Source organism: Rhinatrema bivittatum, chromosome 2 (genome assembly GCF_901001135.1).
Source record: "Rhinatrema bivittatum chromosome 2, aRhiBiv1.1, whole genome shotgun sequence".
In the NCBI taxonomy this organism is placed as follows: domain Eukaryota; kingdom Metazoa; phylum Chordata; class Amphibia; order Gymnophiona; family Rhinatrematidae; genus Rhinatrema; species Rhinatrema bivittatum.
The window spans coordinates 420,185,642-420,257,160 of NC_042616.1; the positions used below are offsets into that span (position 1 = coordinate 420,185,642).

General features: G+C 46.1%; 1 protein-coding gene across 2 annotated transcripts; it reads left to right on the top strand.

Moving 5' to 3' along the window:
* The first annotated feature begins 16,668 nt into the window (after positions 1-16,668).
* Positions 16,669-44,550, top strand: CBX6 (chromobox 6). Of its 2 annotated transcripts, XM_029590193.1 has the most exons (7): positions 16,669-16,781; positions 17,004-17,047; positions 17,255-17,320; positions 19,426-19,492; positions 20,799-21,217; positions 41,930-42,120; positions 44,241-44,550. In XM_029590193.1, exons 1-7 carry the CDS (start codon positions 16,713-16,715, stop codon positions 44,291-44,293), a joined length of 909 nt encoding a protein of 302 aa, XP_029446053.1. In that variant the 5' UTR covers positions 16,669-16,712; the 3' UTR covers positions 44,294-44,550. The 2 variants fall into 2 exon arrangements, with proteins under 2 accessions (XP_029446053.1, XP_029446052.1); XM_029590192.1 differs by lacking the exons at positions 41,930-42,120; positions 44,241-44,550 and having other exon boundaries at positions 20,799-21,743.
* The last annotated feature ends 26,969 nt before the right edge of the window (positions 44,551-71,519 follow it).

Genomic DNA, 71,519 nt, shown 5'->3' on the forward strand with positions numbered 1-71,519 from the left:
AGAAAAAGCCTCAATCAGAGTTGGCACCGTCCACTTCTGTTTCGCAGGCACCGAGGCAACCCTCTCCCCCTCGGGGTTTGGGAGCCGCGATTCCACCGGTGACGGTGGTCCCTCCGGCTCAGCCTCAGCCTCCCTCTCCCGTCGAGCCGGGTCTAGTTACCCCTGGTCTCCGGGCAGAACTGGACCGGCTGGTCCAGGAGGCCATCGATAAAGCGATGCAACGGTTCCAGCCTCCCCCGGCACCGACTCCGGCACCGAGAGCGGAACCGGCCACCGAGCCGATTGCGGCTGCACTGGCACCGCTGTTACACCGGATGGAGGCATTAATGACAGCCCTTCCACCGGTGATGCCTATATCACCGACACCGGCAAGACCGCTGTCACCGACAGATATTTCCTCGGGTGGAGAAACACCGTATCGGATCCCACCTTCGGGTATAGTTCCGTCGGTTCCAGGGCGTCCCTCGCCACCGATCTATCCTTCGGCATCGATACGCCCCTCTGCTCCACCGAGGTTTCCGATGCCGGCATCGATTCCATTGAGACCGACACCGGTTCCTTCGATGCCGACCCCGGCACCGATCCCGGCATCGATTCCATTGAGGGTTTTCTCGATGCCCCCGGTGGCTCCTTCCAATTTCTCGGAGCCTCAACCAGGACCTTCAGGTGTTCAACCCCCTAGTGGTCATAAAGGTCACCAACCTGATCCTTATGACACTTGGGGTGATGATACCTCCTCTGATACTGATAATTTGCCTTCACCTCCCTCTCCCGCAGAGAGTAGAAAGCGTTCTCCCCCTGAGGACCTCTCTTTCATAAATTTTGTGAAGGAAATGTCAGAGTTGGTGCCTTTCCAGCTCCAATCTGAACAAGATGACAGGCACCAGATGATGGAATTACTCCAGTTCCTGGATGCCCCTAAAATTATAACATCCATACCAATCCATCAGGTTTTCCTAGATCTTCTAAAGAAGAATTGGGAATCCCCGGGATCTATTGCTCCAGTTAATAAGAAAGCTGACACTACATATCTGGTACAGTCAGCTCCTGGTTTTCAAAAACCACAATTGGACCATCGTTCTGTAGTCGTAGAATCAGCTCAAAAGAAAGCTAAACGACTAAAACCCCACTCTTCTATACCTCCTACCAAGGAAAACAAATTCCTAGATAGCATAGGTAGGAAAGTATATCAAGGAGCTATGCTGATCTCCAGAATAGCTTCCTATCAGCTGTACATGACCCAATACAATAGGGTCATTCTCAAACAGATACAGGACTATTCAGATTCCTTGCCAGAACAGTTCCAGCCACAGCTCCAATCCCTACTAGCTAAGGGATTTGAAGCTGGGAAACATGAAATTAGAACATCTTATGATGTATTTGATGCTTCCACGAGACTTTCTGCTACAGCAATCTCTGCTAGACGCTGGGCTTGGCTCAAGTCATCTGATCTGCGTCCAGAAGTTCAAGACAGGCTATCTGATTTGCCTTGTCTTGGGGATAATCTCTTCGGTGAGCAGATTCAGCAAATTGTTGCTGAACTTAAGGATCATCACGAAACCCTTAAACAGCTCTCCTCCATTCCTCCTGATATACCTTCTAAACAGCCGTTTAGAAAAGACTCCAAAAAGCCTTTCATTCGGCCCAGGAAATATTATCCCCCTTCATCTAAGCCTAGGCCTGCACGGTCTTATCATAAGACTCAGCCTCGCCAGACTCGAAAGCAAAAACCTGCAGCCGCTCCACCTCCGGGCCCTGCAGCAGGTTTTTGACTTCCACTTGGAGAGCATATACCAGACCCCTCTTCCAGCTATACCAGTGGGAGGTCGACTATGCCACTTCCTAGAAAGATGGCATTTGATCACTACAGATCAGTGTGTATTAGCAATCATTGCACAGGGTTACCATCTCAACTTCCTGACTCTCCCTTCCGACTCCCCACCCCTGCAGGCGTGGAGTCTCACAGATCACTCGGTTCTTTTAGAGCAGGAGGTTTCTCTTCTCCTACAGTCAAACGCTATAGAACCCGTTCCTCCCTTTCAACAAGGACAAGGGTTCTATTCCAGGTACTTCTTGATCCCAAAAAAGTCAGGGGGACTTCGTCCCATCCTGGACCTAAGGGCCCTCAACAAGTACCTCCACAAGGAGAAGTTCAAGATGGTGACCCTAGGCTCGTTGCTCCCTCTGCTACAAAGAGGGGACTGGTTATGCTCTCTAGACCTAAAAGACGCATATACCCACATTGCAATAACACAATCTCATCGCAAATACCTCCGTTTTCTAGTAGGCCAAAGTCACTACCAATATCGGGTGCTACCTTTCGGCCTCGCATCCGCACCACGCGTGTTCACCAAGTGCCTCGTAGTGGTTGCAGCGTTTCTACGACAGGAAGGTGTCCACGTCTACCCCTACTTGGACGATTGGTTGATCAGGGCCCCAACCCAGCAATTAGCTCGGTCCTCCCTGACCCTAACAATTCAAACTCTGCTTTCCCTAGGGTTTCTAATCAATTACGAGAAATCCTACTTAGTCCCATCTCAAACCTTATCCTTCATTGGGGCAGACTTGGACACCTTACAGGCAAAAGCCTTCCTTCCTCATCAACGAGTCCAGACCATAGTGTCCCTAGCTCGCCAGCTGCGGTCTCAACACATAGCAACAGCTCGCCAATTCCTTGTTCTACTGGGACACATGGCCTCCTCGGTTCATGTGACTCCCATGGCCCGCTTGGCCATGAGAGTCACACAATGGACTCTGAGACTACAATGGACTCAGGCTATTCAGCCTCTGTCCTCCATAGTCCACATCTCCAACGCCCTTCGTCTGTCTCTTGCATGGTGGATGAATCCGTTCAACCTCTTACAGGGCTTACCCTTTCTTCCACCAGATCCTCAGGTAATTCTCACCACCGATGCTTCCAACATCGGTTGGGGTGCCCATGTAAACGATCTGCAAACTCAAGGGCACTGGTCACGAGAGGAAGCCAAACACCAGATAAATTTCCTGGAGTTGCGAGCAATCCGCTATGCTCTCAGAACTTTTCAAAGTTGCCTATCGAACCATTCCATACTAATTCAGACAGACAACCAGGTGGCCATGTGGTACATAAACAAGCAGGGAGGCACAGGCTCCTTCCTTCTGTGTCAGGAAGCTGCGCAGATTTGGGCGGAAGCCCTCTCCCACTCCATGTACCTCAAGGCCATCTACTTGCCGGGAGTAGACAATGTCTTGGCAGACCAGCTCAGCCGAGTCTTCCAACCACACGAGTGGTCACTCAATTCTCTGGTAGCGACCTCTCTGTTTCACAAGTGGGGTTATCCCCACATAGACCTTTTTGCGTCCCCTCAGAACCACAAAGTGGACAACTACTGCTCTCTCATTCGCAGCCAGCACTCTCGGCCGAGAGATGCATTCTCCCTCAAGTGGACGACAGGTCTACTCTATGCATTCCCTCCACTTCCTCTTCTGTCGAGGACTCTCGTGAAGCTACTCCAGGATGGTGGAACCATGATCCTGATAGCACCATACTGGCCACGCCAAGTGTGGTTTCCCATACTCCAGGATCTCTCCATCCGCAGGCACATTCCTCTGGGAAAGGACCCGCATCTGATCACTCAAAACGACGGATGCCTCCTTCATCCCAGCCTCCAAGCCTTGTCCCTGACGGAATGGATGTTGAAAGGTTAGTCCTTCAGCCATTTAACCTTTCGGACTCAGTTTCTCGTGTCCTAATAGCTTCACGAAAGCCCTCCACAAGACAATCTTACTCATACAAATGGAAAAGGTACACATCATGGTGCACTTCTCAGTCCCTTGATCCCCTTTCCTGTCCAATCTCTAACTTCTTGGACTATTTGTTGCATCTATCAGAATCCGGTCTCAAAACCTCTTCCATTAGAATGCATGTCAGTGCGGTAGCCGCCTTCCATAAAGGTATCGGGGGTGTCCCTATCTCAGTACAACCCCTGGTAACACGCTTTCTTAAAGGCTTGCTCCATCTGAAGCCACCTTTACGTCCACCGGCCCCATCTTGAGACCTTAATTTAGTTCTTGGTCGTCTCATGAAGCCACCTTTCGAACCTCTGCACTCCTGTGACTTAAAATTTCTCACATGGAAAGTGTTATTCCTTTTGGCTATCACTTCAGCTCGCAGAGTTAGTGAATTACAGGCCCTAGTTACCTATCCGCCTTACACTAAACTTCTGCAAGACCGGGCGGTACTCCGCACTCACCCTAAATTTTTACCTAAGGTAGATTCGGAGTTTCATATCAATCAATCCATCATACTACCTATCTTCTTTCCCAGGCCCCACTCCAACTCCGGGGAACAGACTCTGCATACCTTAGACTGTAAACGAGCTCTAGCTTTTTATCTAGACCGTACAGTTTATCACAGGAAGAGCACTCAATTATTCGTCTCTTTCCATCCTAACAAGTTAGGACAACCTGTGGGTAAGCAGGCTCTTTCCTCCTGGTTGGCGGACTGCATTTCCTTTTGCTATGAGCAAGCTGGCATTCCTTTCCAAGACCGTGTCAAAGCACACTCTGTGAGGGCCATGGCGACTTCAGTAGCACACCTTCGATCGGTGCCGCTTCCTGACATCTGCAAAGCTGCAACCTGGAGTTCCCTCCATACCTTTGCAGCCCATTATTGTTTGGATAAAGCTGGAAGACAGGATTCCATCTTCGGCCAATCTGTCTTGCGTAACCTTTTTCCAAACTGATGTACCAACACCCTTCCACCTTCCCGGTAGGGTGCGGATGCCCTTCACCAAATTCCACCCCAGTTGTTGTGCTTGTTGCACGCCGTTGGGTGCATTTTGTGCAAGTCAGGACATCCTCAGCTTGGTACTCACCCATTTGTGAGGACAACCATCCTGCTTGTCCTGTGAGAAAGCAAGTGTTGCTTACCTGATGTAACAGGTGTTCTCACAGGACAGCAGGATGTTAGTCCTCACGAAACCCGCCCGCCACCCCGCGGTGTTGGGTTCGTTTATTTTATTTTTCGGCACTGCCTGTAGCTATAAAAACAAGACTGAAGGGAGACCCCTGCTGGCTGCAGGGTTAGTGCCGTGCTGGGCATGCCTAGTAGGGGCCAGTCAAAGTTCTGAAACTTTGACAGAAGTTTTCCTTGGTTGGGCTCCATCCTCGATGTCACCCATTTGTGAGGACTAACATCCTGCTGTCCTGTGAGAACACCTGTTACATCAGGTAAGCAACACTTGCTATTTCATTGTGTATATCTGAAAAGGGTGTGGGAGTGTGTTTGTGTGTGTGTGGGGGGGGGGGGGGGGGGGAGGGTGTATGTGCAAGGCTGTAAGGTTTCCCTGGGGTATGTAATAGTCTTTTTTTTATTTTTATTTTTTTTAACATAGAAACATAGCAATGACGGCAGAAGAAGACCAAACGGCCCATCCAGTCTGCCCAGCAAGCTTTCGCACTTGTTTTTTTCTCATACTTATCTGTTACTCTTGGCCCTTAGTAACCTTTTGGTTCTATTTTCCTTCCACCCCCCGCCATTAATGTAGAGAGCAATGTTGGAACTACATCTAAGTGAAATATCTAGCTTAATTAGTTAGGGGTAGTAACCGCCGCAATAAGCAAGCTTCTCCCACACTTATTTGTTTACCCAGCCTGTGCAATTCAGTCCTTGTTGGTTGTCTGAATATAAATCCACTTTTCTTCATTCCCCCCTGCTGTTGAAGCAGAGAACTGTGCTGCATATGTATTTCAAGTGAAATATCAGGCTTTATTGATACGGGGTAGTAACCGCCGTAACAAGCAAGCTACTCCCCGCTTTTTTGTGAATACAAATCCTTTTTTCCACATTTCCTCTTACCGTTGAAGCTTAGAGCAATGTTAGAGTCGCATTAACTGTGTGTATGTTTATTGAATCAGGGTATTATCTCCAGGAAGTAGCCGTCATTCCCACTGGCCACCCTCTCTTCATTCACATCCTCTATACTTTATGGATCCACAGTGTTTATCCCACGCCCCTTTGAAGTCCTTCACAGTTCTGGTCTTCACCACTTCCTCCGGAAGGACATTCCAGGCATCCACTACCCTCTCCGTGAAGAAATACTTCCTGACATTGGTTCTGAGTCTTCCTCCCTGGAGCTTTAAATCATGACCCTTGGTTCTGCTGATTTTTTTCCAATGGAAAAGGTTTGTCGTTATCTTTGGATCATTAAAACCTTTCAAGTATCTGAAAGTCTGTATCATATCACCTCTGCTCCTCCTTTCCTCCAGGGTGTACACATTTAGATTCTTCAATCTCTCCTCATAAGTCATTTGATGAAGACCATCCACCTTTTTGGTCGCCCTTCTCTGGACTGCCTCCATCCTGTCTCTGTCCCTTCGGAGATACGGTCTCCAGAACTGAGCACAGTACTCCAGGTGAGGCCTCACCAAGGACCTGTACAAGGAGATAATCACTTCCCTTTTCTTACTCGATATTCTTCTCTCTATGCAGCCCAGCATTCTTCTGGCTTTAGCTATCGTCTTGTCACATTGTTTCGCCGACTTCAGATCTTTAGACACTATCACCCCAAGGTCTCTCTCCTGCTCTGTGCACACCAGCCCTCCCCCCCCCCCCCCCCCCCCCTCCCCACCATCAAATACAGTTCTTTTGGAGTTCAACACCCCATATGCATGACTCTGCACTTCTTGGCATTGAATTTTAGCTGCCATATCTTCGACCACTCTTCCAGCTTTCTTAAATCCCACCTCATTCTCTCCACTCCTTCCAGCGTGTCCACTCTGTTGCAGATCTTACTGTCATCCGCAAAAAGACAAACCTTACCTTCTATCTCGTCTGCTATGTTGCTCACATAGATATTGAACAGGACCGGTCCCAACACCGATCCTTGCGGCACTCCGCTTAACACCGTTCTCTCTTCAGAGTAAGTTCCATTTACCATCACACATAGTTGTCTGTCAGTCAACCAGTTTGCAATCCAGGCCACCACCTCGGCACTCACTCCTAAGCTTCTCATTTTATTCTCCAGCCTCCTGTGTGGGACCGTATCAAAAGCTTTGCTGAAATCCAAATAGATGACATCGAGCGCTGTTCCTCGATCCAATTCCCTAGTCACCCAGTTAAAAAAGTCGATCAGATTTGTCTGACAGGATCTTCCCCTGGTGAATCCATGCTGCCTCTGGTCCAGCAATTCTTCCGACTGTAGATGATTCGCTATTCTTTCTTTCAGCAGCGTCTCCATTACTTTTCCCACCACCGAGGTGAGGCTAACTGGTCTGTAGTTACCAGCCTCCTCTCTGCTCCCACTCTTGTGAAGCGGGACCACCACTGCTCTTCTCCAATCACTCGGCACCACTCCCATTTCTAGGGATCTATTGAACAGGTCACGCCAGCACATCTCTGAGCTCCCTCAGTATGCTGGTCTGAACCTCATCAGGCCCCATGGCTTTGTCCACTTTCAGTTTCCCCAGCTCTTCCCACACATTCTTCATTTAGATGTAAATGGAGTTACATCTATTCCACTCCCCTCCAGTTTCTTGTTAACTAGCGATGGCCCTTCTCCTGGGTCCTCTTTAGTGAACACCGAACTGAAGTATTCGTTTAATATTTCTGCCATTTCTTTGTCTCTCTCTACACATTGATCCTTTTCACCTTTCAGTTTCACTATACCACTTTGAACTTTTCTCCTTTCTCTGATGTATCTGAAAAATGTTTTGTCACCTCTCTTTACCTCTTTGGCAATCCTTTCTTCTGCTTGACTTTTTGCTGTCTTGATTACTTTCTTTGTCTCCCTCAGTTCTACCAGATATTCTTCTTTGTGCTCCTCTCTTTGGGATCCTTTATATTTCTTGAATGCTGTTCTTTTAGCCTTTATTTTGTCAACCACCTCCTTTGAGAACCAGATAGGTTTCATTTTTCTTTTGCTTTTCTTTATTATTTTTATTTTTTATTTTTTTTTCATTTTCATTTTTTTATTTTCAACAATAATCACAAGAATCCTCTTGTACAGTAATAAGGATAATATAATGTAACAAATATCTTCAAATCAGATATCTTCATTCAAGGAAAAGAAAAGCAAACATGAGTTCTCCAAAATTAAGGAAACAGGGGAGAGACAAGTGTAATCAAGTGGTATATCTCAGGAAAAATATATAAAAGAAAAGAATAAATACCCTGTGAATACCCCAAGACATTAATTCTAGCACCTACTCCATAAATATTGTATCTCTTCAGGAATGTGTGTCCAGAAACGCTCGTAACTGTATAGGTTCAAGGAAAACATATGTCACATTGTTTTATTTATTTTATTTATTTAAGAGTTTTTATATACCATCATTAAGTTATTCACCATCACAACAGTTTACAATAGGGCACCTATATCAAAAATATATGGGTCGTACATTACATAGGTGGTGCCATTAGTATTCGGTAACAAAAAAGGCATTTATTTGGGGGATTGAGTGTTTCATAGCAATGTGTCCTGAAGGTTGCCTACAGTTAAAAAGGTTGAACTAATTCAGTAAGGAACGTTAAATTAGGCATTCGGTGCTTTATGCCGCATATCTTTGCTTAATTGCCTGCATCAATTTTCTTTCTTGAAGGCTTGTATGAAAAGCCAGGTTTTGAGCTGTGTTTTGAAAAGTTTATGATTGCTCTGGAGTCTAAGGTCAAGGGGCATGGAGTTCCATAATATGGGACCGGCTAGAGACAAAGCTCGCTCCCTCACTTGGGTAAGTCTTGCGGTTTTCACAGAAGGAATGGGAAGGAGTACTCTGTTTGCTGACCTTAAATTTCTGTGTGGGACATGTACTCTAAGTGCTGTGTTCAGCAATTCTGCTTTATCGTCGTGGATAAGTTTGTGTATTAAGCACAGTGCTTTGAACTGTATTCTTTGTTCTATGGGAAGCCAATGTAGGGTGGCGAGTGTATCTGTTATGTGATCTCTTTTGCTTTTTCCAGTGAGAATTCTCACTGCAGCATTTTGTAAAATCTGTAGAGGTCTTACTGTAGTGTTGGGTAGGCCTAGTAGCAAGGCATTACAATAGTCTGTGCTGGCGAAAATCAGCGATTGAAGTACAGTATGAAAGTTTGGTAAGGATAGTAATGGTTTCAGTTTTCTTAGTATCATGAGTTTAGCATATCCTTCCTTAACCTTTAATGATATGTGCTGTTTGAGGTTTAGTTCATTGTCAATTATTACTCCAAGATTGTGAACTTTTTTTGCTAAGTCAATTTGTTGGTTGTTATTGAGAAATATTGGAGTTTGTGTAATATTCATGCTTTTCCTTTCTAAGTGTATAAACTCGGTTTTATCAATGTTGATTATTAGCTCCATTTGGTTTAGAAGTTGTTTTATTATTTCCAGATACATCATGGCTAGGCCTATTGTTTTTTCAATAGTTTCATCGATTGGAAGAATTAACTGGATGTCGTCAGCGTAGATGTAGTGTATGATTCCAAGTCCAGCGAGAAGATGGCAAAGGGATAGAAGATATATGTTGAACAGCGTAGTGGATAGTGCTGACCCTTGTGGGACTCCTGTTTTCAAGGTAATCTTGTCGGATAGCATGTTTTTAATTTGAACTTGAAAAGTTCTGTTATTTAGATAAGATCTGAACCATTTGATTGATTTGTCTTGTAGACCTATTTCTTCAAGCGTTTTGATTAGTATTATGTGATTCACTGTGTCAAAAGCTGCTGATAAATCTAGTAATATCAGAATATATTGTTTTCCATTGTCGAATCCTCTTAGTATATTATCTGTTAGAGCAAGTAGGAGTAAAGGATATTGTTATTATCTAAGTGCTCAGATAGCTGTGTTTGTACTGTTTTTTCGATTAATTTGGCCATTAGAGGTAAGTTTGACACTGGTCTGTAGTTTGCTAGTATTTGGGGATCCATGTTTTTCTTTTTGATTATTGGTTTGATGATTGCTCCTTTCAGTGTGTCTGGCACGTATTCTTCTTCTAGGGAGTAGTTTATAATTTTTGTAAAAGTAGGGGCTGTGATTTCAGTAAGCTTTTTGATTTCTACTATGGGTAATGAATCTATTTGGTGTGGGGCTGGATTTGGTTTCTTGATCATGTTCTCAACCTGGTAGTCGGTTATTTCGACAAATTCGGACCATGGTGTCACGTCTCTTTTACACATTTTAATCTCTTGTTTGGGTATCTTAGGTATTTTGTTTCTCAGGGTCTCAATTTTATCATTGGAATAATATATTAAACATTTACATGGATATCTCAACGTAAATTTAGCTCCATATGTTAAAGCTTCAGCTCTCATTTCTAGAAACACTTTCCTCCTTAACTGGGTGGCCCTTGCTAGGTATGGGTAAATCCACATGTTTTGGCCATAAAACAATGCAGAACATTTTTGCAAGAAAAATCTTAATACAGGTTTTATTTATTTATTTATTTATTTACAAACTTTTCTATACCGTCGTTGTTAATTCACCATCACAACGGTTTACAAAAAGGGCACAAAAGAAAATAAAAATTAATTGGTATAGTTAACAAGTTATAGATGTGCCATTGTTGAACAGTATCATGTATTCGATAAGAAAACTATGTGTAGATTATAGCTTATATGTTGGTTGGAAGACTATCATACGGTTCAAATCTAACGTTAATATTCTGAAATGTATTTGGAGATAATAGAAATTAAAAAACTGATTCTTTGGTGCTTACTTAGCTTTCATTTGTTTTTCTTCATTCTCTTTATAAAAGGCTTGTTTAAAAAGCCAGGTTTTTAGACTTGCTTTAAATAGCTTCAAATTTCTCTGCAGTCTTATTTCGAGTGGCATTGAGTTCCACAGTACAGGTCCAGCCAGAGCTAGGGCTCTCTCTCTTACTTGAGTGAGACGTGCTGATTTAACAGATGGAACAGTCAGTAATGCCTTATTAGCAGAAATAAAGGTAAATGACACCAATAATGTGGCTCAATCTGTTACAATAGTATCTAAAGGCATCTCTAAAATATCAGACAAATTCACAAGTTGCTCAGATAAAGCATCTTGATTCTGTTGGTCTTTAGGCAAATAATACATTTTTTAGATTACAGGTATATTATCAGATGGAAAACCCAAAATCTTAATTAAATAAGATTTGAACAAATCTAAAGGAGGTACCAATTTAACACATGGGAAACTGAGTATATGAAAATGTAAACTTTTCAAAACATTTTCAATATTCTCAAACTTCTTTGTATGTATTGATTCTGACTTTACTAAGTCATGCTGAAGATTCTCCACTGTTGTTAACCAAGTGTCTATTTGTTCTACTTTCTTATCCAAAGAATTAACAGTTTCATCCATAGTTGGAATGTGTTGTTTAATGTCCAGCGTAATATTTGTTAACGTCAAAATAGCTGACTAAAGATACCAAAGGGTTTATTAAAAACAGAGCATACCTTCAGGGCGCCTTCTCCTGATCCCATATGGGTTAAAATGCCTTAGCCAGTTCCAGCAGGGTCCAGCAAAACGGTTAATCCTGAGGCCCAGCCAGGATTCTCAGGAGTCCTGGCTGGGCCTCAGGATTGTTATATGTGATATTTGCTTGTTATATTCAATTCAGTCTCTTACTGACTCGATTCAAACTTTTTTTCTTTTTGCTTTTTTACCAAACGCCCATAATGTTGTCTTCTATTGTACAGGAGCAAAAATAAGCTAAGTGATCGGGGACAATTGTATGACAGAAGACAACATTATGGGCGTTTGGTAAAAAAAAAGCAAAAACAAAAAAAGTTTGAATTGAGTCAGGAAGAGATTGAATTGAATATAACAAGCAAATATTTTGAGATTGGATGAAATACCAGGATGATATGAGATAAAAATAAAAAATTTGGTAAATTGGTATAATAAATCATAAATAAAAAGAGTATAAAAAATAAAAACATTTATTGATTTTAAGACACATTTAATTGAATAAAAATAGGAGGACAGGAAGGGGATGGTTGATGATTACATATACGAGATATCTGTGAGCAGAGCCGTGGAGGCCAGTAGCAGATCTGTATGAAACTTACCCCATCCCATTTAACAATTTTTCAAGTTTATTGGTTTTTCCAAAATTGAGAGTGGGGGTATACAATTTGTTAGATTGAGCATCAAATGCATTTGCGGCACCAGAGAGCAGGTACTTTGGCTGCTTGGGGGGTGAGGAGGTGGGACTTGAAATACGGCAAGGGCAGCACTGGAGGGTGAGCGCTTTCACTGGTGGGTGGTGGGACTTGAAACACAGCATGCATTTTGGCCCCAACTGGCTTCCAGTAATGGCTGGAGGTCTTGAAACGCTGCATCTGCAGCTCTGGAGCAGCTTTTTAATCAGCCTAAACTTAGGGTGAATTTCGGTTTAAATCGATTGTCACATAGGGAAAAATCTGGGAATTTATTGGTTTAAACTGAAAACGAAGGACCCTAAATGTGGGACTCCTCAGGGATCAATTTTATCACCATTATTATTTAATGTCTGTCAGTTCTCTGGGTAGGGTGATTTCCAAGAATGGAATTGGTTACTATGTGTTTGCTAATGATATCCAGCTGTGTATAGAAATTAAATAATCGTTTAGCTGATATTGCACATTGGATGAATGTGCATAAATTAAAAATGAATCCTGGAAAAAATGATGCCCTATTTATTGGGACAAAACAAATTGAGATACTGGAAGGAAAGATAGCTTGATGGGGTGCCAGTTTGTTTTAGAGACCATGTTAAAAGCCTGGGCGTTTTATTGGATTCACAATAATCATTGGAACCTCAGATTCAAACTGTGACAAAAACTATGTTTTTTAATTTTTCTAGGATTAGGCATATAGGGCCTTATTTGGTTAAAGACATGTTGGCTTCTGCAATGTATGCGTTGGTACAATCCCATTTTGGATTATTATAATTTGTTTTATGTGGGAATTACCTAAAACGACCCTGCATAAATTACAATTAGCCCAAAATACAGCAACTCTGTATTTATGAAGATATGAGAAAATTACACCAGTTCTATGGTCATTACATGGTTGGCATGACATAGTTCTCTATTTAAAGTTTTGTCCTTAATTTTTAAGATCTGGGGTATAGAAATTCCATCTTATTTGAGAGATCATTTAGACCAAGCTCCTTGGATGATTGCTAAAAATCTCCACTCCATCTGCAATCAAACTTATAGGTACAAGGAACAGGGCTTCTTCTGTTTCTTAGCACCACTTATAGAGTTTCCATGAAAAAGATTCAGTCTGTAAGCAATGTATTTACTTTTAGAAAAACAACTAAAACTAGGTTATTTCAATTGGCCTTCAATCTACACTGATTATGGTCCATTTCTGGGTGTTTATGTGTATTCTATAAGGGTTGGCTAATAATTTGATTTGATTTTAGTTTATTTTATTAAATTTTAGGTTTGTGTTATTTTATTGATTGTATTGATATATGTTTGTGAACTGTACTTTTTGCTGTTAACTTGCCTTGAGAGTGGTTGTAATGAAAAGGCGGTTTTTAAATAAAAAAATTGATGATGTATATGAAAAATGGACAGTATAACCAGATTGAAGCCTTGACAATTAGTGCCACTGCTCAAAAGGCCCAAACTTGTGCTAATTCAACCCCTTTTTTGTGCCTAGCATGAGTCCAATACATGCGCACACGTTTTTCCATTTTATTATGCATCCATGTAATCCAAGACTATGCTTTCAGACAAAGTTTTGATCTACTAGTTTCATAACTCGGTATTTTAATACTTCTGTGAATATGCTCCATTATTCTGATTTCTGTCCTCTTTCTGGATACAATTTCTGAATTCAGCAGAGCATAATCAATTAGTTTGCTGAGCAAGGGAGCAGGTATGCTTTCTCTATAGATTTTTTCTGTTTGGTTGGGGAATGGGTTTTACATAAAGGTCCTTCAGAAGAAGCTGTCCCAGTCCGTAGTGAAACTGCTGGTAAACAGCAGCTCCTTTTCAGTCACTAGAATCGCATGTCCAATGAGCCCAACACTTGCAGGTTGCTGGCTGGGATAATTTAATGTGGTGCAAATCATGAACCTATCACCAAATCCCTTTGATCTAGATGAACTTTCTAAAAAAAAATTGCCATTTTTTATGGGAAAAAACCCCAAACCAACCGCCTTCATTTTTCATACAGATTTTTGGACAGTATCCCATTTATTTATTCACAAATAAAATCTGGTCACAACTGTCTCTTCCCTTGCCTGAAAACAACAACAAAAAATAAACCAAAAACCTTGACAGCCCAACCTTGAGACATTTATGGCCAGACATGCTAAATTATGTGTCTCTGTAAAGCGCTGCATACATCTGGTATGTGCTATACAAATCATGAGAATAATAATAATGGTGTTTTTGTTTACTTACAACTCAAAGACTACATTACAAAAACATTTAATCAAAGTGTAAATAAGTATACCTCATTTGACTTTAAAGCATTAATAGAGCTTTATAGAGACAACAGAGTACAGTTTCCAGTATTTACAAGCTATTTAGTAGATTAAAACCGTGCTCTATCCTTTATCTTTATCTAGTGTGTGGCAGAAGGTTTTAGATGTGACACTAATTGAAGATGATCTGTATAAATGTAATATGGGGATATATATAAACTCACAGAGAATATAATATTAAGAGAGCTGCAATTGTGAATAATGCAGGGGACCAGAGGAATTAACTTTTCAAAATGATTAGGAGTGCTAAACTAAAAAATTACCCTTCTCTGGACACAGTGAAGGAGATTGTTCAATATTGGGAGTTCTCAAGCATCCCCTGCACCCACAGAACCTGTGCCCTTTATTTTCACCTTTGAGAGCATTTAAATCTGGAATAGCAGTGTTTAGGAAATGCTTGAAATGTAATGAGGTCAATGCAACCTTAATTCATTATCTATGGGAGTCTGTACCTTTTTTGGGGAAGTTAATATGTTAAGATGGTAACTTTCAACCTGGCGCACGGGCACACATGCATCGGCCCGTGGCCAGGGACGCAGCCATTTTATAACATACGTGCACATATGTGCATTTAATAAAATAGCCTGGTCACACGCATATGTGCACCAAATTTTCAGTGGGAACACGAAAATAACACTTTTATCACATAAATCAGGGGATTTTAAAAGGGGCGTGTGCCAGAACTATTCAGTTTTACCAGTTCAACCAGTTAAGAGAGAGGTCCTCCAAACACTCCTAATTTAATAGCCTTCACTCCATCCGGTTAGCCCCAACCCTTAAAACCCTGCAGATCTGCCTACTTTTCTTTATTTTTTAACTTACCATAGCAGAAGTAAACTTACGCGGGAAGGGGCCTCGGCATGTGCTGGATTGCATAAGTATTTATGTGCACGCCCTGAAATGTCCATGCCCCCCGCCCAGACCATGCCCACACTTCCGAGACGTGCACGCTGCGGGAGATACGTGCATATCTCGGCAGCTTTTAAATTCCACTCGGTGTGCACAAGCCCGACATATTCACACATCCCCTAATTAATGCCTATGGCAGGCTTTTAAAATTCACCTTTATATTGGTGCAATAACTGGGAAAAAGATTTACAGTTACATTTGACTTTTACATATTGGGTAACCAGGAAGAATGTGTTCTGCTGAAAAATATCATAAGTTGTTCTTGGATAAAGTGTGTGTGTTTTTTTAAAAAAAACAAACTATTTATAACAGAGACAGATACAGGAGAAAAGATATCCACATAAAGCATTTAGCATCCTGCAATAGTAGCAACAAAGATAGCACATGGCAAGGTGTAGAGAGAGAGAGAAAGCCTGCCTTACCATAGTGCCTCCTCCCTAGACAGGTATTTGTATCCCTATGGGAGGCCCACCTAGTAACGCGAGGTGAGGGTTAAGTAATAGTGTAGGGGGTTAGGGGCCACTTTCACATTCAACATGAGACGTACGAACAGAACAGTGGTCTCTTGTGAAGATTTGATGACCTACGGACCACTGTTCTGTTCGTACGTCTCATGTTGAATGTGAAAGTGGCCCCTAACCCCCTACACTAATACTTAACCCTCACCTCGCGTTACTAGGTGGGCCTCCCATAGGGATACAAATACCTGTCTAGGGAGGAGGCACTATGGTAAGGCTCTCTCTCCCTCTCTTATGAGGCCCAAAGTGAGTAATTAAATCTAAACTCCAAATATAAAATCTCTTCCGTATACAATCCAGACCACCACAAAGCAATATACATGAGAATGAGGTGCATACGAGAGTGCTGCAACATTGGGGCTTGAGTCTGACAGCAACAAAACATGAAGTCCGGCCCTTCACTTTGTAATAGTTGAAGCTGATTGTTGAAATGGGTGTTGGCTGCTTGTGGAAAGAGAATTGTTGTGTACATGAATCTGCAGTAACAATGCTCTTCTATGTATCTTATAGCGTTTCCCCCATTTTGTGTGTGTGTGGCTGGGAAAAATGCTTACAATATCTCCAGTCCTGCATGTCACCCAGTGAGTCTTTTCCCTCCCATCCCCACCCCCATAACTTCTTCCTGCTGGGCAGCGCGCGTGCCCCCTACGACAGCAGGCGCGCGAGGCTTGCCTTCCACCCTAGCAACCTTCCTCTGCCCGAAGGAAATGGTACGGCAGGGAGGAAGCCCCTGGTAACGGTGCGGGTCACGTGGGCGCGCGCCCGGAGCTCGCCTGGGAAAGAGAGAGCGAGAGCTGGCTGCACGCGCGTGCGCGCGCTGGCGAAGGGGGCTGCCGCTCTGTCGGTGCAGCTGCTGCTGGTAAGATGGAGCTATCTGCGGTGGGAGAGCGGGTGTTCGCCGCCGAATCCATCATCAAACGGCGGATCCGCAAGGTGAGGACGGGTCAGGAGCCCGGGGGGAAGGGAGCGGTGTGCACCTTGCATTGCCCCGTTGACGAACCGTGGCGAAAACGTTGTGAGGAATAACCACAAAACAAAACAATGACAACCACCCCCGGGGAGCTCTTATATGTGCACGGCCTTTTTTTCGCTTGCATTTGCAATGGCGCTGGGTTTCACTCTTCATTTTTTTTTTTTTAATTTTGCATTTTGCAGGGTCGCATCGAGTACCTGGTGAAATGGAAAGGCTGGGCCATAAAGTGAGTGCATTTTCTTGCAAAGAAAGCTAGGTTTTCTGGTGGGAAGGGAGATCTGAGTTGTCTTTTAAATGGCAATGAATACTGACGTTTAAAAATCTTCCCTTTTTTTTGGTTTGCATTATTATTTTTTTTCCTTTGTCTTATTTTTCTCTCGGCTTTTATTTTTCATCCCTTCGCCTTCTCCTCCTCTTTCCCCTCTGCTGACAGGTACAGCACTTGGGAACCTGAAGAGAACATTCTGGACTCTAGACTCATCGCAGCCTTTGAGCAAAAGTAAGCAGTCCCCCCCGCCCCCAGCACGAGGCCCCTTGGCCCCTGTTACAGGAGATTGTGTGCTTTCCACAGCTGACAAGGTACTGGTAGGCTGTTTTAACAGCAAAACTCTTGTATTCAGAGGCACTCTTAAGGAGGACGACTCCTATTTTTTAGATTAATTCACTTGTGCAGGCCAGATGGAAACTAGTTTTTTGAGTGGTACAGTAAAGTGTAGATTAGTTTTAAGTGCGATGGGCCAACCTGAGCCTATCAACACCATGCACATGAACCCCTGTTAGTGCAGACCTCCACTAGCTTCTGTATTAAATAAAATCTGGTGAACTGCCCAAATGTCCTTCATGTTAAAAGTGCAAACAGATCTTCAACTTCTATGCAGGCAAAAAAAAAACACATTTACTCTGTGTATTGTATGGTATTACAGCTGTATCCATGGCAAATAGCAGTTCCTGGCCTAGATGAATAAAATACATTTCACTTTAAATTATTTTGACATTTTTCAAAAGCACAACCTTAGGTGCAGTGTCTTTGGAACATGTTGCACTTTCATGTTACGCGGGATCTGATTGGGTCATGTGTAGCAAGCGTGTGCATAATCATTAGTCACGATCTGCGCAAATGCATTGGATCTCATACGGGTTTGAGACTTTGAATAACGCAAGTACTTCCCAGGAGAGCTAGTCTGTGCAAAGGGAGGAGGGATGAGTGTGAGGAAGCTCAAAGAAATTTGAAAGAAGTTACTGGAAAATAAAATGTTAAATTGATGCTTTGCTTGTGTAATGTTTAACCTAAAATGCTGCCCAGTAACCAACAGGAATGATTTGTTTTGCCCCTTTATATTTTCTCCACAAAAGTGGATTGCCTGGGACAGTCCTAGCCCCCTTTATTAGAGTCAGAGATTGCATCCGAAGATAACACTGCTCTTGTCTAACTTGGGGTAGTCAGCTCTGATGTCAAGAACCACAAACAAGCCATAATGAATACGCATAAACTAGACTTGCATGCACTGCCTCCATTGTCTATCTCATGCATATTCATTTTAGAAATGCTGCAGACCAGACATGTTTGAGGCTCTTGAGGATCTGAGCTGGCCACCTCTGTTCTAACCATTTTCAGACTTCTAATGGTAGCCATTCGCTCTCTCCCAGGGTTCAGTCTATGTCAACTGCCCACGGCAGTAGTCTCAAATGTGGCTCACTTCTGCTGTGTGAGAAGCAACATATTAGATAGTGATATCTTCTCGTGCCCCCTTGTCCCCCACTGGATGGCAGAGGGTGGACGAGCTGAGGTTTTTGCTTAATTGCTGCTGGCACAAGACAGGTAGGCCTTGCGATAAGAGGGAACCCATCTTATACATATGGTCATTGAAAGCCTACAGGGGTTTTAAACTTAGGGATAAGTATCCAAAAAATCTAGGCAATTTAAGGAGTGCTTAGATCTTCCTAAATGAAAATTCTCTCCTCCCCTGCTGAGCAGCTAAATTTAAGATGTCTTTTTATTTTTCAGTAGTACCTAAATTTAGGTGGTTAAAATGCAATCAGTATCAGGTGAGGCTCCTAGTACTGATTTTCAGTGCTGGGTACTTAACTTAGGTGCCTAAATGTAGGTTAAAAAGTAGCAGCCAAAAGGTATCTAACAGTTTTAAGGGCATAAAGTTAGGGGAAATTTCAGCCCAAAACTTGAGTGTCTGGCACTCAGGCGCTCAGATTTTTCTAAGCATATCTGCCCTGCACTATCTAGCTGAGTTGGTGTACTCACTTTGTTTCACCGACTCTAAAAGTTATCTGAATTGAAGTTATATAGTGTGTCTTTTTTTTTTCTTTTTCAAAGAGGAAGTGTAATCTCCTGCCTTAGCCACAGTCCTAATGTTAACATGGTGGGGGGGGGGGGGGGGTGGGTGTGTGTGTCAGGTGGCAGGGCGTTAGCTCCTCTGTCTCCTTTCCCCCTCCCAGGTTCAAGGACCAACCTCAGTTCATAGCCCAGACTTTACACTTGAAATAAGCCAAAAAGCTTTGAGTGTGCAAAACTGAAAAAAAAAAAAAGGGTCATGTTTGCAATCGCCTTGCAAATGCTTCTGTTTTAATTCTTTCTCCTTATTTATTTAGGGAGAGGGAGCGGGAAATGTATGGACCAAAGAAGAGGGGCCCTAAACCCAAAACTTTCCTTCTGAAGGTAAATAGGAGGGGGGGGGGAGAGGGGGAAACCCTCTACATGCCAACGAAGATTGAGTTAATAGCGACTCTCACTAATTAGCATCGCGGTTTGGCAGCCTCTGCGGAGGCGAAGGCTCGAACAGATATGTAATGCGAACTTCCCTGTTGCCACCCCAAAAAAGAGGTGGTTCATTCAGAGCAGGCTCAGGGTGCTGTATGTGTTTTGTGCTGAGCACATACTTCTGCAGCCCATGTGGTACCTGCTCTGGATAAAGTCATGGACTTCCCTTTCCATCGGTGTCAGCCTGGCACCCTTTTGCCAGCACTAGGGTTGTTAACGGTGGTGGAGCAGAGAGGAGCAGGAGCTGGAATTTTGTTGAAGTACCTTGCTCCTTTTGTTACTGTCAGGCCGATACAGTACAGTGCGCTCCGGAGCACACTGTTAGCCTGCTCTTGGACACGCGTTTTCCCTTACCCCTTATTCAGTAAGGGGAGGAAAACACGCGTCCAACCCGCGGCACCTAATAGCGCCCTCAACATGCAAATGCATGTTGATGGCCCTATTAGGTATGCGCGCGGGATACAGAAAGTAAAATGTGCAGCCAAGCCGCACATTTTACTTTCAGAAATTAGCGCCGTCCCAAAGGTAGGCGCTAATTTCTTCCGGCATCGGGAAAGTGCCGATATTAAGTCGAAGTGCCGATATTAAGTCGAAGTGGCGATATTAAGTCGGAGGTCCCGAAGAGTAAAAAAAAAAGTTAAAAATAAAATTTGAATTCGGCCCGCAGCTGTCGGGCTGAAAACTGAACGCTCAATTTTGCTGGCGTCTGGTTTCCGACCCCTTGGCTGTCAGCGGGCTCGAGAACCGATGCCAGCAAAATTGAGCGTCGGCTGTCAAACCCGCTGATAGCCGTCGCTCCGGGCTAAAAGGAGGCGCTATGGACGCGCTAGTGTTCCTATCGCCTCCTTTTGCCCGATTCTACCGCACCACCTCATTTGCATACTGTATCGCGCGCACTGGCAAGTGGCCGGTGCGCGCGCCGGGAGAGCGGGCGTTCGTCTGCTCTCCCGCGTTTTTACTGAATCGGCCTGTGTGTTTGTAAAGTCAGAAGCCAGTGTTTGTGTCTCTCTCCTTTATTACAGTTTAGAAGGACAGACCTGTTATAGAAATTCTTCCTGGGTTTTTGGTTTTTTTTCCTTTAACCTGAAATATAAATCAGACTGAAGCTGTAGCAGGAGCACAAGGGAAAGTTTTAAGCTTTCGTTGAACTTTGCTCTCTCTCATCCCTAATTTCCTCTCATGTTTCTCTCTTCTTTCTCTGCAGGCCCGCGCTCAGGCAGAGGCGTTGCGTATTGGAGACGTGCACTTTGCAGTCAAGCCTGGATCCAGCGTCTCGCCGAAGCTGCACTCCAGCGCCGCGGCGCACCGCCTCAAAAAGGACATTCGCCGGTGCCACCGCATGTCCAGGCGGCCCTTGCCCCGCCCAGTGGACCCCCAGTCCGGGCAGGGCAGCACCAGCCTGCGACCTCCAGTCTCGCCCTTCTCGGAGACCGTGCGGATCCTCAATCGCAAGGTGAAGCCACGGGAGCCGAAGCGCGGCCGCATCATCCTGAACCTGAAAGTCATCGACAAGGGCGGCAAGTCACCCCTGGTCCGGCCGAAGATCCCCTCCCGCAACCGGGTCATCGGCAAAAGCAAGAAGTTCAGCGAGAGCATGCTGCGCACCCAGATCCGGCACATGAAGTATGGCTCTTTCTCTCTGTACAACAAGCCCAGCCTCGCCGGCCAGCAGGGGGAGCGAGGGCAAGGGGGGGAGGAGAGCGCGCAGGGCATGGGCTCTGCCTGCGGCCTGGCGCTGAGCACGGGCACTGGCCATGCCTACGCCCACAGCTCTAGTTCCTCCGCGTCTGACTGCCCCTCGCCACCTCGTTCGGATGACCCAGACGACCCGCCCCCCAAGCTGCTGCCCGAGGCCCCCAGCCCCGCTGTGCCCGACTGGCGCGAGTCCGAGGCACTCGACCTGTCCATCCCGCCAGAGTCCGCTGCCAGCAAGCGGACCCCGCCGGCTGGTGGCCAGAGTCCTCCCTCTGATGCCGAGGAAGCCGGAGACTGGCGCCCGGATATGTCTCCCTGCTCCAACGTGGTGGTCACCGACGTCACCAGCAACTTGCTGACCGTCACCATCAAGGAGTTCTGCAACGCTGAGGATTTCGAGAAAGTGGCGACTGGCAGCAAATGAGGGGGCCATCCCCCATCTCCCCCCTTCCATCCAGGGACTCTGGGGGGGGGGGGGGGGGTGCATGAGGGGGCATTCTGAGCAGTTCACTGGTGCTAAGTGCCCATCGCATATCCTTTCATTTGGCTGAGGAGTGTTGGGTGGGAGGGATTAGGGTCTCTGTGGGGGTGGGGGAGAACACCTCTCTCCGTGAGTATCCTGGTGTGGTAGTAGGGGGAGGGCTGGTTGTGGTGAAGGAACATAAAACACATAGGAATCCTCACTTTGGTGCTGCGCTGTGGAAGGAATACAGGAAGCTCTTCACTTCAGGTTTCATTGTTACATTAGTTCCCAGGGTGAAATCTGATTTAAAACAAAAAAAAAGGAAAAAGTAAGCACTCTGATTTATGTTGGGGCAGGGGTGGAGGAGGGAGGTTAAAATATGGTGATGTGCATTGGCTATATCCAGCACAGCTGCATGTGAACTCAAGTGTCCAGGTCACATTAATGCAGGCACAGAGCTGGGGGGGGTGGGTAGAGACCGTTCCGGGGAAAAGGCCATGCCCGGGCTCGCGCTGCATGCAACCCCTAAGCCGTTAAAGCCGTCGTGAGAGTGCCATGCCTGTTTCTGAGTTGCTTCAGTATTTCTATGTAATGGTTAAAGACAGAAACCACCCTCTCGCCGGTGCATTTACGGTTGGGGGGGGAGGGAGAAGAAACAATAACGCAATCTTCTGAAAACTCGTTCATCTTTTTTTTTTTTTTAATGTAAACAACTGAATACCTGAAAATGAAGTCTGAAAGTCTTGCTCGTGCTGAGGGTGTCATGGTGTAAAACGTCTGCAGGCTTTGCGGTCGTGCAGCCGCTTGCTATAATCCCCAGCCCAGGGCCTTTAAAATCCTTTTTGCATTTGCACAGTCGAGGGCTGCTCGGGGGGGGGGGGGGGTGGACGCTCCCTTTTGCCGCCTCTTGTTACGTGCGGCGAGTCGATGCTATCGGATCCCTCGGTGCTCCCCCTCTTGAGCCGAAACGGGCAGGAAAAGGAAATAACTAAAGAGAGCCAGTGCACAACAGGAGAGAGAAGCTATTTGCATTTTATTTTTCCACAATGTGACATACGACCCCCGGTGACTCTTGACACAGTTTTTAATCTTCCTTTTGCAATAGTCCTTCCAAGTGCAGGATGACTCTCTGAAGAAGAAGAAGAAACTGCAGCCAGATTGGCAAGATTGGGGTGGTGGGGGAGGGAGGGTTGTTGCAGCAGTCCCTTCTTTTAGCCCCACTCCCCAAGCCCACATTTCCTAGTACGTCAGTGGTGCTAGCCAGTGACCTTGTCCTCTGACCCTTTTTTTTTTTTTTAAATTTTCCTTTGCAAAGAACACAGATGCCTTAAGTACACAACTCTTGTTCACACTGCACTCTACTGCATCCTCCGTCTCTTCTGTGCTGGGCAGAAGCGTAAGGTCAGGGTCAGAGGACAATGTTCTGCAACAGATGATACTGTAACCAGAGCAAGTCTTTCAGGTTTTTTTTTTTTTGTCTGTCCCGCAACCAATAGGTGGGGCTTGCTCCCTCCGCTTCTTATTTTCCTGTGAGCCTTGTTCAACGGTGCTAGCTGCTGCGGTAGGAAAGGTTTCAGACCCAGGGAGTTAAGAAGAAAGTAAAAATGTTCAAGAGAGCTTCTCTGAAATTTGTGCGTCCCATGTCCTTGTCAAAAAGCAAAATTAAACAATGTGGGAGGTTAACGCTCCTTCCCCCCACTCCCTCTTAACTCCCTGCACTTGTAATCCTTGGTTTACACCAAGAGCAGATTACATCAGTGTTTGGCTGAGACTTATTCTGTCCTTGTTTACACACATGGCTGGAAAGTAAAGGCCCTGACTTCCTTGCTGAGCTCTGCTGTCCTAGCCCTGCCCTCTCCCAGACTACAGGCTCTGCCTCACCATCAGGGGGGGCCAAGGTTTTCTGCAAAGGTGCAGCTTCCTGGGTCTGAGGTCATCTAAGCAGCCCATGACCTTTGGTGCTAAGAGAAAACAGTCACTTGATCCGTTCGTGTCCTTTCCAATTTTTTTTTCCCCCCTCTGGCTTCCAGCAGGGATGCTGGGCACACACCCACTCCTCAATAGTCAGCAGAGGTTTCCTAGCCCCCCCCCCACCCCACTCCTGTCTTCCTCTGTAGGACAGCATGGGATTCCTGCAGTGCTCTGCAAACATGCCAGGAAAGAGCTTGGGAGAAATTGTGGGCCCCGGATACTTTAAAATGTCCCTTAGGTGCAAAAAGCCATTTGCATGGCTGGTCTGTGTGACTCTTGGGTTCCATCTGCTTGTTTTCTGGTTGGTATTTTTTATTTTTTTTTTATAAACTTAGTTCCCACACAGTGGAAGTGGAATAGAATGCTTGAGTAGTGTTTTTGTTTTGGTTTTTTTTATCCATTCAGGACAATAATTTGTCATTTATTGATGTCTGCCAGTTGTCTGACACCCAGGAAGAAACCCATTCTGAGCTTTGTGTGCTGTTTTCTCTGGTCAGTAAGTGTGTGGGTGAATTTTTGTTTTATTTCATTGCCAAACTGAACAGATGTAACTGGAAAGCCATTGACCAAACGCCCAAAGGCAAACAAACAAACAGGTTTTAATGCTTAGTAAAGAGATGGCATTTTAAGTGTTGCTAGTGGCAGCTCAGCCAGTGGTGCTCTGCCATATAGTGTCTTGCACTAGGGCAAATGCAGTGCTTCCCTGCTCCCTTTCCACAAGGGGCATGTCAGGGCCACAAGAGGGTCTGCCGGAAGGCTCTCTCTCAAAATACCTTTCTTGATATTGTGATGGCATCTGGGCCCTTTACTGCTGGCCCTCCTGATTGCCAGGGGAGGGGCAGTTTTTCCAGAATGCGGCGGCAGCTTTCTGTTGATCCCCCCCCCCCCCTCTTGTCTTCCTGCCCTGCATGCCCCTCTCCCCAAAGTAGCACACCCGAGTGCAGGGGACTGCCAGCAGAACTCCCCCTTCATCTTCTGGAAGGCAGTTTTCTTAAACTATAGTGGGGTGGTTCGTCTTTTGGAGTTGTGTAGGGTTTTTTTTTTTTATTTTCCCCCCTTGATGAACGAAATGAAGTCTCATTTACACTGTTGTCTGTTTTGACCCTTCCAAGGCAGCAGGAGCGAGAATCCCCATTCAGGTTAGAGCAAAGAAAAGGGAGTCTTGCCCCTGGTGACGGGAGAGGGGGGAAAGAGATATCAGAGAGACAAAATGGATATCCGGTGCTGGCCTCCGAGTGACGTTCTGAAAGATACTCTTGTTAACTCCTGTCACGGTTTCCTCGTGATATGCAGGGTTAGAGAAATCGTGTTGCGCTGCATTCTGTAGGTGTAGGGTCTGTGGATGAAAGCTGTGAAGTGCTTTGTTTTGTTTTAAATTTTCTGGTGAAAAAGCTATTGCCCAGCTTCCAGCCCCTCCCCTGATAAACCTGAAATTGTCTTTTTGTGAGTGGATTTTGTCTGTTCTCCACTCCTTCTGCCCCTTGCAAATTGTTCAAAGCTGTAAGTGCACTCAGAAAAAGTGCACAGGTATAACTTTAAGCAGTTTTGGCCGGCCCCCCCCCCCCCTCCCCAGAGTGCCACATTGCTTAATATTTTCGATAAACACCCGTGTAGACTTTGTAAAAAGTAAAAGGCTCGTCCCTTCGCTCCCCTACCCCAAATTCTTTTAAGCTCAGTGCATAGATTTTGCACAGTTCTGTTGACGGTACCTAGCGAGGGACCGTGGTCAGTTGGAGCTGTAGGTTTCACCCTTGGATTTCATGTTTATTGGTATATGGTGGGGAGGGGAAGGTGCTTTTATGTTTTATTTATTTATTTTTTTTATTTTGATGTCCTGGGCAAGGTAGCTGTGAATTGTGGTGGCCCTTTAAAAATGATTGGAATTGTCAGTGGAGTTTAATGGCTGCTCTTTTTTTTTTTTTTTTTTTTACTTGCCGTAAGTAGGCCGAAACTATAATAACATGGCTCTTCAAAAATGTAAGAAGCCACCTGTATTCGGGGAGGAGGGCTCAAATAACAAAAACCAGATTCCACGTGGAAATGAGGAGAACTATAAATAATGCTGAGCCTGTAAACAAAATGGACTGGGCTGCATAGAGACGTGAGGGAGTGGGGGGAAATTTGGAAAATTTCCAGTTTTTCCACTTCTAGCCTCGGGGGTTGTAACAGAGCATGAGTGGTTTTTAATAGACTCTTCCTCTATAGGCTTTTATTATTTACAGGCAAAAACAAGCAGAAAAAGACTCGCTTACCTCTGCAGTCTCATAAAGCAAAACGTTCCAGCACAAGTCGAGCGTGGACAGCGTTGGAATATCCTAGGCTTTCTTCTCTGTTTCGGGGCCTCCCTCTTCCCTCTGAGCCCTCGCATCTTATCTGTCCGTCTGCCCCGGGGAAACGCCCTGCAACTAGGATTCCCATGTGGCTGTCTTAAGGTGGACCAGACTAGATGCCTGGTCCTGGACTTCTAAGGAGGATCTAAACTCCACTCCCTTTACATACCCTCCATCTCGGCTTGACCTTTGTTAGGTTGAGTGTCTGCCTCTACCTGGATTAACTCTCGGGAAAATAGTTCACCATTTCTGTTTTCTAACCCCATCCTGAAATGGGGCTGACCATTCCTTTTCCTCACAGAAGGTAGGGTCAGTGTGGGGGTCCCCTTAGCCTGAGTGTACCTTTCCTTCCAGTCTAACTCAAGGGAACTGCTTTTGATTGGGGCTTATTTAATTTCTCCAAGGTTACCCTCCCTCACACCTTTTGGAAATCAGGTTACCTATGACTCCTTAACATGTCACTGTGCACACTTGTAACCGTAGAATCCCAGTCAGTTTTTTTTGTTTGTTTGTTTTTTTTTAACGCTGGGAATTCTCAGATTCCCTTTTCCGGTGTTGTCTCTGTGGTCTGAATATCTTTGCCTCTGTGCAGTATACATCCCGAACATTCCAAGGAGCAACTTCCAGAGGAAATTGCTCCACAGGACGTTGACCAGTCAGCATCCCGACTAGTCATAAGCTGGCCCCACAGAGTCTCAAACTGGGGATAATCATGTCCTGGAACCAGGGGATATGGAAGCTCAGGAAGTATTTCCACTTCTGTGTAGACTTGCCCTGACGAAGTCATCAGTAGGACTTGACTGATTGGATATTGTTGCTGGAGAATGTTGCCTTCTTGCAATTGAGATCCCTTCCCTGGGCTAGCTCCTTACTGCTAAGAGTCTTCCCGCACCCTGAATGTACCAGAGCTTGGGTAGGGATCTCACCCAGATAACTGGAATCAAAATCCTTAAATTCCAAACAAGGAATATCCACAGAGGTCCAGCCCTGCAGCTTCAAAGAGAGTGTGGGCCTATTCACACGCCCATTCTTCGTCTTCCTGCCAGAGGTGGTCTGTGACAACATGCTCTTTTTCTCCACAATGGGAGCACGCCTGCAGGACCTGTTCCACTTTAACTTCAGTGCTTCCTACCAAGGGTTTGTCGTTCCCCTATTTTACCATAAGGGGAGAATTCCTCCACATACCCATTCTTTATGCACAATGAGCAAAAGGAGAAACTAACTGTACACTTGTTACTTGGTTGTATAGGTACCTCAAACTTCTTTTCTCCTCCGTTCCAGGAGTCATCCCCGCTTTGGAGTGTTTCCCTTGTAGGTGTGAACTTTAACCTCTGGTGCTGGCTGTGTCACCATGCTGACATTCATAGGTTCGCCCCCTTCATAGCAACAGTCTTTGGTCAAATAACCTTTCTTTTCTGCAGTTAAACCAAACTGGTGGGCTTAGGGGTCTGGGACTGTAGCACAAAACCAGAGCCATCCTGCTCAGCCAACGGTTGCTGGGGTCTCATTGCCATGTTGGGGACTCTGTGCAAGTTGCCTTTCTAGCATTCATATTTTGGTATCTACTGAACGTGATGGAAGGCGACGGCCAATTCCAATGCTATCGCCAGGGTGAGCGTTGAGTGTTGACATACCCAATTCCATATGGCCGGGTCCAGTCGATCCAGGAAGTGCTCCAGTAGGACCTGGTTGGATACTTCAAGGTTTGTTTTTGCCTCTGGCTTTAGCCACTTCCATCCAGTATCCTTTAAGCAATGAAAAAGGCTCCGTGGGTTTTTCCCCAGGCTGTAGGGTGCCACACCGGAACTGTTGCTGGTATGTTTCGGTAGTGTACCCTGCCCTTTCCAGAATGATTTTAACTTCCAAATAGCTAGCTCTTCCATCTGGATTGGCAGCCTGAAAAGCCGCTGTGGTGCAGGTGGCTTTTGACCAGACATCCATGCGAGTGGTTCTCCCAAAATTCCTTAAAACATCCAGGTCTTCCTGTCTTCTTTTTAAATAACGATGGAAGCAGTGTGGTAGTCTGGATTGTGGCGGCTTTTACTGCTTGAGCTTAACTGATTAAACTGTTCATGTAGGACTTGAACCACCCTCTGGGATTGCTGCCGCCCTTCAGTGAGGGTCTGCACTAATCGCTCCATGTTAATTAATAAGCTTTATTGAAAAGGAAAAAAAAATCCTGGCCTGTCTGGCTCTAACTGACATTTTTTTCTGTCTGTTCAGACGAGGCTACCCCTCTTGGCCTGCTGTAATTTACCTCACAGCTGCAGCCAGGCCCCAGGAACATTTTTAACACAGTTTGTTGCTCTGTACTACCGCTTAGAGCAGAACTTCTTCAGCAGAGATTGGTTCAAACATTTTTTTTCTTCCTTTGCTGCTAGTGTAGGTCCCTGTGTTTGCAGAGGCTTAGAGCAGGCATAATACCATTGCTCCCACACTATGTAACAGAGCATGAGGGTTTTTTTGGGGGGTTTTTTGGCTTGCCAGAGGACAGAATGGGCTAAATCTGGCTATTCCTGTAGGGACTTATTATTTACAGGCAAAAACAAGCAGAAAAAGACCCACTTACCTCGGCAGTCTTGCCAAGCAAAATGTTGCGGCACAAGTGAAGTGTAGACAGTATTAGCATATCCTAGGCTTCCTTCTCTTCTCTGGGGCCTCCCTCTTCCCTCTGAGCCTTGGCGTCTTACCTTCTCCTCTGGGAAATGCCCTGCAACCAGGGTTTCCTTGCGGCTCTCTTAAGGTGGTTCAGGCTAAATACCTGGTCCTGGACTTTTAAGGCAGGTCTAACATAACATTCTTTAAGAGGGGAAAATAAGAGAAATAAATGTTTGGTTTCTCCTCCCAGCCCCCTAATTTTTCATTTTTTTTTTACATGGGTCTTCATGTCTTACTGGGGTGGGGGTGGGGGGAGCAGTACAATGCAAATGAAAATCCAGTTAAGGGGCTGCGCAAGTTTTGAATGAGATCAGTTAAAAAAGGTCAGCCCAGCTTATCTCTGACAGGGTCAAGCAGCAGGGCACGTGCAGAGCTGTCCCTTCCTGGCAGGTCCTTGCAGTTCCTGGCATGCCGGGTTTAGGGTTTCTTAGAGCGATCGCAGGCTATTCAGTGTGAAGTTCATAAATTTGTCTAATAGCCTTTTTTTTTTTTTACCCTGGATATAGCATTTGCCTCCATGCTGTCCTGTGACGGAGAGTCGCACGAGTTAAAACTGTTCGTTGTGCGGGAAAATAAATATGAGCCATGAGCTGTTTCCGCAGTCTTTGGAGCTTGTCTCCAGGATGCCCGCTGCGCTGCCTCAAGCAGTCTCTCGTCTGAGCGACCCCTCTGCTGGTTTGGTAGGCTCCGCAGTTGAAAAGATGGGCACGATCCATGAAAACCTAAACGGAGCCCAGTCAGAAAAAGTAAAATATATGGGGCCCTGCTTTCGGCTTTTGACTCCTGCATAGAGAGCAGCAGCCAGTTTCCACTGCCTCAGATACCAGTGGAAGGTCGATTGTGCCATTTCAACAACAGGTGGCACACGATCACCTCAGACCAGTGGGTCCTTGCCATAATCTTGCAAGGTTATCACCTGAACTTTCTCTCCATCCCACCGGACTCCCCACCTCTACCGACGTGGAGAACATCCGACCACTCACTTCTCCTGAAGCAGGAGGTCTCCCTCCTCCTTCAGTCCAGAGCAATAGAGCCAGTGCCCTACTCCCAACAAGGCCTAGGATTCTATTCCCGGTACTTTCTAATCCCCAAAAAATCAGGCGGCGTTCATCCAATTCTGGACCTACGCGCCCTCAACAAGTACCTCCACCGAGAAAAGTTCAAGATGGTGACCTTGGGTTCCCTCCTTCCTCTTCTGCAAAAAGGAGACTGGCTCTGCTCTCTTGATCTCCAAGAAGCGTACACACACATTGCGATAATTCCATCTCATCGCAGGTTCCTGATATTCTGGTAGGCCCCAAGCACTGTCGGTACCAAGTGCTACCATTCGGCCTGGCATCTGCACCATGACTTCACCAAGTGCCTCGTAGTAGTATCAGCCTTCCTCAGGACTCTCTACCCCTATCTAGACAATTGGTTGATCAGGGCTCCCACTCAGCAAGCTGCTCTGTTGCCCATACGTCTTACTTTACACACTCTGATTTCGCTAGGATTTCTCGTCAACTACACGAAATCCTGTTTAGTCCCATCTCAAACTTTTATCATTCATAGGGGCAGACTTGAACACCTTGCAGGCAAAGGCATTTCTGCCTCGACAGTGAGCTCTCACTCTCATCTCTCTCGCACACCAGCTACAGTCTCAGCACCGCACAACTGCACGCCAATTCCTCATCCTGCTAGGACACATGGCGTCCTCGGTACAGGTTACCCCAATAGCCCACTGGCCATGAGAGTCGTGCAGTGGACTCTAAGGTCACAATGGACTCAGTCCGTCCAATCTCTATTGACCACTGTCCACATCACCGACTCACTTCGTCAGTCTCTAGCCTGGCGGCAAAATCAGATAAATCTCCTCCAAGGCCTGCCCTTCCAGGCTTCAGACCCTCAAATAATTCTCACCACCGATGCTTCCAACCTTGGCTGGGGAGCCCATGTCGCTGATTTGCAGACACAAGGAACTTGGTCTCCAGAGGAAGCCAAACACCAAATCAATTTCCTGGAGCTGCGAGCAATCAGATATGCTCTCAGGGAATTTCAGGATCACCTTTCCAATCAGGTCATCCTCATTCAGATGGACAACCAGGTGGCCATGTGGTGCATCAACAAACAGGGAGGGACGGGCACCTACCTACTGTGTCAGGAGGCTGCACAGATATGGGCGGAGGCCCTCCCATTCGATGTATCTCAGGGCCACCTACTTGCCGGGAGTGGACAATATGTTGGCGGACAAGCTGAGTCGCGCCTTTCAACCGCACGAGTGGTCCCTCAACCCCACTGTAGAGGACTCAATATTCCAACGTTGGGGTTACCCCCACATAGACCTCTTTGCGTCACCTCAGAACCGCAAAGTAGAGAACTTTTGCTCTCTCACTCGTAGCCAACACTCTCAGCCAAGAGATGCGTTCTCCCTCTCATGGGCAACAGGTCTCCTATATGCATTCCCTCCACTTCCACTTCTCTTGAAGACTCTCGTGAAGTTACGTCAGGAAAAGGAACGCATGATCCTCATAGCATCTCACTGGCCTCGCCAAATGTGGTTTCCACTACTTCAGGACCTCTCAATTCGCAGGCACATTCCTTTGGGAAAGGACCCGCTTCTGATCACTCAGAACAACGGGTGCCTACGCCACCCCAATCTTCAGGCGTTGTCTCTGACGGCCTGGATGTTGAAAGTTTAATTCTTCAGCCACTTAACCTTTCGGAGCCAGTTTCCCGTGTCCTGATTGCTTCAAGGAAGCCTTCCACGAGAAAATCTTATCTTTACAAATGGAACCGGTTTAAATCATGGTGGTGTTCTCAATACCTTGATCCCTTTACCTGTTCCACCATGAAGTTTCTAGACTATCTCTGGGACTTGTCAGAATCAGGTCTAAAAACCTCCTCCACCAGAATTCATGTCAGTGCGGTAGCCGCCTTCCATAGAGGTGTCGGGGATGTTCCTATTTCAGTACAACCCCTCGTAACACATTTTCTGAAGGGCTTGCTTCACCTCAAGCCTCCTCTGCGCCCTCCGGCCCCTTCTTGGGACCTCAATCTGGTTTTGGGTCGGTTCATGAAACCACCATTTGAGTCCAATTCTGTGATCTTCGCTATCTCACATGGAAAGTGATTTTTCTTTTGGCAATAACATCTGCTCGCAGAGTTAGTGAGTTACAGACCCTAGTTACCTATCCACCTTAAACTAATCTTCTGCAGGACCGGGCAGTACTCCACACTCACCCTAAGTTCTTACCTAAGGTAGTATTGGATTTTCATATTAATCAATCCATTATACTACCTACCTTCTTTCCCAGGTCTCACTCCAATCCAGGAGAACAGGCTCTGCATACCCTTGACTGTAAACGGGCTCTAGTGTTCTATCTAGACCGTACAGCTGCCCACAGGAAACGCACTCAATTGTTTGTCTCTTTCCAATCCATCAAATTGGGGCAGCCTGTGGGTAAGCAGACTCTCTCCTCCTGGTTAGCGGACTGCATATCTTTTTGCTATCAGCAAGCAGGCATTCCTCTTCAAGACCATGTTAAAGCACACTCTGTGAGGGCCATGGCAACTTCAGTAGCACACCTACACTCGGTGCCGCTTCCTGACATTTGCAGGGCTGCTACCTGGAGTTCTCTCCATACCTTTACAGCCCATTATTGCTTAGACAAAGCTGGAAGACAAGATTCCATCTTCTGCCAATCTGTCTTGCGCAACCTTTTTGCAACTTGACGTACCTACACCCTTCCACCTGCCCGTTAGGGTTCAGGATGCCCTCTACCAAATTTCACCCCAGTCCTAGTGCCTATTGCACATATGGGTACATTTCTTGGACATCCTCAGCTCGGTACTCACCCATATGTGAGGACTACTATCCTGCTTGTCCTGTGAGAAAGCAAATGTTGCTTACCTGTATCAGGTGTTCTCACAGGACAGCAGGATGTTAGTCCTCACGAAACCCGCCCGCCGCCCTGCGGTGTTGGGTTTGTAACGTTTTCTTATTTTATTTTTCGGCACTTCCTGTAGCTTTAAATAAGACTGAAGGGGGACCCCTGCTGGCTACAGGGTTAGTGCCATGCTGGGCATGCCCAGTAGGTGCCAGTCAAAGTCCTAGAAACTTTGACAAAAGTGTTCCGTGATTGGGCTCCATCCTGTGATGTCAACCATATGTGAGGACTAACATCCTGCTGTCCTGTGAGAACACCTGTTACAGTTAAGCAACTCTGCTTTCCCTATATGCTGTCGTATTCAGTGTTCCTGTGCTATTCCAGTGCTACCTAGCCTGAGGTATAAGCACCACTTGCATCTCCTCCACATGATTCCCTTATGGCAGAGCTGGGTAACTGCAACCTTGGAGTGCCCATCAGTCTGTTAGATTTTCAGGATATCCCTAATGAATGTGCATGAGTTACATTTGCATGCGCATTGTCTCAAAGGCAAACCTCATGCCTGTTCATTAGGGATATCTTAAAAACCTGACTGGGTGGTGGCTCTCAAAGGCTGGGGCTGCTCAGTCCTATCTTAAGCCAAGAAGTGTCTGGAATGGAACTAGCCTGATTTAGGGGATCATTGTGGTAACGCTCTTAAGACATCTCCATTTTACAATCAACAACGTCCCATCATATACAATAAGGCATGAAGGGGCAGTACGCAGCTTGGTGTTCCTTAACTAGACTGAATGTGCTATTAATGTTGTAGAAGGAACATATGTGCAATGTTGAAGTTTGATTTGTATTGTGATTACATTGCTTATTTTGTGAAATAGATGCTTCTTAGAGTTTCAGTAGCTCCAAATTCAATGAAATTTCCAGCAACCTAAATGGAAACACTCCTGGCTTCTTTTAGTATAATGTAGTTGATTTTCTTATATGGAGCTTTGTTAATGAATATAAATATTTTAGCTGCACATTAATTCTAAACAAATGCTAAATTAACTGAAATATAGGAAGAATACTGTTAAAAATAGTTAAGGCACTTACGAAAAGGAGGAATTGTTTTAGAGAATTTGTGACTCTGAGAACGGAGGGCCACAAAAAATCGGTCTGATTTTCAGGACAGCCATGCTATGCAAACGCAGCTGTGTTCTTGAACCAAATGCACGCAGATACCTGCTGAGTGATCGTAGTGAGCATTCTGAAAAATCAGAGCTGGGAAGGGCACCACTGCCCTATTATATTTGGTGGAAGAATACCGGCAAGCAGTGAGATTTTCCTCCTTGTTTATAAGGGAATGCTGGTGAGTTGTGATCCTTGATTTCAAAGCCTAGAAGAAGGTCTTTTATCCATGGTGTTGGACGTAGTTGTAGCTGGTTGCATTCCAGGCATATTATTGTTTCTATTCTCTTCTTAATCCAGCGGTTTCCCAGTCCTAATCGGTAGGCATGGCTTTTAGGATATCCACAATTAATATTCATCAATCGTCAGGTGCCGATTTTGATGCTACAGTTAGCGGGGTTGCCAGATCTTGACCATGTTTTGATGTCATCGCCCCGGATTGCTCGGTTTTCTCTCTTGCCATCAGTTATGCCCTCCACTGCTAAATTAGCTAATTTGCCAGCATCCGTAGTTGCATGCTTTTGATCTAGCCAGATTACATTTTCAGAATTTGGTTACCCTGAAAAAAACAGGCTTGACTGATCTGGGGAGTCGGGAACCAGAATTCAGAACCCCCATGCTGTTCTGATTTAGGCTGTCTTGCCAGAGAATCCAGAGGCGGCGTATGGTGTTGGAGAGCTCAGCAGTAGTGCTCCTAGGATTGCTGTCTAACCCAAGTGGAGCCAGGCTTGGTGTTGACTGTTTAAATTTGAGATTTTTTTTGTTTGGTTTTTTTTTTGTTCCAATTTCTCTGACTTGGGGTACCCCATCTTGGGGTTTCAGGATATTAACAATGAATAGACATTATGTATTTGCATGCACTGGTACCTTGGTATGCAACTATGTCTCAGGCATATTTATTGTGGATATCCAAAAGACTTGACTGCTGTAGAGTGGGGAGAGGGAGGGGGAACAGGAGGTAAGAGAGGACAGGTTAAGGAACTGCTACTCAATGAAAAGAGAGACTACAATTCTCTCACTTTCTGTAAGAAAGTTTCCAGCACTTTTGCAAAAAAAAAAAACCCAAACCAAAGCAATACTTTTTTACTCATAGAAATACAGAAGTGACGGCAGAAAAGGACCTTATCTAGTCTGCCCTGCAAGCTCCCATACTTACCAGTTTCCCATACTTACCAGTTAGTCAGACCGCCAAGGTCAGGGCTCTTGTTGGTTTCTATTTGAGTCCAATTTCCTTTCACCCCTGCTGTTGAAGCAGAGAGCAATGTTGGAGTTGCATCAGAAGTGTAGTATCAGGCTTATTGGTTAAGGGTAGTAACCACTGCATCAAGCAAGTTACCCCCATGCTTATTTATCATCACAGACTTGTTGGACATTGAACTGTACAGTCTGGGAAAACAAATAATGGACAGAATGAATAACAACCCTCAATTGCTAGATTTATTTATTTTTTTTTATTTATTTAATAGCTTTTATAAAACAGTAGAACCATGTAACTTATTAGAACTGTTCAACTTATTACAGTTTATATCTTTTATTTTTTCTCTTTAGTTGTTATAGAATACACAAAATACCAAAACAAGCAGCATGGGATGTGTATCACTATCTCAGAGCTGTGCTTGCCAGGTAGCACACCTGCACTTTAAAGAGACTGGATGGGCCTGTCGGGAGGCAGCAATCCTAATCCCATCATGTTTTAAGTTTTCTGTAGGTTTAGGTCAGGCATGGCCACCCTGTCGTATAGAATATCTTTGGACAAATAGGCGCGCTAAATATTAAATAAATAAACCAGCCTAGGTCAGGCTCACATATTGGATAAAAAGGTTCCTGGATTTAAGTGATTTTTAAACATTTTGTTAGATGTAAAGGGTTTACAATAATAAGATTTTAACTTAATTTAGTTGGAAGGAAGACATGCTGTTTTTATGTATTTTTTTTATTTTATTTTGGAAGACTGTTGTCCAAGCTGTGGGAGGTGAATCCACTTATATTTCTCCTATCTCCGCTTTAAAATAGGAATCTTGGGATCATTTATATCTAAAAGGGACAAAAATTTCATCCTGAAAACAGAGCAAGTGCTAGTAAAGTTAATAGTCTCCTCCTAAAGTTGTAGTTTTGGAGCCGTAACGCTCAGCCTCCAGTCTTTTCCTTTCTGTACCCAGGGGCTGAGCAGGTTGAGGAGCTGGAAGTGATATCGCTCCCCCCTCCCTGCTGTTCCTCGGCCTGTAATTCCAGGGAGGGGCTCCTCCCCGCCCATTCACCCCATTCCTCTGGACCTCACTGGCTTGCCCACCCTATTCTATCCTGAACTGTTTTCTCTCTATGGTCACTAGATGGCGCTGTGAGAGCAGTGGTTGGTTCATTCCTTCCCTTCCCTGCCACTGTTCCCAGCCAAAGGAAGAGAAGGAGGCTTGTGCCAGGGAATAAAACCCAGAGCCTTCGCTTGCTAGTGCATTGGCTATTGAGCCTGCCCTTTAAAGTTCAGGTGTACCACCTGGCAAGCACAACTCTGAGATGGTGATACACATCCCGTATTTTGTGCATTCTATAACATCAAAAGAGAGAAAATAAAAGACAAATCTAGCAATTCGAGCATCAAGTTATTCATTCTGGATTTCCTATGAGTGCTGAGTAAAACAGAGTCCTGTTTCGGTTTGTTTGGGATTTTTTTTTTTTTTTTGCAAAAGTACTGGAAACTTTCTTACAGAAAGCGAGATAATTAATTTTGCAGTGAAGAGCACGCATGTAGTGAAATAGGATTGCTAAGCTAGGGAGTTACAAAGATACTTACAGTTGTGGGTTTGCTGCTGAGGGTTCTTCAGCAGGAAATCATGTTACCTATATTTGCCTATTGTGTGACTTCCAGTTAAAGTTTTGTTCTGTGTCCTGATCACTTTCTTAATTTTTCTCAGCCCCCTTCTCCGTGCTGCTTGGGGGAGGGGGAAAGAGTAACTAACCCAGCCTTTTCTTTCTTTGACACTAGCAGCAGGGGCCCAGAATTGTGAATGAAGGTGTGATGAGTGAGCAAAGCTCTGCTCCAGCCTAAAACAATGATTTCCTGACAGGCCGATACAGTAAAGCGCGGCCGCGGTTACCCTGCTTCTATCCCGCTTCTAACTCACAATTTGGCAGCGTAAGTCCAACCCGCGATTTACTATCCCTTTTAACTCATCCTTACCGCTTCTTTAAATCAACCGGTAACCCTTTCCGCCCGCAGCATGTATATGAGATGTAAACGCTCCGATTAGCTATTCCCTCCCATACAGCAACGTGCGCCCCGATTATCTCCTTTTTAACCTGTAGTTTTGCCGCACGTTTAACCTGATAACTTACCGCCTACCCTTACCCCTGCGTTAGTGTGGAGCGTCAGGTCAGAGAGACGAAATTTCATGGGCAAACGACCCCCTCACCCCCCGGGACCCTTACCCTGGCGTTAGTGTGGTGTGACAGCAATAGGCAGGCTCCAGTCAAAATCCCCCCCTCCCGAAGCAAGGCGCAGGGCGAAAATCGGCTCGACATGTCATTAAAACAAAAGTAAAGTGTAATAAAAGTAAACTTACTGCGTGTGAATTTTCTTTGAACAGTCCTCTCTCCCCTCCTCCCGAGGCGCGCACTGCGGCTCCCCTGCCTCCTGGGGGCAGCCGGCGGCGAAAGCGGCTTCCAGCAGCCCCCGCCGGCGAAGGTGGATGAATGCATGCCCGTACGCCTGGATGAATGCACGCCCGCCGGCGAAGGTGAGTGAATGAATGCACGCCCATATGCGCCAGCGGGCGTGCATTCATCCAGGCGAGAGCTGGTGGGCGTGCATTCATTCATTCACCTTTGCTGGCGGGCGTGCATTCATCCAGGCGGAGGGAGCCGGCGGGTGTGCATTCATCCAGGCAGAGGGAGCCGGCGGCGAAAGCGGCGGGGGCTGCTGGAAGCCGCTTTGGCTCCCCTGCCCCCACCGGCGAAGGTGAATGAATGTGCGCCTGTGTACACCTGTGCGTGCAATTTGGGCGCTCAAGGCGTGACATCACGACGTTTGACGTCACGGTGTGTGACGTCTGCATTCGCTAATGCACAGCCTTGAGCGCCCAAATTGCACGCACAGGCGTACACAGGCGCACATTCATTCACCTTCGCCGACGGGGGCTGCTAGAAGCCGCTTTCGCCGCCGGCTGCCCCCAGGAGGCAGGGGAGCCGTGGTGCGTGCCACGGGAGGAGGAGAGAGAGGACTGTTCAAAGAAAATTCACATGCAGTAAGTTTACTTTTATTACACTTTATTCACTTTTGTTTTAATTTTCGCCCTGCGCCTTGCTTCGGGACTTGCCTGCTCCTTGCTTGGAATGGGACTCGCCTGTGCCTTGCTTCGGGACTCGCAAACCCCGATGCCCGAGCGTAGGAGAACCATCCACTTCCTGGTACCTGTCATTTCAAACGTCATTTGAAATGACAGGTACCAGTGCATCCAGGATACTGTATAGGCGCTGTATAGCGCTCTATACAGTAAAATGGATTGCGCGGGCCTAACGCTTCACGGACACTTCTTGGACACGGCTTGCATTTGCAAGCTATTTAAATACGGTATGGAGCGGTAGGTGATCCGAACTGTGCGTGCGGCAAACGCGGGTGCGCCCGGCACTAACGCACCTCTTCCTACCGCTCCTTACTGTATCGGCCTGTGAGTTAGTAACAGAGTTGTGTTTTTTTATTTGTTTTTTTTTTTTTTACTCTAAAGAACTGAAAAGTAGGGCAACTCCACTTAGGGAGCCCACAGGGTCATCGATAGGACCTTTTATTGCCTTAATTCAGATTATAGAAGCCGAGGAGTAAGCATGTATTTGTTTTTCTTATCCACTACTCTTCCCCTGTTCTCATACATTGTGGTAGTACTATTTTCAGCTTAAAAAGATTGTAAAATGTGAACTGTGTGTGGAGGTTGGGGGGGGGGGGGGGAGAGAACTGGCAGCAGCACAGCGGACGACGTTGTGGTTTGGTTATAAACACATGAAACTCCCATGCAAAAAGTGCTCCTTATCCACCCAGCCGTGCAGTCGTGTGAGGCTGAAGTGTCGCTGCTGTTAGTTCCCACAGGACAATATAGAGAGTAATATGTAGGCAGACAAAAGCAATTAGATTAGTGCCTCTTGAGGGTGGCTGGAAGTGCCTCCAGATTTGGTGTTGAGAGGCTCATTTATGTTGTGCCTATGGTAGTTGGGTTTTGTTGTAGAGACTGTGTATGATTTGGAGCACAAATCAGTCATATTTGGTAGTGGGGGGGGGGGGGGATTTGATGGCCACAAGCTGTTAACTTGCTGTTTTGGAGGCAGAGCCTCTTGCATGTGTTCAGTGATTGTCACAGCGATGGTGTGGGGGGGGGGGGGGGGGCTTCTTGGTGCACTGCTTGGGCTGCCAGGTTGCTTGGCACATGCGCCAGCCGGTCGGGCTTGGGAGGTGCATCGACCAGACATGAAAAGGGTGAATAGCTTGCCTTTTGAAAGTAAAGATCACAAAGTTGTGGCCCATGACTAACTTAATGGATATTAGGCCTAGCTTTGTTTGGAAGCTCTTGTGCCATAATTTCTGTTGAATCTGTAAATATTCATGTTTCGAGCTGGTGGTTTTCATCTTCACTAGTCTTTGAGGGGGTAAATAAATCAAAAGGGTCCCCTGTATCCTGTCCTGGGGGTGAGGTGAGAGCGACACAGGCCAATATGCCGGCTGCTGTTCTCTGCTGAGGGCACCCAGCCCATGTTGAGACAGGAAGCTGCTTTTGAAGAACCGCTGCAGACAATGGAAGCCTGCCACGAGTTTGTACAAATACTTTACAGTTATTTCTCTGGGCAAATGCTTGCAAAACAAGGCAAGGACATAAAGATTCTGGATCGTGGGGTTTGGTAGGTTCCTGTGCACTGCTGAGGGCTCCAGAGGTATCCCAGATATGATTAGGAAAAGTGTAGAGAGAGTTTAAATACCTGAATATTAATATTACTTGGATTTAAATTCCAGTGGAATAAATGTAGAGAATAAGCTGATTACTTTCTTGTAAGTCTTTGGTTATGATTGAAGGAGAGCATGGTAGACTATTTCTTCATCTAAGTCTTCTCTCTCTATACTGCCGGCAGTTCTCTTTCTGTCTCCTCTCTGTATAGCTGAGGATTTATTTTTTTTTTGTTTGTCATCTTTTTTTTTTTTTATGCATCCCTTCCACCTTTGCCTGTGTGTTTTTGGGTTTTTTTCTCTCCTGCCCACCATCTTTATATTGCTGTGTTTCCCCCTCCATTCCCCACCCTATGAGCAGATTTTCTGCTATTTCTTGCTCTGAAAGCAGCAAATTCCATCCTTGTGCTGAGATAAATATTGCTCTTTTGTTTTCTTTTTAGGAGAATATTTCTCCACCAGTGTATATTGCTTTTTTTTTTTTTTTGTTTGTTTCAAAGCGTTTTGTCTATCATTAATTTATCTACCACACTGGTCATTGCATTTAAAAGTGTAGAACATCTATGCTGTATGGGCTGGTAGTAGAGGCCTTTATTGTATAGGTATGGACCTACTTCCTTTCTATCCCCCTCTTCTCTTGCTTCCATTTCTCCAGCCGCTTTCTTGAGTCTTATCTCACATTCACTCGCTTTATAAAAAAAAAAAAAAGCCAGAGGTTTATGTGCAATGCAGACTGCCTAGGTGGATCGGAGCCTGTCGCCAGAATGAGCCATGCTTGGCTTCAGAAAAGCAGGCCCCTTGGCGAGGCACGCAGGAGAGTGCAGCGGCTTCTTACCTTATGCCCTTGGGGAGGTGAGAATCTATGTGCAGTACAGGACAGGGTATACTTCTTGGGGGGGGGGGGGGGGTGATAAGACCCCTTGTGTAAGGAGGGGAACCGAGAGAGAGCTGGGAGCTCAGTGCCGGCAACCTGGGTCTGGAGAGCTTTGGGGGTTGCAGCTTGTGATCCAAGTCCAGAGTAGCAGGGCTCCTAATGATGGGGCAACTGCGCCGTCCTTGCCACTGGTGGATGGGGTGTGATCCTGAACCGGGGAAGCTTTCTCTGGCCAAGAGGTTTATGTGACAGGGTGAAGAAAGAAGGGAAAGTAGGAGCAATCCAGCTCAAAAGGGAAGAATCGTTTGAACAGATCTGGTGTTTTGCATTCTGATAGAATCCTAAGTTTTTTTGCTTTCCAGTTTAGTTCCTCGGAAATACATGTGGCCACCTGTGAGGTGGATGTCCTGGCAGCATATAGTCAGACTGTAATGCTGCCAGGGTGGATGGGCACCTTCTGTTTACTGAACCGTGAATTAAGCTGCTCCTTGAGCACCGCAGTGGGTCGCAGCTTGAACTGTGCTGGTTTTGGTTTCTGGAAGTACCTAGCTGAAAAATAAAGCTGCTGACTGCCCCGTCGAAAGGGGGGGGGGGGGGGGGGGAGGAGATGGAAACCCTTCTAGGCTCTCCTCTTGCGAGGAAACATAGACGAAGGGTGCTGGAGAGTCTCCTGTTCCGGGGACAAGTCTAGGTGCCAAAACCTATTGGCTGTGCAGTCCCTTGCACACTGGGTCTCCTGCCACAGGCGTACAGGTAAATTTAGAGCGTGATTTCCGCGCGCTGCTTCTTGGTCTTAGGATCCGAAGTGCTGTGAGGGCTTCTTCTAGATACAGTACATAACCGTGGGGCTGACGTGTAGGTGGCGTCACTGGTTCTGGTTTTGTAGTCTTTCCTCCTTCGCATTTTAATGGTAGAGGGGCAGCGCTGTCGGGGACTGTAGGGTTACCGCACACTAAATTTCAGTGTCTACATCTGAAGAAGGGGCCTGTGTGGATTTGAAACTCCCTGTCCCCCGACGCTTATTCATCATTGCTCCTGTGTTGGGACTATAAAAAGTATCACAGCCTACTAAGATTCCTATTTAAAGATTTGTTGTACAACACAAAATCTTTTGACACTTTGGAGTAGAATTATTGTCTGAATGTATTGGGCTATTTTAAACTAAAGAATGTTAGAAATACAAATATATATATATATATATATATATTTTTTTTTTTTTCTCTGTGCTAAGTAGGCTGATTTGGCCCAGCTTAAAAGTCACGTGTGTAGTATATTTAAATATTCTACACACGTGAAAGAGAGAGAGCTGTAAGGGAAGAAATGGCATCACAAAAGGTGGAAGGAGTGTTTGTAAGCAGAACTGTTTGTCACATCTGCATTTATGTCTCCAGGGGATGGGCTGCGGTCTCGAAAGATCAGCTCGTTAGTGCCTTTGCTGCTTGGGTTGCAGAAGGGCACTGCAGACGCGTCCCTCGTGAACCGGCACCCGTTCATTGTCGAGCAGCCACCAGAAACTTGTGGCCAGCTGGTTTTTCAGCGGCAGCCTCCCAGTGCAGTTTTCCCAGATGCAGAGCCCGTGCAGGTAGTTGGATTTGCTTAATTCATTAATTATAATGAGAGAGGGCCCCAGCAGGGTGGTGCTTTTTTTTTTTTTTGGTCCCATGATTAATTGCCTGCAAGGTGTTGCGCGGCCGAAGGTCACGTGCCTCCAAGCCACAAGAGGAGCGCTAGCTGCGGGGGAAGTACACGCCCTGCAGCAGGTCTGCTGCAGCTGCCTTTCATGGAACGAAAATCTGGTTTCCCTTCCATTGGTTTTTCTTTCTGTAGGGTCCGGCAAACTAGGTTTTTAGAAACCCCAGTGTTAATGTGAAACCAGCAGATGTTTAAAAGGAGAATCTGTCCAGCTTTTTTGCGTGTGTGTGTGTGCTTGTTCTTACCTGCTCCAGTTCGGCATACCGTGCATCTCATTCTGAAACTGCGCCACGAGCCCCCCCTTTCCCCCCACCCACGCACATGCCCGCCTCCACCACTCTTCCGCCCCTCTTTTGTGTGACAGGTGGCTCCTCGTGGGAGGTGGGGGGGGGGGGGGGGTGGTGGATGCTTATTTTGGGGATGAAAAATCTCCCAGCCATGTTGGTGGGTGTGAAAGGGGGGGGGGGGGGGGTTTAAGCGAACAGAAACATTTCATTTTTAACCTGCCAGGGAAACCCTAAGGCTTTTGCAGTTGTTATGACTGTAACCCAGTGATACCTCGAGCACTCGGTGTCAGCCGCTCGGATACCCTTGCTTTGAAAACGCAGTTCCTAGTGGCGTCCGCGCTTGACCTTCAGCTGCCAAAGCGCATGCGGCCCCTGCAGGGGGCGGCGAAGGGGAGGCCGTGGCTGTTGCTTGTTTTCAAAATTTCCCCCCTTCATTTTGCACAGCAAAAACGATACATTTTTATGAGAAGAAAATGTTTTCCTTGCTATAAAAGGAGCAGCCTTCCCAGGTGTCGGGTCCTGTTTTATCAAGGGTTACAGCAGGGGTTAAGCGGCTCCAGTCCTCCAGAGCCACAACCAAGCTTGGTTTTCAGGATATCCATATCTGAATATGCAAGAGTGGCACCCATTGTATGCAAGTGGACACTGCATGACTAATGAATCTCACGCATATTCATTATGGGTATCCTGAAAACCAGGTCTTTTTGTGGCTCTTGAGTACCGGAGTTGGCAGCCTCTGGTACAGGAGTTGTCCCTCGCGCAGGGCCGCGTGCCCCCTGTCTGCTGGAGCCGGCATGAGAACCTCTGGCTGATGTGGCCACGGGCTGTGGGGGAGGTGGGTTTTTTTTTTTATTACATAGAAAAGCCATTCTGTACAGATTGGAGGGGGAGAATAGTGAGATTTCCCAGTCCTACTGAGCAACTTTCTCACACTGTTTACAATAAGTTATCCGTTGGAACCAGTTGAGATTTGGAAGAGTTGATCCAGTTTCAGTTGTAACACGTCACTGCTTTCCTCCCAGTCATACAGTGAAGGGGCCATGGGATTGTCTGAAGGTGGGACCTGCTGTAGAATTGGAGAGAGGGGGGGGGGGGGGGGGAGATAGCATTTCCAAGTAGAGAGTGCCATTGCAATGCAAACATTTAAAAGGGATAAGAAATGTGTGGCTAATTTCTTAACTGTGATTCATAGCGCACTTATGTGTTGACGTAACCCGTGCAGGATGAGGGGGAGGTGTGGGCCCACTGCTTTGTGCTTGGCGATGGTAGAGTTTGAAAGCTGGGTTCCGATTCGGGCTCTGCCTCCCAGCTCCTGTGTGACCCTGAACGGGGTCATTGTACAAATGCGTCTCTGTTACCCTGATGTAATCGGGGTAATTGTAATGTAATTGCTCGGTCCAGAAAGCGCTTTCAGCCCCTGCTTGAGTATAAGGCGCTATAAAAATCCAGAACAGTAACTTATTCTGAAGGTTTTGTTACAAGGCTTTTGGGCTGTTTATACAGCGCCCGGCCCACCTGCCCTCGCATTCTGTCTTTGGTCGTCTGTGTCGACTTTAAATGCCATTGCCAGAGCCCGCTTCAGAGAGGTCTGTTTTATGTCTTTTTTTTTAAATTTTCCTTGCTGGACAAAATGAAGGAAAAAAAAAATAACTTTAGGAAATAAAAATACGTAGTTTGTAAATTTTATCTTTTTTTTTTTTGTCTTCTGTTTCTTTTCCTTCAGCACATTTAATGATTCTGAATGAGTACGTTTTAAAAAAAATATATATTATGTGATGAATTCCAGTTAGCGGCTGGTTAAATGTGCCAGCGGAGAATGGGACGGGGGAGGCGTGCGGCGCTCTGCCAGCGCTGAAAGCCATCAACGCTCGTGCTTGCTTTGTGTGTTTTTTATTATTAAATTTTTTTTTTTTTTTTTTTTCTTGCGATGATTCTCTTGTAATTTTTTTTTTTTTCGCTGTGCACTGTGTTTTAAGCTGAAGCTAGAAATGGAGATTAAAAATGATGATAAATAAAAATAATCTTACATTCCAGATTTTTCTGTTGCTTTTATTTAAGTTCTGTCTCTTCAGCACAGGTTCTTGTCTGCTGTTGGACCGTGCACGCTCCCTTCCATAGCACCGCAGCTCAGTCCTGTGCTGTGCAGGGTGAGTGAGGGGAAGACTGCCTTTGCCGTCCCCTCGTTATCCTGTGCAGGAACTGCTAAGGAGTAAGCCTTCCCTGCCCCCACCCCATCAAGTTCAGCAGCAGTTGGCTGGTATATCCCATCACTTTAGTCTCAGGGATTCTGATCTCACTGGCCGTCTCCAGCATTTTCCTCCCCCCCACCAAACATCTGTTTAGTGTGTTTTGAGAGAGCGCTCAGCAAAATTCCTGAAATGCTTCCACTTCAGGCTCTGAAAACCTTTTAAAGATGTCCACACCCAAATTTGCCGCGGGCTACAGAATGGTTACTGCAGGGCTTCCCAAACTGGGTCAGGAGACCCAGATGGGGGGGTCGCAAAGCCTTTGGCTGGTGTCACGAAATCCTCAAACGGCAGTGCTCTTCAGGTGCCAGAAGTGTAAGTGGCGAAAGCTAGCATGCACTCTCGCAGGTCCTGCAAATGGCCCTGCCCTCAAACACAAGTTTCTGTGGTAAGAGGAAGCCCTGGATGAGGAGGAGATCGTGACCTCTGCGGAGCCTGCGAGTTTGCACCTTCTCGCAGGTCCCATGCTGATTTCCATTACTAATGCTGCTGCCGATGCAGGTCAGCATTGGCCAATAAGGGTAAGGGTCAGCTGAGCGTGCACAGGCTGGAGGAGATTGCCACTATCCTCACCCACCACTGAATCTATCCATTAGAAAAATGTTGCCCCTGTCATCGGCCTATCTTCGCCCTACTTGTCATCCACCTTTTGGTTCGGGGCCCAGCTGAAAATGCTGCTGATCCTGGGCTGAGGGTATGTTTAGAGAAAGAGGTATTTGAAGGGAAGATTCAGGTGCAGGAGAGGGATTGTCTCTGAAGGGTGTGAGAGAGGGAATGAAAGAGGACTGACTGGAGATGGGAGGAAAGCTGGAGGGTAAAAGGGGATCAGTTGGAGGGAGGGTGTGTGTGTGTGTGAGAAGGGTTGGAGGGGAAGGCTGGGAGGTGAGAGGAGATGGGGGTGATGGAAGGGATGTCGGTTTCAGGTGATTATAAAAAGCTGGAGGGATAGGAAAAGGGCTGAAGGGAGTGGGAGATAGTGAGGGATGTAAGGGTATATCTGCTGGAGGGGCAGAAGATGAGAAGGGGTATACCGGAGGAGCTCATGAGAGGATGAGGTTGAGAGACTGGATCGATTAGAGAAGGTGGAGATTGAGAAAGGGAATTTGAGTGGAGTGATTGTTGGAGGGGGGTGTACCCCTATTCATTTGATTTGGTCATCCTCTGGGGTCATGTGAATTTTCAAGTGCTAAAATGGGGTCATATTGGCTAAAAGCTTGGGAAGCCCTGGGTTACCAGCTAGGCTTGAACCTACAGATGAAAGCTACTCCTGTTATAATGTTACTAGGCATATACTGTGCTGTAAAGATACTCCATGGAGCAGATTTGTATTTACAATCTAGTCAAGACTCGGACAGAACAAGCATATAGATTAATACCTACAGATCTGTCCCAAACATATCATGAAGCTGCCCCACTATATGTCGCCATTCTTCAATGCTGGAGACTCCCCTCAGGAGACTGTAAATGCCTCCTCCATAATATCCTTGGTGCCAGCTGACCTGAAAATAGAAACTGGGTCATCTCACATGAAGGCTTGGTTACAGTAGCAACCCACCCAGATATCCAGTCTAAGGCTGAATGGACAGTGTTCAAAATTCAAACCGCCTGCCTTTGTTATTATGGCTCATTAAAAGGGAGAAGTTTTTAAATTGTTAATGGGGCAGAGGTCTCTGGCCCATTTCCATCTCTGGGCTCAGTTAACGCTGGCTGTCATGTTGGACAGAGTCTTCATAAAAACAAATGTTTCTTAATCTCAGTTATTTTCTCCTTTGCATTTATTCAGAGGTGTCTATTGGTTGTTCCCATGTTTTTCTGCACTTCTTTAAAATAGATGGTTTGAGCCATTCATTGTTCCCTTCTGCACAGATTTTATAAATCTTCCCCCAGTTCCTTCAGCAGTTGTCTAGCTTTATTATTTTGTGTAAGTGTGATGACTTCAGGGGCCTTTTGATGATGAGTAGCACAGCGGCAAGAAAGCATGAGGGATTATCCATTGTGTGATAGCTAAGAGCTGAAGTTATAAAAAAAAGTTGTCATGAATTTGGGGGACAGAAAATCCATTGTGAAATTCATGCTGGGGAATGAGCTCCTGATGAGTTCTACACAGGAGAAGGTTCTGGAAGTGCGATATCAGATGACTGGGTCATCTGGGGCAGGCTTATAAAAGCCTGGCTTTATCTCGTGCATGGAGATGTACTAATTTCCTAAGAAGAGCTGGACTATTTTTTTTTTTTTTCATGCAGTGGATTAAAGCCAGAGTGGATTCAGCCAATCCTGGGTAATTTAGTGCCCTATATACTAAAGCAAGAATGGCTAACTCCAGTCCTCAAGAGCCACAAACAGGCTTGATTTTCAGGATAGCCGCCATGAATATGCATGAGATACATTTGCATACAATAGAGACATATATTCATGGCGGCTATCCTGAAAACCCGACTGGCTGTGGGGTTCCCAGGCAGGTTTGGGAAGCCCTGCAATAGAGTAAGCCATTGAGACACTATGGGAGCATGAGGAGAGATACAACCAGTGGAAAATAGTTAAGCGACTTTGTCTGTCCAAACTGTTGATGAGACCTCATCTGAAGTGTGTGGTCAAGTTTTGGAAGCTGCATCTTCAGAGTTATGTAGACATGGTGGGAATCCAGAGGAGGGCCACCAGAAGGACATTGTCTGCAGCATAAAGCAGTGTTTCCCTACGCTCTCCTGGAGGCATACCTAACCGGTCGGATTTTCAGGATATCCATAATGAATATGCATGACATGGATTTGCCTACCCTGGCTCTCATGCATATTCATTATGGATATCCTGAAAATCCGACCGGTTAGGTGTGCCTCCAGGAGAGGGTTGGGAAACACTGGAGTGAAACAACATAAAGCAGTGATTCTCAAGCGAGTCCTGGGGGCACACTTAGTCAGATTTTCAGGATCTCCACACTGAATATGCATGACATATGCATTCATTTCTATGTCATACATATTCATGTGGATATCCTGGGTTGAGAATCCCTAATATACAGAAATATTTCCTTGCAGAGAGAGTGAGGGATGCATGGAATGTCATCTTGCTAGATATGGCAGATACAAGAGAATTCAACAAATGTGGACAAGTGCAGAAAAGAAAAAGGCAGGGTAGACCACACTAGTGTTGAGTGCTACAAACAGATCTGGTTTTTAGAATATTCACAATGAATATGCATGAGAGAGATTTGAATACAGTGGCGGTAGTATATGCCTAAGGAAATGAGGGTAAAGCCATAAATCAGGGTGACCAACTCTTGTCCTTGAAGCCACACATAGGCCAGGTTTTCAGGATATCCACAATGACTATGCCTCCATTGTGTATACAGATCTATTTCATGCATAGTCATTGTGGATATCCTGAAAACCTAGCCTGTTTGTAGCCCTTGAGGACAGGAGTTGGCCACCCCTGTCATAAATCAAATAGAGGCTGGGGGATTGCAGTAAGTGGGAGGAATGGGCAGACCAGATTGTTCTGTTGACAACCTTGTATGTTTCCATGAAAGAAAAAGTGCGTACTATAAACTCCAGCCTGGCAGCTATCACAGAACATCTCACTGCAGTTAGTTTCCAGAAAGGAACTCCAAACTATGTCCTCATGCCTCTCTCCCTTCCCCCTGCCCCACAAAATCATTGCTGCTACCTAGGACCAGGCCCCAGCCCTTTAAACTACTTGCACAGCAAACACATTTGCATAAAACCACAAATTAAAGGGGGTCTGCCACAACAGCTGTTCTGCTATTTTAGTGAATAATTAACATTTATAAATCCAATGTGCAATGGAGGTTTAATGAGGCCAGGCTAATGTTCCCACAGAACAATCCTTCATCTTGCTAGTGGAATAAGGAGGTCTAGATCTCTCCTGAAAAGCATGCACATTCCTGGATTTATCTCAATGTTAAGCCTCGTCCATCTGCATGGAAACACACAGTCTAGTGCAAATGTGGTATAACTTTTCACAAGTCTCACTCAATACATTTTTTTTTTTTTTTTTACTTCTGTCTATATGCAAGTTACAATTTTTCATGTAACATCTATGTTGTTCCTCATTCTCCTTTTTCTTCTAACTCTACCCATAGACCTGGGTTCCTGGTGCCATGAGCTTTCATTCACAACTACCCAGCAATTTTTGGTTATTTTAATAAACTCATCTCCCACTGTTCCTTGTCTGGTTGTTGCAGCAATAATTCTGAGGCCTGCAGCCATGCACTCCTTCCAAAAAAATAGCTTGTTACCACTTTGCCATCTCAATTTTGTACATCAGATTAGGCAAGGATAAACCTAAACCCTGCCTGATATGATCAGTGGTGATATACTTCGCTACCCAACCCCTCCCAGCCTACAAAAGGAATCTTGTTTAACTAAACATCATCTCCTGCTACGGAAGGGCCAGTCTCACAGCTCTTACCACAAGACTGGCCTTGCAGTAGCGGGAGATAATGTTTGGTTAAATGAGACACCCGCTACTGGCCATGCCACAACCTGGCAGGCCACCGAGGAACTCACTCTTGGTGGCCAAAGACAGATGGAGGACCTAGCAGCAGCCAGTGTTCCACATCCTGCTGGTGGCTGAAGAGAGTGGGAGGAGGATCTGGTAGCTCCAGTTGACTCCATCCTGCTAGTGGCTGAAAACAAAAGAGGCCCAGCAGGCTGCCATGGAGCCCATCCATGGGTGGCTGAAGAAACATAAGAACATAAGAAATTGCCATGCTGGGTCAGACCAAGGATCCATCAAGCCCAGCATCTTATTTCCAACAGAGGCCAAACCAGGCCACAAGAACCTGGCAATTACCCAAACACTAAGAAGATCCCATGCTACTGATGCAATTAATAGCAGTGGCTATTCCCTAAGGGGTAGATTTTAAGAGGCGCGCGAACAGCCTACTTTTGCTTGCGCATCAGACTCAAGCAAAAGTACGCTGGATTTTAGTAGATACGCGCGGAGCCGCGCGTATCCACTAAAATCCGGGATCGGCGCGCGCAAGGCTATCGATTTTGTATAGCCTGCGCGCGCCGAGCCGCGCTGCCTCCCCCCGTTCCCTCCAAGGCCGCTCCGAAATCGGAGCGGCCTCGGAGGGAACTTTCCTTTGCCCTCCCCTCACCTTACCCTCCCTTCCCCTACCTAACCCACCCACCCGGCCCTGTCTACACCCCCCCCTTACCTTTGTCGGGGGATTTACGCCTCCCGGAGGGAGACGTAAATCCCCGCGCGCCAGCGGGCCTGCTGCGCGCCGGGCCGCGACCTGGGGGCGGGTACGGAGGGCGCGGCCACGCCCCCGGGCCGTAGCCACGCCCCGTACCCGCCCCCAAAACGCGGCCGACACGCCCCCGAAACGCCGCGTCGACCGGGCCCGCCCCCCCGACACGCCCCCGACACGCCCCCCTCCGAAAACCCCGGGACGTACGCGAGTCCCGGGGCTCTGCGCGCGCCGGGAGGCCTATGTAAAATAGGCTTCCCGGCGCGCAGGGCCCTGCTCGCCTAAATCCGCCCGGTTTTGGGCGGATTTAGGCGAGCAGGGCTCTGAAAATCTACCCCTAAGTAAACTTGATTAATAGCCATTAATGGACTTCTCCTCCAAGAACTTATCCAAACCTTTTTTGAACCCAGCTACACTAACTGCACTAACCACATCCTCTGCCAACAAATTCCAGAGCTTTATTGTGCATTGAGTGAAAACGAATTTTCTCCGATTAGTCTTAAATGTGCTACTTGCTAACTTCATGGAATGCCCCCTAGTCTTTCTATTATTCGAAAGTGTAAATAACCAAGTCACATCTACTCGTTCAACACCTCTCATGATCTTAAAGACCTCTATCATATCCCCCCCTCAGCCGTCTCTTCTCCAAGCTGAACAGCCCTAACCTCTTATAAAGAGAGAGAATTTGGCAGCTGCCAGTGGACTCCATCCCACTGTTGGCTGAAGAAGAGTTTCAGACCCTGAGAGTTTGTGTGAGAGCATGTGTGTGTGGGTGTGAGTGTTTGTGCATGCGTGTGTGAGAAAGCTTGTATGTGTATGAAAGTGAGAGAAAGGAGTTGTATAAGAGCTTGTATATGTATGTGTGAGTGAGAAAGGGGATTAGGTGAGAGGGGGAGATAAAGTGGGTGTGATGGAGTCTGTATGTATGTGTGAGAGAGAAAAAGGGGGTCTCTGAGAGACCTATATATTTGAGTGTGTGTATGTGAAAGAGAGAAAGAGGATGTCTGAGAGAGCCTGTACAATGTGTGTGTGTGAGGAAAAGATTAAAAGAGGGCATGTGAGAGAACCTATATATATGTTTGTGTATTTGAGAGAGAATTAGGGCATGTGTGAAACAGCCTATATGTGTGTGTGTGTTTGTGTGAAAGAGATAAGGTGTGTGTGAAAGAGTTCCTGTATGTGTTATGTGAGGGGGAGAAACAAAGAATAGGGTGTGTGAGCAAGCCTTTGTATATATATATGTGTGTGTGTGTGAGAGACAATCTGTATGTGTTTTTATATATATATATGTGAGCGAGAGGGTGTGGGTAAGAGAGCCTGTATGTATTTGTATGTAGGTGAGAGTAAGAGAGAAAAAGGGAATATGTGAGAGACCTTGCAAATATATGCGTGCATGAGAGAGAGCCTGTATGTGTGTGTGAGAAAGCCTATATGTGTGTGTGAGAGAGACAGAGGAAGTGTGTATGTGAGAAAGACTATGTGTGTGTATGTCTGTGAGAGAGAAGAGAGTACGCGGCTATCTCTGTGTATGAGGGGGGATATGTGACAAAGCCTGTATATCTGTGTGTTAGTGTTCGTGGTAGTTGTGGGTGGATCCTTGGGCCGGTGGCAGATGACCACGCCCCCGGGGGAAGATCCTGAGAGGGACCACCGGTCAAGCTCAGAGTATGGAGACAGACACACACTAGTTCTTTTATTAAACAGTATATGGAACCACCAGAGGTGGCAGTAGTAAGCTGGAAGTGCCCGGCTGGGCTGTAGTCCCTCAGATACTGGAACAGCGATCCTGGATAACTGAGCTGTAGAGAAAATGAATATAGTGAGTAGGCAGGGTGTGCAGAGTTCAGGAACAGAACCTTGATGGTAACACTCACACAATAGTCTCTTAGAAGCAGCCCAGGAGCTGGAAAGAAATAGGCCCTCGAGGAGCAAGTACTGGTTCCAGGGAACGCTCTGAGAGAGAGATGGTAACTCACTGGTGTTGTAGGCAGCGATGACTCCCTGGCAGAAGTGGTATTCAGTAGCAAGTCCGGGAACATGGGCCCTCGAGGAGTGAGTACTGGTTCCAGACTGCGATCTGAAAAGCAAAAGAGAAAGTGAGGCCCCCGAGGAGCGGGCACCCCTGGTAAAGTCCGAGGAGGCAGAGTAGCAAGGTATGCGGAGAGCGAATCCCATCCGCAGCGATACCTGGAGGAAGCTAGGTAAACCTTTGCTAACTCGATCAGTTAGCGAATTCAGAGACCTTAAATATCCGGTGTGGATGACGTCACCTCAGGGGGACGACCCTGAGGTTCGCGCCACTGCTGGTACTTGAGTCGGGGCCACGCCGCGCGCGCCCTTAGGCTGCTGGTAAACATGGCGGAGTGCAGCGTCTAGCCGGTCCGGGGACGCTGGAGGGGAATGGCAAGATGACGCCGTGGCAGCCAAACCTCCAACAGGCAAAGAGGGAGTCGCCAAAGAGGTAAGGGGGGCGTAGTGGAGACGTTGGGCAGCGACAGTCGCAACACTGTGTGTGTGTGTGTTTGTGTGTGTGTGTGTGTGTGTGTGAGTGAGAAAGAGAAAGGGTGTGAGAAAGAGGGTGTGTGTGAGAGAGAGAGAAAAAGGGTATGTGTGTGTGTGTGTGAGAATGGGGGGGTGGGGGTGTGAGAGAGGGTGTGTGTGTGAGAAAGGGTGTGGGTGTATGAGAAAGGGTGTGGGTGTATGAGAAAGGGGGTGTGTGGGGGTATGTGTGTGTGAGATAGGGGGGTGCGTGTGAGAAAGGGGGTGTGAGAAGGGAGTTGCATGTGAAGGGGGTGTGGGTGTGTGGGTGTGTGAGAAGGGGGGTGCGTGTGAGAAGGGGTGTGTGTGTGGGGAGGGTGTGTGTGAGAGAGAAAGGGGGTGTGCGTGTGAGAGAAAGAAGGGGTGTGGGGGTGGGGGTGTGAGAGAAGGGGTGTGTGGGTGTGAGAAAGGGGGTGTGTGTGGGTATGGGTGTGGGTGAGAGGGTGTGGGTGTATGAGAAAGGGGGTGTGTGGGGGTATGTGTGTGTGAGGGGGTGCGTGGTGAGAAAGGGAGTGTGAGAAGGGAGTTGCATGTGAAGGGGTGTGTGAGAAGGGGGGTGCGTGGGTGTGTGTGAGATAGGGGGGTGCGTGTGAGAGGGCTGTGTGTGTGTGAGAAAGGGGGGGGTGCGTGTGGGGAGGGTGTGTGTGAGAGAGAAAGGGGGGTGTGCATGTGAGAGAAAGAAGGGGTGTGGGGGGGTGTGTGTGAGAGAGAAGGGGTGTGTGTTGTGAGAAAGGGTGTGTGTGTGGGTATGGGTGTGTATGTGTGAGAAAGAGAAGGGGGTGTGTGTGGGTATGGGTGTGTGTGTGTGAGAAAGAAGGGGGTGTGTGAGACGGTGTGTGTGTGTGTGTGTGAGAAAGAGAAGGGGGTGTGTGAGACGGTGTGTGTGTGTGTGTGTGAGAAAGAGAAGGGGGTGTGTGAGAGGGTGTGTGTGTGTGTGTGAGAGAGAAGGGGGTGTGTGAGAGGGTGTGTGTGTGTGTGAGAAAGAGAAGGGGGTGTGTGAGACGGTGTGTGTGTGTGAGAAAGAGAAGGGGGTGTGTGAGAGGGGGTGTGGGTGTGAGGGACAATGTGTGTGTGGGTGTGTGAGAGGGGGTGTGGGTGTGAGGGACAATGTGTGTGTGGGTGTGTGAGAGGGGGTGTGGGTGTGAGGGACAATGTGTGTGTGGGTGTGTGAGAGGGTGTGTGGGTATGTGAGGGTGTGTGTGGGTGAGAAAGAGGGTGTGTGTATGAGAAAGGGTGTGTCTGTGGGTATGTGTGTGTGTGAGAGAAGGGGTGTGTGTGTGAGAGAAGGGGTGTGTGTGTGTGGGTATGTGAGAGGGTATGTGGGTGTGAGCCTGTAGGTGTGTGAGAAAGAGAAAGGGTGTGTGTGTGTCTGAGTGAGAGAGAGGGTGTGTGTGAGGAAGCCTGTATATGTGTGTGAGTGAGAGAAAAATAGAAATGGGTTGTGTGAGACAGCCTATATATTTGGATGTGTATGTGAGAGAGAAAGGATGTGTCTGAGACAGCATCTATACATTTGTGTATATGTGAGAGAGAGCCTGTATGTGTATCTGTGAGTGAGAAAGAGAGAAACGGGATGTGTTTGTTTGAGAGAGAGAAAAAAATGTATGAGAGAGCCTGTATGTGTGCATTAGAGCAGTGGTTCTCAACCGGTGTGTCGCCAAGAACACGCAGGTGTGTCGCCACACTTCCCGCCACACTTCCCGGTCCCCCGCTGACCCAGCTGCTCCCCGATCCTCCGCCCGGGCTTAAAATTCTGTCAGCCCGGGCGGAACGCAGCAGGACAGCTGGAGTCAGCGGCACCGGCATGGTATCTTCTTCCCGCCCCCCCCCCCCCCGGGGCCCAGAAGAGGAAGTGGTGAGCAGCAGGTGCATGCGCGGGAAGAAGAGACCATGCGAGTTTGGTCAGCATCGGCCCGAAGAACAGAAGATGCGGCCGGAGGAATGCGCAGCTCAGAGAAAAATGAAGAAGAACATTAACTCCCGCGGCCGATGGGACTCCTCCTTCGCGAGGACTGAAAATGAAGGAGGTTAGGGTTGGGAGGAGGCTGCTGCTGCCGCTAGTTCCGGGGAGGGAGGGAGCGAGAGTGAATGAGCAAGCATGTGTGATTGAGATCTTGTGTGTGTGTGTGGGTGAGTGAGATAGCATGTATGTGAATGATTGAGAGCCTGTATATGTGAAAGAGAGTATGTCTGTGATTGAGAGCCTGCCTGTGAGAGAGAAAGCATGAATGTAAGTTTACCATTGGGAACCTGTATGTGTAAGTTTGTGATTGAAAACCTGTTTGTGGATGGCCGCTGCATAGGAGCACGTAGGCAACTGAGCTCTGAGGAAGTCTCTGAAACTTTTGCGTTTTCTTTTGAAATATTACCTTTGAACATTGGTGAGAAATAGCTGTATAATGCCGCATACAAAACGCAAAGCCAAAGTGCTGGAGAATGTTACTTCTACTCCCGTACTCTCGAGGCAACCGAGGATTGAAGAAGCCTTCGGAATAACAACTCAATCTGAACCGGAAGCAGGAGCCGCGGGCGAGTCTAGTGGGGAGCAGCCGCTAGGAGCCAAGGCAGAGGAAACATCCCTGAGCCCTGGAGTTCCAACGCCGCCGACTCCACCACAAGGGCCCCCGGAGAGTAAGGGGGGAACCCAGGTGAGACTGTCGAGGGAACATCTACCACCGAGGACGCCGTTAGCCCTGAGAAGCATAGGCATGGAGCAGATAGCTTCGGTGAGCCAACTACATCTGGGCTCCAAGGGCCAGTATGAGGAGGTCTCGAGGTCAGATGGTGTGAGCGGCCCTTCAGAGGAAGGAGAAAAAGAGCCTGAAATACAAATTCAGATGCCCCCCTCGCTGGAAATGCCGGCAAAAATTACATTAGAGGAAATATGGAAGGTCTTAATAACTTTAAATAAAGCTGTTACTGATTTGACTGTGCTTGTGAAAGAAAACTTAAGCAAAGCTCAATCTCAAGGAAATATTATTGCTGAGATAGAAGTTAAAGTAAATGTGATTGAATCTGAAGTAAAGGAAGTTAAAGAAGTCCAGAGTAATTTGATTGTATCGGCTATGAATATGGCAAAGAAAATAGATCTTTTTGAAAATGAACTGAGGAAAAATAATCTAAGAATCCTTAACTTTCCTAAGACAAGATGGATACCATCAAAAGACCTTTTCAAGAGCTATTTGATAAATATACTTGGCTATGCAGAAACATCACTACCTGTGATTTCAAAAATGATATATCTTCCCTTTAAACAAGATACAAGGGAACAGGAGGAAAAATCATTGGATAATCTTTCTGATATAATTGAAAAATCCTTTGAAACAAAGATTGAAAGGCGAGCTACACTCTTGGTGACATTTGTGCAGCAGGCAGATAGAGATTTAATTCTTCAATCATATTTTCGTAAACAGCAGTATCTATTTTATGGCAAGCAAATCAGGATATTTCCTGATACTACTAGAAAAATGCAGAAAAAAAGGAGAATCTTTCTAAAGATGAAAAATGAAGTTATTACTAGAGGTGCCAAGTTTTACCTGAGATTCCCTTGTCGTTGTATAATTGTTTTTCAAAATAATCGATATATCTTTACAGAAGAGGGTCAACTGAGACAGTATTTAGACTCACACTCCTGAGAATCCTCAAGAAGGAGTTGGACATTTAGTAAGATGTAATATGACTATGCAGTTATTTATCTTTTTATTTTTGTTACTTATACGCTGATACTTCACTATCATCATGGAACAATCTCACCGCCACCATAGCCGATGAAGTCTGCCCTATAGTAAAAAAGAAAATTTCCCACAACAAGTCAGTAAAAAAACCTTGGTACACTACTGAATTAAAAAAAACTAAAAAATGAATTGAGAAATAAAGAAAGAGCCTGGCAAAAAACCCCATTCCCAGCTCACGCAGCTGCCTACAAATCTTCTCTTCACTCATACAGACAATCCACCCTAAAAGCAAAATGAGACTACCATTCCGCCAAAATACACGATTACCAATTCAACTCCAATGCTCTCTTCTCTTATGTCTCTGAACTTACCATCCCCTCCCCCCCTCCCTTCACTAAAGAAAATGCCAGCACTAAATGCGAGGAACTTGCCATGTTTTTTAAAAACAAAATCACTAATGTCCTTCAATGTTTCCCTGGTAAACCCTCCCCAGTCAACTCCCTCCCCAAAAACTCAAGCGCCAACCTTGAGTCCCTTGAACTCACCTCTCCTAAACAGATTGAACGAATCCTCCAAAAGGCTAAACCCGCCACACATTCATCCGATATAATCCCCACTAAGACTTCTTTCCATCCCCGCCACCATATCAAAACTACTAGCTGACATAATAAACTGCTCCCTCTCACATGGCAAAGTACCCGATCCCCTTACACATGCAGTAGTCAAACCCCTCCTAAAAAAACCTAACCTTGACCCCAGTATCCCAGCTAACTATCGCCCTATTTCTAACTTGCCTTTCATAGCTAAAATAATGGAGAAAATAGTCAATACCCAGCTTACTGAATTCCTTGAAGAGCACAACACCCTTCACCCGGCTCAGTTTGGCTTTCGTAAAGCCCGTAACACTGAAAGCCTCCTTCTTACCCTTTCTGACACTACTCAAGGACTTGGACCATGGTCAATCATACATACTGGCCCTACTTGATATATCTGCTGCCTTTGACACTGTCAATCATACCATACTCCTTACCCGCCTAGCAGAAATCGGTGTCACAGGTTCTGCGCTGCAATGGTTCTCTTCTTATCTCAACAACAAAAATTACACTGTAAAAATAGCCAATTGCGAATCATCCCACATTCCCCTCTCCCAGGGCATCCCGCAGGGCTCCTCCCTCTCTTCCACGCTCTTCAATATCTATCTCCTCCCCCTCTGCTATCTCCTCTCTGATCTTGGTCTAAAGTTCTTCATGTATGCTGACGATGTTCAAATCCTCATCCCGCTTCAAGAATCCCTCCCCAAAACATTACAGTTTTGGGATTCCTGCTTTACTTTAATTAACACCCTCCTCTCAAACCTACAGCTCGCTTTAAATGTAACAAAAACGGAGCTCCTCACAATCACCAATCCCCCAGCTCGCTCGCTCCCTGCCTTAAGCAACACCAACCCTCCACCTGAAACATTCACCTGCAATGTGAGAGATCTCGGTGTCTATCTTGACCAACATTTAAATTTCAAATCTCACATCCACAATACCATAAAAACAGGCTTCTTCAAATTGCACATCCTAAAGAAACTTAAACCCCTTCTATATACCCAAGACCGCACAGTCCTACAGGCAACTATCTTAACTAAACTGGACTATTGCAATTCTTTATTGCTGGGCCTCCCTCTCTCCACTATCAAACCCCTCCAACCTTTACAGAATGCCATGGCCAGAATCCTTACAAACGCACGTAAATCAGATCACATTACCCCTATCCTATAAGACCTCCACTGGTTACCCATAACCTCATGCATAAAATACAAAACTCTCACCATCCTCCACAATTTATTGTACAATCAAAATCACACTTGGCTCGAGAATGCACCACTTTTCCGATCATCTACCCGCCCCTCCAGATCCAAACTTGCTGGTACCCTATACACCCCCTCCCTAAAAACTGCTCACCACACCTCAACCAGAGAAAGGGCTTTCTCTGTTGCTGGCTCTTCCCTATGGAACATCCTGCCCACGGCCCTCCGTCTAGAACCTAACCTGTCTAAATTTAAAAAAGGGCTCAAAACCAGGCTCTTTACATTAGCTTACCCAGACGTTGACCAAATTTAGCTTGCACTCTAACCCCGCAGCCCACCCTTTTCCCTCTCCTCCTTTCTGCCTCTCCTTTCTCCCCCTTTCTTTACCCCAAGCAAAGACTCCAAAACCCCGCAGCCCACCCTTTCCCCTCTCCTCCTTTCTGCCTCTCCTTTTCTCCCCCATTCTTCACCTACCAAAGACTCCAAAATATAGTGTTTCTCCCCCCTAAGCAATGACGCCTAAATTCTGTTATTAGTTTCCCCTCACCCTCCTTTAAGCCTACCCTACCATTCTCCCCCCCCCCCCCCCCCCCCAACCTCTCCCTGTCACTGCCATCACTGGTCTGGTACCTACCAGCCCACCTGTACATAGTTTCTATTGTTAATTTATTTTCTTCAAATGTTCCTATCAAATTTCTCTCTTTCCCTATCCTTCCTACTGCTGTCCTCTCTCCTCTTTCATTGCTGCTCCCCTTTCCCCATCCCTGTTTATTGTATTTCACTCTCTTGTTATTTTTTGTTACAATGTAAACAGGCATGATGTTCCGACGAATGTCGGTATATAAAATCAATCAATAAATAAAATATATACTGCTCTATTCTAATGTCCCCTGAAGTATGCCTATAATATTCAGATAATTATGTTTAGTCTTTGTAATAACGTATATCGTTAAATCTTTGAGAAAATAATCCTTTCTGATTTTTTCTGTATACATTGGTTCAATGTTAATTGTTTGAAATCAATAAAAAGAAAATTTAAAAAAAAAAGAAAACCTGTTTGTTTGAGAGTATGTGTGTATGATTGAGATCCTTTGTGTGTGGGAGAGATCATGTGTATGTATGATTAAGAGCCTGTGTGTATAAGTAAGGGAGAGAGCACGTGTGTCTGTGTGTGATTGAGAGCTGGTTTAGGTGAGAGAGCATGTGAGTATGTGATTGAGAGCCTGTGTGAAAGTGAGAGAATGAGAGAGCATGTTTGTAAGCATGTGAATGAGAGTTTGTGTGTGAGAGAAAAAGACAGCATGTATGTGTGTGATTGAAAGTCTGTGTGTGTAAGTTTGAGATTGCAAACCTGTTTGGGCGAAAGAGTATGTGTGTATGATTGAGATCCTTTGTGTGTGAGAGAGATCATGTGTATATATGATTAAGAGCCTGTGTGTATAAGTAAGAGAGACCATGTGTGTCTGTGTGTGATTGAGAGCTGATTTAGGTGAGGGAGCATGTGAGTATGTGATTGAGAGCCTGTGTGTAAATGAGAGAAAGAGAAAGAGCATGTTTGTAAGCATGTGAATGAGAGTCTGTGTGTGAGAGAAAAAGACAGCATATATGTGTGTGATTGAAAGCCTGTGTAAGCGTGAAAAGATAGACAGCATGTGTGTAAATGTGTAATTAAGAGCCTATATAAGTGAGAGAAAAAGCATATGTATATGTGAGTGACTGAGAGCATGTGTGTATAGGTGTGTAATTGAGAGCCAGTGTGAGAGAGAGCGCTGGTATGCGACTGAAAGAGAGGAGAAAGTTCCAAGCAAACCATCCCTCCTCCTGCTAATTCAAAACAATCTCAGGACACCTGGATATCAAACGTTTCCAGGTATGCAGAGCAAAAACATTTTTGTATCCTTATTTTTCATTACTGGGTCTTTGTGTCTTCTATTTTGAAATACTTTATTGGTATCTAGAATTTTTTATATGAGTTTTTAATTATTGGATATTCCACTCATCAGCTGTTTCGAAATAATCTGTTCTTTTTGTTAGTATGGTTTTACTGCTATTGATTTTATATTTCTTGATTTGTTTTATAAGGATGGGTGATATTTCTTTTTTCCTTTGTTACACTGCATACAGAGACTCTGGCTTGTTGCAGTTTCTAATTCAGTTTTTGTCTGCATGCTTCTAGTTATGCGTTTTGGTCTCTTTATTCTTTGTTAGGAGAGGGTCAGCACATGTGATTCAGGTGAGGTTTTCTGCTGGTGTGTAGTTTCTGTGTAGGGCTCTATAGCAGCCTGACTTGGTCCGTTTTCCTAATAGGAGATGTATTGCTGTCTTAAGGCCTGGTGTAATATTTCAGTGTTGCCTTTTCTTAGGTAAGATGGTTACTGTTTAAGTGCTGGAAATTGGTGCTGTTTTGATGTGGGATGTTTACTATTTATGCAATTTCTGTTCAGACAGAATACGTATCTTTTCCTTGTGTCATTTTAAACAATAAAAATAATTACCGGACCTTTACTTTTTATTTCCGCCGTGAATTGTAACGAGCAGTGTGTCACACATGTGAGCGTGGTGTGTCAGGTGTGTCACGATGGGAAAAAGGTTGAGAACCACTGCATTAGAGAAAGAAAGAGGATATGTGAGAGAGCCTGTAAATATGAGTGTGTATAGAAGAGACAGAGAGAGAAAGGGTGTTTGTGAGATAGCCTGTATATATTAGTCCTGGGGGAATTCTGCGCTCCGCAGTAGCGCAGAATTCCCCCCCTGTGCAGAATTGCCATTTTCTGCCCAGAATTGCCAAATTCTGTGCAGAAAATAGCAGAGGAGACCCTGGCATGCAGCAAACACAGCGTGCAAAGATGAAGGCCTGCGTGTGCTGGGGGATGTGCTCCACTCACAGTGAAGATGAAGGCCCAGTTGCGCCGTTCGCAATAAAAATGGAAGGCCCCCATGTGCCGTGAACGGAATATGCTCCGCTCGCGGCGAAGATAAAGGCCCCGGTGAGAGAGAGCGTGTGTGTGTATGTGTGAGAAAGGGGAGGAGGTGTGAGAGGGGGGAGGGGTGTAAGAGAGGTGAAGGTGAGAGGGAGCATGGGAGGTAAGAGAGGGGGATGCTTGAGTGTGGGTTTCAGAGAGAGGGAGCCTGTATGAGGAGATTGTGAAAGATTGTGTATGTGTGAGAGATATTGGGAGCTTGTGTGTATGTGAGGGTGCTAGCCTGTGTGAAGGGATTGTGTATATGTGAGACAGAGCCTGTGTGAAGGGCTGCGAGAGAGAGACATAGGTAGCCTGTGTGAGGATGTATGTGTGAGAGAGAAAGGGAGCTTGTGTGGGTGTGTATGCAAGAGAGAGGGCCCTGTATGAGGGGATGAATGTGTGTGCAAGAGAGTGAGGGAGCCTGTATGAGGGGGTGTGTATGTGTACTAGAGATCGAGCATGTGTGAGAGAGAGAGGGACAGAGGGAGCCTGTGTGAGGGACAGTACTGAGAAAGGGGTCAAACTCTGGTTCTGGCGATAAGAGTGGAAGGGGTTGAGCCTAGAGGTGGAGGGGAGAGATACTGGCAGGTGGAGGAGTTGGGGCCTGAGAGGGCAAAGTGGCCAGGGGAGTAGGGAGTGCGAGTGGAAGGGACTCTTACAGTGAATTTCTAGGGAAATTCTGCTCAAAATATTTTAAATTCTGCATCTTTAAGTAATAACTTTTTTCGGTATAAATTTAAAATGTAATTACTTAAAGACTCATGTAAATTTTGTTATTTTGACCAATATAAAGTTTGCAGATTTTTGCTGAATTTTAAGTTTTTGTGCGCAGAATTTTAAATTTTTTTGCACAGAATTCCCCCCAGGATAATATATGTGTGCATGCAGCTTCTGTAAGGATCTGCCATGTTTTCACTGCTGTCTTTTTCTAGGTAGGGTTATTGCTGTTTTAATTCCAGAAGTTAGTAATGTTGTAGTATGGCAGAGTTGCTACTCAGGTTCAGTGGAAGGTGTTTGTTTTGCTGTTATTGAAATGACCACAGAATTTGTAAATTATATTTTGTATGGTGGCTTGTAAGGGGAAACATCCAAGGATCATTGTAAGAGAACTTTCTATGGATGTGATATGTTACAGAACTGGAGGTGCAGGCCTCGTACTGAGATTCTGTCGTTCCATGCATAGACTCAAGGCTTCACTCTCATATCCATATTGAAGAACTAGTTCAATGAGGATATCAAGGAATTTGAATCGTAGTTTTTTGAGACACCACTGTTTCCAAAACCCTCTGTCATGGACTCTAAATCTGGCCACCAAGTGTCACCTTTAATGATGATCATTTCCCCCCCCCCCCCCAGAGGGGCTGTGAGCACTGCCTCTGCAACATCGCCAGCCCTGGCTAACCCAAGATGCAGAAGATCTGATGTGGGAATCAAACTCAGGTCCTCCACATAAGCTACCAGGTTGGTCCCTAAAAATTATTTATAATGTTTGAGTAGCGTACACAGGCATTGCACAATAATTACACAGGCCTGGTCCAATTAAACCTATATTGCATATTGTATTTATAAATGTTACTTATTCACTAGATATGTCACAGAGTAATGATTATCTAGAATGCGCTGTCAGTAGTTACAGCACCGTCCACTCCCTGATCAATGATTCTTATTTATAAACCTCCTCGATAAACGCCTTGCGGTACAGGGCAATGATCATTATTTATAAACCGTCAGCAGTATACACAACATCCTACAGATAAAGAATATGTTAAAGTTCCAAAAGGAATGCTGCAAAATGAAAGAAGACTGAGAAAAACTGAGAATATATGAACAGGGTGGTTGAGTAGCTTGTTCCAGGTCCTACAGAGTAGTGGAAGTTGGATTTGTGTGAGGCGGGCGGTCGGGGATCTCCTGGTTGCGCTGTTTTCAGCTTGTGCCACCATTGCTTTATATTTCTAGGAGGTCATCTCTCTGCTGGGGTCATGCTCTGGGGTTATGAACCCTTGGGCCGCTGCTAGATTGACACAGCCTGGTGTGTGCGGGCAGGGACCAGGCCCTGGCAGGCAGCAGCTGATACACCCCAAAGCAAAGAGAGAGAGAGAGACTAGACAGGAGTCATCTGTACCGGCCACCTCCCTCTCAGGTTGAGGCTTTGGGTTCTCGTGGCTAGCAGGACTTGGATGGTCCAAGGCCAGAGGTCAGGGCAGGCGGATATCAAAACAGAGTCAGACTCCAGGCAGAGGTCAAGGCAGGCAGAGAGCAAACAAGGATCAAAAGGCAATCTGGATCAGCAACAGAAGAACAGTGCAAGGAAAGGTTGACTGAAAGGCAAGGCAAGGCTGGACAAAGCAGGAACACGGCAAGGCAGGAACAGTAGCAACATAGCGTTAGGGACGGAATTTCCAATAAGCCCTCTAGCGGCAAGGTTATATTTATTTATTTATTTATTTATTTAATTTATTTATTTGCATCTGCGTGACTTGTATCTTGTTTTGAAACAGAAACTACCTGAGTATTTTCTCTTTGGAAGCTCGCTTTCACCTATTTTGTACCTGCTCTTTCCGCAGACGGCTCAGGCCGTGTAGCCTACTTCCTCAATCTACACACACATGATTCTTTTTTTTTTTTTTATGCAGGCATAAATATGCCACATTATGAAGAACGTGCATGCTTTTTATCCACTAGGTGGGGTCAATTTTCATCTTGCCTGATTTACCCACGAAACCCTAAGTTACACAAGTAGCCCCTTCTAAATTTGGCCTCTATCTGCCAGAATGATTGCTGCAGCCTACTCCTCAGTCCAGAGGCGAGGATAGGGATAGAGAAGTGGTGGAACAATGATAAAAGAAAAAAAACCCTACAATTCTCTACTAAGTAGAATATTAATTCAGACATGCCAAAAATTGAAATTGTAAATATTTAATTTAGTGGAATCTTAGCATACCTTTTCTCCTACCCTCAAATTCCAAATGAAAATCAACAGATAGTTAAGGAACCTTAATTTTTCGGTTTAAACTGATTTTCACCCATAAATTCCTAGATTTCATAGGTGTCGGAAGCGGGAGGGCCTCAGGGGCCATGGCAACACGTGTAGCACAAAGACGTGAAGCCTTTGGCCTGGCGCTATCCATCCTCCCGCTGCTGCCATTACTCCTGCCCTTATCCCCAATCCTAGTCACTCTCCCTGGTCTGGTGTTAAAGTTGCTTGCCAACCAATCAAATGTTGAACTAGTTGCCAAGTAATGAGACAACCACACTGCCAACCAGTGGCTCAGACAAACACACAAAGACATTTGTTGTTGATCTGCTGCTCATGTGCTCACTCAGTAGGTGCCTCCCTGCCCCAACATTGCTACATTATTATGTAAAAATTATTGCTTGTTGCCAGCCTTTCCTCAGCCCGCAGCAGCCCCCTCTCTTTCCCATCCCTGCCTCTTCTCAGCACCCTATCTCCCCTGGAGACTTACTGATTCAATAGCCAGCTGCTCCTCTCAAAGCCCAGCCACCTCTGACAGAAGATTCACTAATACTGCCCAGGCACTTCTTTCTGGCTCTCCCCTCTCTTTCTATGACAGTAGCTTGCCTCCACTAATATGGGTAGCCAGGACCGACTCATCTCCCAGCACCCACCCTCTCACAATCAATAGCAAATAAACACTCAGAAAATAAGTGGGGATCAACAGGCTGCAGCTTTATTGTACAACAATCAGGTGCACGAGCTCAAGAAATTTACATAGGCCTCACTTCGCACCCACCACCCGCCAGTAAGGTGCACAGATCCAGGCCCTACAAACCTTGCACCATTAAATTTGAAATATTCACATCCACGACCCCCACCACCATCCAGCAAGGAGTCATGACAACAAGCTCCCGCCACTCTCCATTAAGGAGCCTCATGTGGGACAACTGTACCCAATTGTCCCGCCGTAATTTCGACCTGACACCTGTCGGGTCATTTCATCGTTAAGCACCACATTGCATCTCTATCGACTCAGCAACCCACCACAGGCACAGGATGAACCCATCTAGACCCCCCAAAGATGTGGCCTAGATCCCTAATGCAATAAATTCTCCAAGGCCTCCTTAAATGTATTTAAGAGCAAATCCAGTCCTATAAAGGATAGATGCACCCCGTCAGGGCGAAAGAGCCCTTTCTTGCAGTTCCAAGACCACTCATGACAAATGTAACGTCCCCCGAACAATGTTAACGAAGAGCCAATTTGTCTATTTGCTTTAGCCCGGTAATGCTTCGCTTTTTAGTGGTCTACTTGAGCCAATCCTAAATGTGTATTATGTTGTCTTACCTGATACTAGATCTATGGTATGGAAGGACAACTGCTGATTGTATTAATATTTGTTTTAACTAGTTTTATTTTATGTTTTAATCACTAAGTATAGTTATAAGTTTTTATGTTTTTTTAATGTTTTTAGGGACTATTTTTACCTAAATTTGTGAGGTTACTTCTGTTATAATATGATGCAGTTTTTAGGCCTTATCATGTATACTAGTTTTTAGGTATATTGTATCTTGTTCTGCTGTGAACCGTTACGATGGACTCCGAGCGATGGTATATAAAATTAATTAAATAAATAAATAAATAAATAAATAAAATCCTTTTATCCATTTCAGCAGGCCTCGGAATTATGTCGGATCAACAAATTACAGCAGTAAGTAACAAAACTGAAACAGATATCAAGTCCTTCTGGACCATACTGATGAATTTGCGTCCGGACACCGAACCCCAATCATTTCCTCCCAGATGAAAAATCAGAATATGCAGCTGCCCAAAGCGTGCAACACTCCGCTGTAGGCAGGGAATTAATTCATCCCAACACATACCCCTGCGTCCCAACCAATGAATGGTCACATTATGCTGCAAGAAGTCCAAGTGAACCCCGTAGGGTGACGTAGGAGTGTCCCACGATCCAGACTCGCCTCCCACGACTTGCAGGACCTGAAAAGAGAGTAGCGTTAGTATGCTGCATTGGTTATTGATGACCGAGGCATATGTACCCCTTGAAAGCGCCTGACTTCCACTGCCCAATCCACTGAATTACGCCTCCTGACAATCCAACACGAGCAGTGGAGGTGGCTGCGCCAATTCGGAAGGAATGTGTTCCGAACTGGGACAGGTCTAACCCAAAGGCATTTAAACACGAACGAAGCACTGATTCAAATTGAAATTTGGTGAGCAGATGGCAGTCTGAGTGTATAAAAAATCTGGACCCCTCTGAGGCACCTCTTTTCCCTCTCCCCCCATCCCACCTTTCCCCCCCACTACCTTCACCTCCCCCTCCTTTTTTTAACCTCACCCTCTTGATCACCTGTAAATATGAATTGTGTATGTGTGTGTGTATATATATATATATATACACACACATTGTGTATGTATATATATACACCAAGCTCGTTTAGCCTAGTATTAATATTTTATTATCCTATGTTAACCTTATGTATCGATTTTATCATTTGTTACACTCCGTTCCATGTAAACATTCCCATCTTAATGTTCCATGTAAACCGATACGATGTGCAAACGGTTATTGGTATAAAAAAGCCTTAAATAAATAAACTCTACAAAAGCTATGTAATTTGCCACGGGACAAGTCCTGCAGTCAGAGATGGCTCACAACACTAAGGACGCACCTTTTTCCAACTGGTCCATTTCAGATCGCGGTGTAAACAAAATAATGGAATTCACCGCCCGAGTAACATGATGGGTGAGCAACCCAGAAGACTCCCAGTCTTTGGTAGCCCTAGCCATTAACTCGCTAACCCAAAATGCCCCAAAAAACGCGAAAACGAAAGCTATGTGAAACAAGCGGGATTCGTATTCGGAACTACAGATACTTGGTAAAACATCCCATAATCTCTGTAGTACATCATGGGTAATTGGGCACCTCCCCTTGGCAACTTTGACCCCTTCTTTTGCCTAACCCAACAATAAATGACGTATCAAAGACGTCCACAAGGGAAACCCCAACCGTGCACCCGCATAAAAAATGAAAAACCCATCAACTGTCTAGCAACTGCCGCTCTTGAGCCCCCTTCAGTTTTAGCAACCTCGATGTAGCGCAAGATACCAAAATCGGAAACTGGTCCTCCACGCCAGCCCCACTTCGACAGAAAGGACACGAAAGTTCAGACTGCCTACCAATGATTGGACCTGCTGTAAAGTCAGTTTCATCGCACCCTGCACCCGAAAGACCAGTCTTTTAAGCTCGTTCACTTTTGCCTCTGGTAATCGCGACTGCATGGCTATTGTATCTAATTCAATGCCCAGAAAAAACAGGTGTGTAGAGGGTCCGTCCGTTTTGCTTTCAGCGATAGGGATACCAAAATTGCCCGCAACCTGGTAAAAACAACGCAAGAGGTCCTCGCAACCTGGACTCCTGCTCAATTACCCAGTGAACAAATGAGCTGAAAGCTTAGAAAAAGCCACACACGATAGAGCAACCCATCAGTAGACATTTGTCCACAAAGTAACATCCCTGAAAGCAAAATCCCAATAAAGGAAAGCTCTCTGGATGAATCGGCAGCAGACGGAATGCTGATTCAATGTCTACTTTGGCCATCAAGGCCACCGGACCGCAGAGCTGAACTAAACGAACTGCTGAGCTGAATGAAGCATATCGGACCATGCAAAGCTCGTGAGGGATGAAGTCACTGACTGATCTGCCCTCCGGAAAGGACAAATTGAGAATGACCCTAAACTTTCCTGTCTCCTTTTTCGGAATCACTGCTAGGGGGGATAAGGCCAAATCAGGAAAAGGTGGCTCGTTGAACGACCCCGCAATGCGACCTAAACCAATTTCAGACACTAGTTCTCCCTAACAATCTTGGATATGCTGCGCACCGAGGAACAATTGTCTCCGCCCCTGACTCCCAAAGGACCTTCTGAAAATCCTTGCAACAAGAACAAGGACATGTCTACATTCGGATACCTGAGCAACTAAGGCTTCAAGGCCTTAACTTGTACCGGCGTAAGTGCTAAGCCGAGGTCTTCATTTCTGGGCACCTTTTGGTGCTCCTCCCGAGCCAGACCCGGCACCTGCACTCCCTTCGCCAGAGCGCTTTCCGCATTTGGACAATGGGTGACCCGCTCCACAATTGGAACAGCTGTGGCGAAATTTACAGTCAGGAGAGTTACATGTCGAATGGTTGAACCGCCAACAGACATCCGACAAACCTGCCCCCGCTCTTCCTGTCCATCCTGGCCCGGCACCGGCACAAAAGGAACACCGCCCAGCCCAGGGGTTGAACTCATTGAACCCACCCAATGCAGAGGAATGAATCTTCGCATTCATCTGTGTAAGCCACAATCCAACGTCCCATGTGCCCCAGGATATAAATTTATTCTCTTCCATACGGTCCCGGAAACGCTCATTGTAATTTAACCAGGGCCAGCCTACGTATTTCTTACTGGCTGCCAAAATCATATCTGCGTATGCTAACATTGGGCCATACTGGGAACTATCATGATGCCCTATCACGCTTGCGAATCGCAGGAAGGCACGGTGTTATAGTTAGTGAGGTTTGGGTGGATCCTTGGACACTGTGGCAGCTGACCATGCCCACGGGGGGAAGTCCCGTGAGGGGCCACAGGTCAGGCTCAGCTCTGGACACCCAAATTCAGATAGTTCTTTATTTAGATAGTTTGAGAAGCCACCAGAGGTGGCAATAGTGAGTAGAAGATGCAGCCCGGCTGGGCTAGTATTCCCCAGGGTGCTGGAACAGCAGTTCCTCTGGTAGCAGTGCTGTAGTGTAGAGAACTGAGAAAGTGAGTACAATAGAACATTCACAGAGTCCCAAATATGGAGAAGCCCCGAGATAGGGAGAGCTGGCCCTCAAGGAGCGAGTACCAGATCCCTGGAAGCAGAGAGACTTGTTGGCAAAGTACTCACTCAGCAGTTCCACGTAGGAGATGGTACTGGCGCTGGAACGGAGACAGGCCCTCAAGGAGCGAGTACCTGGTTCCAGGGAGACAGCTCTGAGGAGTGGATGATAGTAGTACTCACTGATGGTGTCTGTAGCAAATTCTTCCACGTAGAAGAGGGAGATAGATACAGGCAGCGAGTCAGGGAACATGGGCCCTCGAGGAGCAAGTACCGGTTACCTGATAGCAGCCTGAAAGAAGTAAAAGAGGCCCCGAGGAGCGGGTACCCCGTTAGCAGAAAGAGTCCAATAGAAGTTGGAAGGCAGAGTAGCTGGGTATGGAGAGCGAATCCCATCCGTAAGAATCACCCTTGCTATCTCAACGGCTAGCAATAAACTGTAGGCTTAAATATCCGGGCAGCGTGACTTCATCACAGGGGGACGCCAATGAGGAACATGCCAATGAGGAAATAAGAATGAGGGCCACGCGGCGTGTGCACCCTAAGGTACCTGTAGGACATGGCGGGAGGCAGTGCCCAAGCTGGTCCGGGGTCGCCGGAGAGGACGGCAGGCGGACGCCGCAGCAGCCAGGCGTCCATGAAGAGCAGGAAGAGCTGCAAGAAAGGAAAGGTAGGTGGAGTGAAGCTGTCGGGAAGTGACGGTATTCCCCCTTTAAAGGGCGGTCTCCTCTGCGGGTACCAGGTTTTGGTTTCCAAGGATGCGAGAGATGAAACTGATGGAGCATCTCTTTGTCAAGGATATTAGCCAGAGGTTCCCAAGAAGTTTCTTCGGGGCCAAAACCTTCCCTTGAAAGAAGGTATTCCCAAGTCTTGCCTCGTCTTCGGACATCAAGGACGGCTTCGACCTTGTATTCTAGGTCATCTTCTGCATTGATGAGAGATGGTTCCTGAGACTTGGAAGAGAGCTCACTGAGAATGAGTGGTTTCAAAAGTGAAACATGAAAAGGTGATAGATTCAGACTGTAAGTGATGTTGCCAAGACGTCGGAGGATTGGAAATAGTCCAACGTAGCGAGGAGCAAATCAAATGGAGGGTAACTTCAGTCTAAGGTGCTTAGTGGATAGCCAGACTTTGTCACCAGGTTGAAAGACAGGCGCTTTGGAATGGTGAGCGTCATAAAACATTTTGGCTCGATCACTCACTTTGAGTAGCATTTCTTTCGTCTGAGTCCATAATTGATGGATGTCATCAGCAGTGGATTGAGCTGCTGGGGAAATCACTGAGAGCTTCAGTGGAAGTGGCGGTAATGGTCCATATACCACATATACCACTTCAAAAGGTGTTGATCCAGTGGATGATGCTGGATGAGAATTAATGGCGAATTCAGCCCATGGTAACAGTTCGGCCCAGTTATTCTGACAGCAACTTACATAGGCCCGAATGAACTGTTTCAGGGTCTTATTCATCTGTTCTGGTTGGCCATTTGATTGAGGATGATAGGCAGATGTATAATCTAGAGAGATGTCGAAAAGCTTGCACAAAGCCTTCCAGAATTTTGCTGTGAACTGTGATTCTTGATCCGAGACTATGTGCTTCGGTAGGCCGTGAAGGCGAAAGATGTGGGTTATGAAGAGCTTCGCAAGCTCCAAGGCTGAAGGTAAGCCAGACAGTGCCATGAAATGGGCCATCTTGCTGAAGCGGTCAACTGTGACCCAAATGGTATTCATACCTCCAGAGAGGGGAAGATCGACTACAAAGTCAGTAGCGATATGCATCCAGGGCCGTTCCGGAGCTGGAAGCGGTTGCAGCAATCCCCATGGTTGGCCAGAAGTAGGTTTGTGCTTGGCACAGTTGGCACAAGATGCTACGTAGAAGAGTGCATCTTCCTTGATAGTTGGCCACCAATAATACTTCTGTAGCTTCAGCAGGGTACAGCATTAACCAGGATGGCCAGCCAGCTTGGAATTGTGCACCCAATAGAGCACTTTCTTCCTGAGGTGTTTAGGCACGATGGTTTTACCAGCGGGCACAGTATGAGTAGCCGCCAAGATGACTTTCTTCGAGTCGATAATATGCTGAGGTTCTTCTGGAACATCCTCCGAGAGAAAGGAGTGTGACAGTGCATCAGCTCTGGTATTCTTGTCTCTGTGGCGATATTTGAGCACGAAGTCAAAACGGACCATCTGGCTTGTCTATGGTTAAGACATTGTGCATGGCAGAGATACTCTAGATTCTTATGGTCCGTAAACATGGTAATTTGATGTTGAGTGCCTTCAAGCCAAGGCCGCCATTCCTCCAATGCCAACTTAATAGCTAGGAGCTCTTTTTCTCCGATCCCATAGTTCTTCTTTGCCGAAGAGAAACATTGCGAGAAGAAGGAGCAGGGATGTAAGGATTTGGAGTCTCCGGTTTGGCTCAATACAGCCCCCACACCGACATCAGAAGCATCGACCTCAACGATGAATGGCTTGTCGGGGTCTGGATGACGCAGGCATGGTTCGGTGGAAAAGGCAATCTTTAAATCCTCGAACGCGGAAATGGCCTCCGCAGACCATTTAGAAGCGTTTGCCCCTTTCTGGGTCTTTGCAGTTAAGGGCACAGTTAAAGAAGAATAGTTCTTTATAAAGCTTCTATAGTAATTAGTGAATCCCAAAAATTGTCTCAGGGCCTTCAGGCTGGTAGGTTGGGACCAATTTTTAATATTCTCTAATTTTTGGGGATCCATCTGGAAGCCATCT

Excerpts from the sequence above, each read along its gene's own strand:
- CBX6 (XM_029590192.1), top strand. The coding sequence starts at position 16,713 with ATGGAGCTATCTGCGGTGGGAGAGCGGGTGTTCGCCGCCGAATCCATC. Across the intron at positions 17,048-17,254 it reads TGGAAAGGCTGGGCCATAAA|GTACAGCACTTGGGAACCTG; the intron begins GTGAGTGCATTT and ends CTCTGCTGACAG. Across the intron at positions 17,321-19,425 it reads ATCGCAGCCTTTGAGCAAAA|GGAGAGGGAGCGGGAAATGT; the intron begins GTAAGCAGTCCC and ends TTATTTATTTAG.